This window comes from Anguilla rostrata, chromosome 2, assembly GCF_018555375.3.
Source record: "Anguilla rostrata isolate EN2019 chromosome 2, ASM1855537v3, whole genome shotgun sequence".
NCBI lineage: Eukaryota > Metazoa > Chordata > Actinopteri > Anguilliformes > Anguillidae > Anguilla > Anguilla rostrata.
Genome location: NC_057934.1, coordinates 14,213,723 through 14,274,670, shown reverse-complemented (window position 1 = coordinate 14,274,670; position 60,948 = coordinate 14,213,723). Strand labels below are relative to the sequence as shown.

Genomic DNA, 60,948 nt, shown 5'->3' with positions numbered 1-60,948 from the left:
AGATATGAATGAGTATTTGTTTCTGGAAACTTGGGTTATAAATAACCCGTATTGTTCTAGTCACCAGTGCTGAGTGACAAGTGGGTTTGGTATCCATTAGCTCCTTTTCACTGAAAATAAAACTTTCCAGCACTGCTCTGAGGGGGAGATGATGATGAAAGAAAAACTTATCAAGCTGTTTTTTTTCACAGCTGGAGAGCAAACGTGGCAATGTGTGTGATCTTTAAGAGATTTAAGTTCAGTTAGTCAGTCTTTAAAACAATTGCGCCCATTGTTTTCATTTGCTGAAAAAAATAAAGAAATAAAGTTGTGGAAAAAAAAATCATGTGTGCTCTCTGAGAATTTTTAATACTCAAACCACCTGCCAAAATCCAAAGCAGAAAATGCTGCTCCTTCTGGTTCTCAGTCTCCCTTTCTTCCTCTGTCTGTCTTTTCCTCTAGCTCTCTCACTCACTCCCCTTGTATTTTTTTTTTCCAAACCAAGAATTCACATTGACCCCCTCCCAGCTCTTCAGCGCTAGTCGGTAGCTTGGAGCTTTTGGGGGAAGTTTTGTGAAGTCCCGAGCCGGAGGAAGCAGCCTGCAGTGGGCTCCGCGGAGACGGGACGGGGCCGATCATGTTCTCCACGACGCGAACAGGACGCTGTCGCTCGCTCCTGACTCTCTCCCTGCTGGGGTTGCTGGGGTCGTTCGTGGACGTTACCCGCGGGCACCCCGCTCAGGACGAGGATTACTACATGCAGGAGCTCCTCTCCAGAGAGCTGTACGCTCGTGTCCCAGGACCCGAGGACCCCGCGCTCTTCTCCTCTGAGGCTCCAGTGCCCCGGAGCGGGGAACGACCCAGCCCCAAAACTAAGAAAGACCTCAAGGACCAGAGGGAGAAAGCCAGTCAGACAGACAAAATGACCAGTGATGCTAAAACAGGTAACTTTTCTGTGCTTTGAACTGATGTTCTTATTTTGTCTTTACTAGAGGTTCATTTTGCTGCAAAAATATATATATATTTTTCATAAGTATGAACACACACACACACACACAGTCAGGCAAAATGTTTGCCTATATTCTGTATCTTTCAGAAACAGAACTTTAAAGATGAATGGTTCCTTAAATGTGAATAAGTGTTCATGTCATATTTATAAAAATTGGCATTACAAAGAAATAATTGAAAAAATATGTCATGCTGCTTTAATAATATTCATAGCTGCTGCTTTTCAGTGCATTGTTGTACCCATGGAGAATTCTCTCCAGTCTGTGGTGCTGGAGCCCCTTGTGTTTACTACAAATTAATAATACTGAGGTCATAATTAAAATGCTCTTTGGTTAATCCCAGCCAAAGCCAGAGATCATAAATAATATGCAAATAGTAGTTGCCATTTTAGGAAATAAATGTTTGTGAATGTGAATCTAAGCTGAAAGATGAAATTGGAGCAATCGACACTTCCTGTTTTGAGAATATAATAATAGCTTTGATGTATGATCCTTTAAAAGTTACAGCTTTTTAAGGCATGTAGTCCATAAATTTCAGCGGATTGTTTAGTTTGGGGTGGTTAATGACTACACATCAGTATCAGATAGCTCTTCATGGCTGTCATGGAGGGTTATGAATTCTTCTCATAGAGAAGAAATGCACCACTGGATAAGTCCTTTGAACAAATATTTGCAGTGAAAAATTGCAATTGAGCTCCCCAAGTTTTTGATAAAAAGGCTAGGTTGAAGGGGAGTTCAGACTTTTCTGGGTCTGATTAAACAACACCAAGGAAGGATTAGAAAAAGTAACTTTCGAATCAGTGTTTGAAGAGCTTAAAAAATTAAGCCTCATTAAGAGTTAGAACAAGTCAGCATATGCCTACACACATACCCACTCACACACAGAAGAGGTACAATATACTGATCCGTAGATTTTTTTTATATCAGGTAACAAAAAAATATATTTTTAACTTCTCAAAATACATTTGTTAAGAGACTTAGACTCTTAACAAATCTGGTCAGTTCAGTGGAAATCCAAGGACAATAAATGAAACAACTGTTCTTTAATACATTGGAAATGGACAAATGAAGAACAGATATGTCAGGTTTTGATGTGAAATAATTAGATATTCTTTCTAAAACATAATTTCTCTTTTGGTGACCTCTTTTTGTGCAGACACATGCAATGAAGCTCAGAGACGAGCATGTAGTACTGCCAACAGCAAGGTGGTCCCCAAAGAAGAATCAAATTTAACACCTTGGGGTAAAGCAGGAACACATTAAAATGCTGATGCAAAACACATATGTGAAGCACTCGGCTTGCAAGAGGAAAATAATCCGAACCATGCAGTCTCCGGGTCTGATTATGACAGGGCACTTTCTGCTGCGGTGCTCTCGCACAGCAGGTTAACCTTTTGTACAGTTTGGAAGGAACCCTTGAGTCTGAAAGAATTAAGTCTAGAGCGGACAGGAGGGTAATTAGGGGCAGCTGTGTTTGACGCGAGAAACGTGTTCAGGCATCGTTGCGCGCATGCCTCGACGGCGATACCTGCTGCAGGTGTACATTTTAAAGCGAAAACAGCTCGGCCCTAAGCTTGGTTTCTTTCTGAACCTTTTCCTTGACAGTCAATGCTATGGTGGCGAAACTCTGCGGTGCATAGCCAGGTTCAGCAATGCCTTGTCTACACTACACGACTTTCGATATCCTAACAATGGACAGCCTCTCGCATTTAATGACCATCCCTCATAAAAATCGCCAGCGTTTCCATCCTAGGGACACTCATGCTACACGAGCGGGCACAGGGGTCAAGCATTATACGACACCTAAAGGCTTGTGGTAAAATCAAATCAGTTTGATGTTCTCACGATTCGCCGACTCACTTAAGACACAAATGGGAGAGCATTAAACATTAAACGACCATTGGAGGCAGGTGCGCACAGCGATCAGGCAAAGACTTGGGGTTTTCTTAGGATTTTCTTTGTGTTTTAAAAACTCCTAAATCGTGACTTACGTAACATCCTGTAGTGTATGTTAGGTGCAATTGGTTATCATGCCCATTTGAACTCATTGTTCAATGTGGGAAGCTATAAAATGCTTGAGGTGAGGTGATGGCATAATGCTTCCATTTTTATGACAGGCGGTTCCTTACTTTGCCATTAAGAGCAATTAAAAAGCACATCAGAGATATGGGGTATTAGAAAAATACGTATCTATTAAAAAACAAAACAATGGGGAAATACCAGCTTTATACTATGCAACACGACCTGGTTTCAAAATTGCCTTCCTGCTTCTCCCACACCTGCTTTTAACCCTGTTTTTAATGTTAACTGTAGTCAGCAACAGGCGTGCAATTGGCTTTAATCAATCACAGACCTGTCGGTGGACCTGCCTACAAAACATACAGAATAGCTTTAAAACTGAAGAACAGTTCCCTTAGCAGATTTAATCATGAAAATTAAAGTTCATAATGAAGATGTGGCCTTCATATATATTTTTCTTCAACTTGATTTGAAGTTTTTTTTTTTTGCAGTGAACTGCAGTACAGTACTGTACAGTATTAAATGTACTTAATATTTCACTCCTTTCCCCCGAATGACATTGTGCACATGCTATAGTTAATGCTACAAGATGTTTGGCAAATGTAGCTATGGCAACACATCAAGGCCAAACAGTAGATATAAGATCTATGGGCTGCTGAAATGGTAGATTGGCATGCACATCAAATATTTTTGTCATTTAAGACGTTTGAGACCACATACAGGATGTTACAGATAAAACATATCCTCAATAAATTATCTCCTTGTGGAATTTTATTTTATTTTTTTAGTTTTCATGGAAGCAAATGTGAATATATTTTTATCCAGTAAATCAAGCAGCCTGGTGATCCCATGCTTCTCTTGTGTCACTTTGTCCGCTGGGTCCTTCTCACTGGTTCCTATGCTGTTCCCAGAGCTATTGCTATATACTGTCCTGTTCACCATTTTGATTCCTTTTGTTCATCATCTCGAACAGGGGTGTCAAACTGAATCCCAAGGGGGCTGTAGTGTCTGCAGGGTTTTGCAGTCTCCCTTCAATCTGCTGCCAATTAAGGCCTTGAGAATAAGGCGTGTGGATTCCATAGCCAATCAGTGACTTAAATGAAACATTTGTACACACATCTCATTCCACATTTGATGTTTGTACATTTTGTTAGGTGTAAGTCTTGTTTGGTAACTTTGTGTTTCATGTCAGGTCCCCCTTGCAAAAGAGATTTCAATCTCAATGGGGTTTTCCTGGTTAAATAGGTTGAATGGTTAAATAAAAAAAATAAAATTAAATAAATTTTAGACGAGAACACCCCAAAGTCCAGCGAACACTGCGGCCATCCAGGACTGGAGTTTGACAGCTGTGATCTAGATCACCTTCCTCCTCTCATTCTTATCAGATCATTCTCAAGTGGCAGAAGTATAATTATAAAGCACTGTAGCTTGTGGCAACAATTATCCTGTGCATGCATCTTAGCGTTACTCTTTTCTGGCTCCCCCGAAATGGCACCATCTCTCATTACTTAAAAAAAAAATTGTTCCTGGCTGCAATCAAAGAAAGGAGAGCAAACACGCATATGCAATCACACGTTTAACAGAAGTTAATAAGTGTGTACCCACTGAGTTTAGATAAACGATTGAGTGCTACTCAAATTAAATTATCCAGAGGGGTAAGAGATGTGGCTGTATCTGCACAAACAAATGCTGCCTGGAAGTCATGATGATCTGTGCACTTGTTTGCACAAATATCGTCTTCTTTATTGGTTTCATTCCCATCCATTTCCTTTGACTGGTAGCGTCATCCCTTATCTATACTCCGCGGTTGCACACTGACGAAATCCAATAGATGATTGATTGCTTTTTCTAAGCCAGTTCTCTCTACTTTGATTGCATTTTGTGCTGCTCCTTTGAAGTCCCTTTTCTCCTTGTTTTTATCGAACGTCCCTGTCCTCATCATAATGTGGGTGTATTAATTTGCATAGCATTATGAACATATAATTAGGCCTGAGTGGACAGCATACTCATTATATCTTTATGTTCACAAGACATACTCATTATATCTTTATATTCATAAAGAAGGAATACAATTCATTCTTTATAATGCTTTGAATAGGTAGGGTTGGTAAGACTTTTCATGTGTCTACGAGTGAATCCAGATGGAAAAATTACTACCAAAGATCTGTACTGAGTTGATGTACATAGAAATGCATGCTAATTGCTTCTGAATGTATGTATTCTTAGCAAATTCAATAAGTTTTCAAGGGAGGTTTGATTAAGGCTGAGTGGCTAGGTTGGTACATGGGCTAGACAGGAGTGCAGGCTGAAACCTATAGCCTTGGCATTACCAGTTAAAGCTTGGCACTGGGAGCCTAGCGAACAAGGTTATCTCGCTCCTGACAGATTTAGTGGAGCTTCCATGGATATTGGCCACGCTAGCCACACTCTTGGAATCATATTGATTTAGCTCCTTCCAATGACATCACAGTACCCACCGTCTAACAGCTGCCATCAGTGAGAGATACTATGCTCTGGTCAGTATTAGTGTTCCAGTAGTACTGTAAGGCATGTAATGTGAAAAATAGTCTCTTTCTCGCAGGAAAGTCTATAAATGGATTGAATTCCTTTCACTTGCTCTTCACACAGATGTGGGCGGTTTAGCATTGCCTGAGAGGCACAATTGGTGAAGCCAAATTAAGTGCCAAATCATTACACAAGGACCCATGGGGTCTCAAAGAGAGCAGGTGTAAGCAATATAAAATCACATGCTAGATTAATTCAATCTAATTCATATGAGAGTGAGTGGGAGCTCCTTGTCTTCTAGTCTCAAACCAATACAATGTTGGCCACTTCTGTTCTGAGACATTGCAAATAAACCTTGCTTGCATTTATGTTCCTATTCAGCAGCACTAAGACATTGGACATAGATTGGGTCACATGGCCTACAGAAATATCTATTTGTGTTTCATCTGTTACAACTGACTGTGCTAATGAAATTGTGGTGTTTTCCCCAAACCCAGCAAAATCTGGAAATAAGAAAGTTGAGAAAAACAAGAAGGGCAATTTGAAGACACCAAACAGCATCAGCGAAGGAGAGGCACATTACAAGCCTACCAGGGAGGGTGAGTATATGAGAAGAACAATACTTCAGCACTGTGGTGTGTGGTTATGGAAATCCATGGGCTTAAAACTGCTTTGCAAGTAGAGATGTATCTTGATCAACTCAGTCTTTCACATAGGAGCCTGAAGCTCCCCATGGAGGGACAGGCAGGGTAGAAAAACATAAGAAGTGACAAATGTGTCTGATTTTTCTCAGAGAGATGGAGCCTTTGAAACAGAAAAACCTGGCAGGGAATCGTGCGCTTAAAATTAAATTAAGTCACAGGCACATCCCCCTCTTTTTGAAAAAAAGATTTTCTCTTCTTTGTCACTTTGCCCTGGATCACGTTACAATTGTTCAACAGAAGCCAGAATCAGTGCAAATTTATTGTAATTTAGAAAGACCTGATTGCACGGTACAGTTTTCAAAGTAGATACCTAATTCCATCAAGGCATCGATGTCTTCCAGGACAGTAGAATCTTGAAAATTGGTCAGCAACTGGGCAAGGCTGCTGCTGTAGAGCCGTTGCCATGGGGACAGTGACACAGTGAAAAACCAGCATCAGCTCATCACAATCTGAAAAGGATAAGCTGGAAAGGAATGCAAAATTGTTCCTGAGAAATGTTTGAGAGGCAAATTAGCACAGAAGAGAGAGGCATGCCATGTGGCCCAAGTCACTTTTTGAATATCCTGTAGCTAGAATCTCTGAATGGAAAAACAGATAGAGAGTAATAGTTGAGTTGCAATGTTTGCCAGTTTCATATCACTCAAAGATGAAAAAGTTGCCAAGAGGAATTGCTCTGAATTGATGCTCTTGCACAGTGGGAAGAGACATGCAGTGTGTGTAGACCAGGATATTGTAAACAATTTCCATGGGAGTAAAAGTGGTCTTAAATATCCAAGTGCAACTGTTGACAGCTGTACAGTATATTGTCTGCCTAAAATAACCTTATTATCTGAAGGAACATACATGTACATTTTCTCTCTTGCAGCAGTCACAAACATATCCAATATGGCAGCCTATATGGATAGTATAGAGAATGAGAATGAGAATGAGGTTGAAATAGTCATGTTCCTTTGTGTAAAAAAGTCATGTTTTTGTTAGTTTAACACAGCACTGGATGTGATGTAGGTATTGGACAAAACAATAAACCTGCATGGGCAGAATTACCTGTTCTTTTGATAAAGCAATCATACAAAAGGTTTTTAAGCGCAGCTGTCTGACAATGTTTTTTTGAACATTCATTTCAGGAACTGATTCAGAATAGAGTAAGTGTAATACATTTTTATGACTAATGTAGTTTTTTTTTAACTCATTTTCCTGAATTCAAAGATGATTTGATTGAAGACATACAAATTGCATTGACTCATCACAACAGCTGTTATTCTATAAAGAGCTTATGTAGCTGTTTTGGGCAAATGATACTCTACCATAGTTAAGCAGCATTCCATTTTTATTATAATACTTGAAGGCGGTGGGGAATGCGGTTATAAATGATTCATAAAGTTAGACTCACAAAGGTGAGTGGGCGTTTGTAAATGGAAGGCATCATCTGATATTTATTTCATTGCAAATATACAGTTAACGGCTTTGGTGTGTAGCTTCTAAAGAACATGCAGGGCTGTTGTGAATCTCACTGCATTTTATTTACTCAATAAATAATATTCAAGGATAGACAAAAGTAATAAAATGACAATGTTTACATTTCAGTAAAAACTTTATGTTATTTCTTCCTATATTTTGTCTAATTAATTAACAGAATTCTTTACTTACTTCCCCTTTCATGCATTTAGATTCTGAAAACTATGTTTCATATTGTGTAAGGTGAATGTTCAGGTACGCAGGGTCACTGTTTACATAGCGTTAAATATAGCACAGTATGAACATGGGAATTTCATTCTTCATGACATGCATCACTATTTCTGGCATAATGTGGCTGAAGAGGGCAAGTATTCCCTTCAAAACATGAAAAGCACCTAATTAAGACAAATTAACTGCTTGTTAAAATTCTGGGATTGTAATTGTGATTGGACCGAAAAACCAGCATACACAGTGGTAGCCCGAGACCAATTTTGAGAACCACTGATTTAGAGCAGCGGGACAATAACAGTAAAAGCTGGAACATTGCTAATTTATTTTTGTGTCTAATTTGGTAAACTGATGGAAATGAATCATGGATTGCATGTAGTTCAGCAATCAGAGCAACAATTGTAACTTTGTTTAGACTTTAGAAAAAGTAATACTTATAGATGAATAACTTTTAAAATAATGTATAACAACTTCATAAGCCTGGAGTAAATATTTTATAACCTAGACAAAACAGCAATGCTTTTGGAAATTTGAAAATGTGGTAAATTCCATTGTTTCAGTTGTCATATAGTCTTTGCTCGCAAACCCATCCTAATGTGGTTATGCCGTTCTCATGAAGGTGTTATATATGCTATATAAAATCCTTATTAAGTTCCACACAGATGATATGACTGTGAAAAATTACTCCCCCTGCTCTGTTGGGTGGTAAGGCTTTTATCGGAGAAACAGACATACCATTTAGTTTGGCTCTGAAGCGTATCATTAGCACTCTCAGGTAGCAGTCTAGTGTCTCTCTCCAGAGACACGCGAGTCACAGTTTTTCAGCCTGTTCAGTCTGCTGCAGTCTGGAAATAGCTACATACATTCGAACATAGATTTTGTGTCAGCCTTCATATGTATTCATAAAACATTTTTCATATCAACAGAAGGTCTTTGTTGTATTTTGTGTGTGTGTGTGTGTACGTGCATGCCTGTTGGCTTATGTATGCATACAAATTTGCTCTAATGACAGAGTCCCAGACACCGCAAGCAGCCCCATTGGTTATGAAAGTTAACGCAAGATTCCAACCCTGGAACTAACGCGCTGCAAATTCAGGCAATCAGAACCGAGTCGCTCGGCATTTCCGAAAAGTATCGCTTCGGAGAAGAGGAGAAAAACATAGGTATCCGTCCCGGAGAATTCATCGCGGGCTCGTTTGCTTCGCCATGCCGTGGCTCCGCTGTTCATGTGAGGACAGACTTGGCCATGTGACAGCGGGGTAATGGGAACCATGTGCGGCGGACGCCGTACGCACAAACGGACATGTGCTGAGACGGAAATACCTGCTTTGAAATCCCATAGCTGCGGTTTGGAGAAACCTCCGAGCGGAGGATTCCAGCGAAATGGCCGATAGCTGTCAGGGCTACACACAATAAAAGAAGAATTGCACATTAGTTTGGAGATGGAGACGATAGGACCTCTCAAATAAACTGATTACAATATGGACCCTATACGGAGAGAGAGTCCCTGCACCGATTATTCATCAAAAGTGGGATTCTGCTCTCTGACTGGGAAAACAGTCATTAAAAAGAGTAATTGCATTTTATTTCTGCAATATTATTACAACTCACCATACATTTAAGTTTTGGGCTTTTCTCGATATGTGCTATGTAAATACATGGTATTGTCTAAATTGAAGACTCATTATGATATATACAATGCATTTGTATCCTTATGGTTTTACTGTACAAAAATCAGGCTTCTACCCGTGATTCCACTGGTTTAAGACAAAAAAATAAAAATTATACAGGATACTGTACAGTAACTAACAATTGATGTGGAATAATTACACAGTGTATCAATTAATCTCGAGTTAAATTGTTTGGAAGTGATGATCATGCAGCATTTCCACCTTGAATAGCAGGTCATTTAATTTTGGGCCGAATTAATGACTTTAATTGAGTAATTAAGACCTGCAGTAAAATGGGAAGCAGCCTCAAACAAAATGCTTTCTACTATTAATTTATTTATTTGCTATTTACAGTAGCAGATGCTTTTCAAGCAACTTACACAGATTATTTATTTGCATACAATCAATTTATATAAAAAATGATTAAGTTAAGACAATGGCAATCAACTCACAATGTCTGTATTAAAAACCCAGTTCCCTAACCACTATACTACCCTGCAGACCCTGTTCTAGGCCTGATAGTCAGTGTGAGGACTAGTTTGAAAGTCACCTTCACAGTAAAAGCAGCATGCTTTAATGGGTTACAGCAAGAGTGAGATGTAGTAATGTTGGAACTCTTGGTGTCCCTAGAGGGGAGCCAACCCCATGAATATGACCCTCTGCATCAAGTACTTCCAATAAAAACAGCCTTCCGAATGCCCAGAGCAATCAGAAGCTTTGTTATCCTACTGCTGAAGCCAGAGAGCTCCTAATGTGTTTTTGGGTGTGTGTGTACATTTTAAGCAAACACTCTGTCTTCCGAAACACATAACTTAAGTGTTTATTTGTATGATTTCTCAGAGATAAGACCGTTAACTGTGCATGCATAACCTTGCCAACCAAAATATTCCGTAACCCATTTTTATTCCTGGAGACTGCCTGATAAAATACTTCATTTTATATCAGACAAAATGCAACAATTTGAATATAATATGCACAGTGGCAATTATGTGATGATTGCACTATTGTAGCAGTAGCACAATATGTGAATCAAAGCTGAAATGCACAAATGCAATGTTTTCTGCCATGCTGAAAGCACATTCAGTTAATCCAATACAGTACAAAATACGATTTTACTCTTCAAGTGGTAACACACACACATACATACACACAGTGGGAGTAAAATGATGAAGTATCTATGGACTGATCCAAAAATAATAATAAAAAAAAAACAAAATAAAGTTACAGAGTGGAAAGTACATCAAGAGCCTGGCGGCCATTTTTTGGTCGTATTTTTTTCTGAACCGACTTGACACATGGCCTTTTGTTTCAGTCGCTAAATGCCATCCGTTTTCATTTAATACTCTTCTTTCCAACTCAGGGCTGTTTCATTTATGCTGTTTGCATTTCTTTTGCTTCCTTTGTGTTTATCAGCCTGTAAAAAAACATTTGTGTGCGCCTTGGGCAGATGCAGTAGGCTTTCTTGATTCCAGCTTGCAGAAAGAAGCCTTCATGCCAAGCTGAGAGAAGCATTCTGGCTCCAGTCGAGCTCCAGCTCCGCAACTGGCAGGATGCTTTTGTGATTGGGTGAAAATATCAATCACCATTACAGCCAGTGAATCTGGTGCCTGGCGTATTTTTGTCGTGCATTTGATAAGTGATTATTAGAAAACTATGTAGCATTTACTGTGTGACTTTATTAGCTTGGTATGCAGTCTGGTGGAAGTTTGCATTGTTCATTCGTTCATTAAAAGTTGAGGTTTGGATTTAAACTGCATCCGTTGCGAATGAGCTGGAGTTTAATTCAATAAAACAGACAATTTAATGACATTGGGAATCTGCCTAATAAGTATAATGATGCTCAGTTGCAGGTGAGCTTGTAATGTGTTGCAGACAATCTCAATGTTTTTATAATGATAAGCAGGCCACATATGACACTACAGTAACGAGAATGCTTTGAGAATTTACCAAATATTGAACATATGCCATGGATTTTTAAAAAATTAAGCCTGACCAAGGTTTTTAAATGGGATATAGAATGTGTCAGTTATAGATTATAGGTTATTCAAGTTCAGTTTATTTAACTCTTAAAATAACACAACTAATGATTAATATCCAATGATTTCAAAATATTCCTTATATGCTTCTGCGCTCACAAAATCTAAACATCCTGTTTGTGCAGGCTGTAAAGAAGACCATGGTGTAAGGGTCAAACAGTATGACTTTTCACTGTGCACCTCAACCGTCAAAATATGAAAATGTGCTATCAAGAATAATAAGAAAGAAACCATCACGTGATAGCTGACATCTGTGACTCAAATACCTTGTATCAAGTTATGTGACAACAGAAAGAGTGTCTTGGAAGACATTTTTATGTATAATAAGTAAAAAAGCTTCATTTTGGTGCAGGCCTTTTCATCATTGTATTTTCAGTTTTTCTTCTTTTTTTGTATTAGCACACTTTCATGCTACCCCTTGCAAAATAATCAGTAGAAATCTAAATGTAACATATTTTAATATGCCAGAATATTCAGCAAATAGGAAATTGTCAAACATCATGAAAAGGAAATTCCTTTTAACACCAATGGGACCAATACTTTAAGCCAGATAATGAAAGTCAAACAAAGTCAGGAAATAAACATCTTTAGAAATGTTTTCCTTTTCAGCGAGTCTGGGGTAGAATTGTAGATGTCACTGTCGATTCTTCATTAGCATTAGTTAGCATTCATTAGCCCCGCTCCCAAGCCGAACCATTGCGCCACATTGCACCACAAAATGTCGGTGTTCATGCGAGCGCCGGGTGCATGGTGTTATCATAATGACAGATGTAGCAATTAATGGTGCACGGTGCATGTGCATGTGAGGCGCGTTCGCGGTGGCCTTCGCACGCCGCACGCAGATGGCGTTTTCCTTCGGCATTAACCGCCTCGCTGGCTCGGTTCCCTCACACGCCCCCCCCCCCCCCCCCCCCCCGCCCCAACAGACACATCTAATTTTACACTCAGAGAGACAGAGAGGTAAATCAGCCGATACTACTGGGTGTGATCTGTCATTGTTGCACGGTTGTCCAGCTCCCCCTTCATCTCCAGCAGGGCCTGCTGCGAAATTAATGGCGGCTCAAAATACGCGGGCCTGCATCGTCAAGCTGCGCAAATTTGAAGGAGAACAACCCACATCTGAATCCGTAGCTTCGATCGATGCTCAGACATGCATTAAGAAACATTTTTAAATGTTTATCCTTTTAGGAGCTGGTGCAGGTGTGATTGGTTTCTTGTCTGTGGTCTCGCTGGTTCATTTTATTCAATATCCCTGAAAAATGCCATAAAAGTCAAGCAGAGCTGGTTAGGAACAATCAAATGTACAACAGGGGTAAAAAAGATATCTGTTTTCTAGGAGAAGTAACTTTATGTTTCTATTTTGTTTTTGCTAGAATGTCCTCCTATGGGACTTGAGAACTTGAAAATTGATGATTTCCAACTCCATGCCTCCACAATGAGACGATATGGCCTGGGAGCACACCGTGGACGCCTCAATATCCAAGTAAGAGCAGAACTGAAACTACACAAATCACAAAAATGTCTGTTCATCTCTTGTGTTTCATCTCTTCCTTTATTGACATGACCTTTCCCATGTGTGTATGCATATGGGAAATGTGTATGCATATGGGCAAAAGTCTAAACAAACATAAGTGGCTAAGACATAAACCATCAAATTGTTTATCTGAGTTGAGGACACTTCTCACATGATTGTAGATTGGATTACATGCTTTACATTCTTCATATGCTAATTGATAAAGTATGAATCCTAGAAAGCAAACATGCAAAAAAAAAAAACAGTAAGACAGTCTTTTGACTGTAAACCTTGATAAGGAAACCTGCCATGGAGGCCATTAGAACATTGCATATAACAAGAAGATGTAACTTCAATTTAATTAATTGATATAGAATACATTTGGACCGATTCTTTAAATTCAAATTACATAAGCAAAGGAGCATTTTAACGCAGAGATTATGCTCAGAGATTATACTATTCAGATTGGTCTATAGACTGTCAGCCATATTGTAAGATGGAGTCATGGCTGAAGTGTGACATTGCATCTGGGGTGCGACACAATCTAGCAAATAGAATACGGCCAGAAGCCAGAAGCCAGGCACAGCTCCTGTGCCCTTGAGGACGACACTCATAATTAAGCTGTTTCCATGGTGTTAACAGCTAGTCGCATTGGGTGAAAAAATGTAAGCTAATAATCTGACAAGTAAATAAATAATGTAAATGGGTCAATTTATACGTTGGAAATAAAGATTGTTTATTCCCATTTGAGTATAGATAATTTGTAAAATTTAAAAAGATCAAGCAAATTACAATATTTTATTTGTAATCACATGCTCAAAGTAGAGCCTAGAACTATAATTATTATTATTTTACCTCTTCAGAGATATAGGAATGCAATAGAACACACTCAACTACTTCCTCAATTAGATTAGCAGTAGAGAAGATTCAGTTAGAGTCGTGACCTTTAACTAGAAAAAATAAATGCTGTCTTGAATTTCTCTCAACAGTCACACGGATGGTTCCAATATAAACAACTTTGCTGTTGCCTCCATATCAGTGATGTCAGACTGGATTCATCACTTTGGCTGTCTTTGATGTGAACAACAGAGTTATTAGGGTTTGGACAGTTTATCAAAATCATTGCACTCAACTTTTTTCTGGCACATTGGAGAAAGGCTAATGTTTTTTTTTTTTTTTTAATGAAGAGCCTAGTGGAAGAAAACAATATCCAGATGATAATGAGATTTGTCATTGTGTATATGCTTTATTTTGACTTTAAGTAAAGAGTCAAGACTAAAAAAAAAAAAGAAAAACATAGGTGCTAAGTTTTTGTCAGCCAAAAGCTCAAAATAAAAATAAAAATACATTTTTTTTACCAAGCTGTAAATATGATGGATTTGATTATATTGCATCTGAACGTGAATTCTTTGGCCAGAAACATACCCTTAAGTACAGTATGTACGCAAACACAAACGCTTTGAGCTACGAAAAGGCAGTTCATTGCATTGTTGCATACTAAAATGTGTCACATGAAATTCTTAATATAATGCAAGCACGAGCTGCAGTGTCAAGAATCACAGTGAGGGGGCGCTATAGCAGGCAACAACAAGATGAAGCTGCCATCTTCGATTTGTGCACTTTTCCGCTCTGTCACAACTGTCCTGCATTGCCCCCTTGAGGCCTCGGGTTCATTATCTGCACAGGAACATAAGAGAACTCGTCCAGTATGTCCAACCGTGCCGTGTGTTTGTAGTGTGGCGGCTGGGTGTCGCCATTTGCGTTTGGGTACTTATGTAGGGTATGTTTTCAGCGCTAGGCCCGAAACATACCCTACCTAAGTACAGAACGAGATTAGATGAACTGAGCAGCAAAGCGTTGTTGCATGCTATTGTGCCTAAATTGTCACCGAAGCGCAGTGTCAAGTGTCACAGCTAGGGGCACTATAGCAGGATATAGCAGGATGAAGCCATCCACTTCGATTTGAACTTTCTTCCACTCAGTCTTCCCACAACTGTCCTGGCTTACCTTGAGGAATCAGGTTTATTACCTCCACGGGGACGTAAGAACGCACGTTGAGTATGTACAACTGGGCTGTGCGTTTGCAGTGCGTCAGCCTGGCGTTGTCATTTGCGTTCACATTCTTACGTAGGGTGTGCTTCAGGCCTTACTCCTGGTGCTTAACCCAAGATAAAATAATAAACCTACCATATAATAAGGGCAAAATCCTAAAGCCTAATAAAACTTTATTTGCATTGGGAGACAGAAGTGTTCCCAATGAGAAAGAGGAACTGACTGAGGATATGAAACAGAATGCAGTGCGATTGTCTCATCATTTTGGATTGTGCAATCCTGGAACAGATTAAAATAATGACTTCCACACACTGTTCAGCACGGTATCCACGGACGACCGAAAAAAAACCAAACCTTTTGTGTCTGGTGTTTACATCTCTCCTCGATCGTAATGCATGTGATAGGCTAGGGACATACAGGCTGTGAGATAAAGCACGGATTTGAGAAATAAGACACCCGAAAGTAGAGCGGTGGATGTACTAAGCAGATGCAAACTGTTGAAACAAGCCAAGCCCAGGCTCAGATGGTCCTTCCTCCCTTTTTGCATATGTTTGCAATTTACGGCACTGACGGTGCCAATGCTAATATGGTTACAACTCATTCATGAATGATTTGTTGTCTCCTATCTATACATTTGAGCGTGCCCTTTTTCTGTAGTCATATTGTTACAATTTAGATCAAGTATGAAGCATCGGATGTCCAAAAACAGTTCAGCTGAAACCTAATTTACATTATATTTATGAAATAATTTAATAAGATAATCTTATGTATCCCCCACATGAAACAAACGTCTGCTGTCTCTGATAAACCCATCTGTGAGTCAGTGACTGTTTTGAACATCACAACTATAATGCTGACAGCAGGAGAGATAAGAAAACAGGGGGGAAAGGCCTATGTCTTGCTGAGGATAGCATAACCAATGTGTTGAAACTGTAACTATAGTTAACCATAGAATTAACATCAGTCTTGCAAGTTAAACTTCTAGCAAAGGTTATCTTAAAAGTTAATACTGAATGTTGATTGGATGTGTAATTGCTTTACATAGAGAACTTTTAAGGGAAATTTGTTCCTGTTCCTTCATATTTATTGACTCTTTACAATAGGAAAATATTAATTGAATTCATGCTGATAGCCTCCCTATCACATTTATTTCTGTTGGAATTTAATTGCAGAAAGAGTCTAACAACCAGTAGAAATGACTGAAAAGGAGTAATTAACAGTAAATTGCTGATGGTTATCTTTCTCCTTAATCTTTGCCATCAAATTTGTTAAATAGAAATAAATTTAGGCATGGTTATTTGCTGTAAGTAGAAGAAATGGGTATATTGGAATGCTATCCTGTTCTGAGCACAACAGATGGAACACATTTCTCTTGACATTCATGTGCTGTGCATTGCCTAGCACAAATTTGAAGAGCAAAACATAATGTGGAATCTCAGCTAATGGGAAAACATATTATATAAATAACTATAATTGAAGTAACTCATAATGAATGGACGCATCATTGTCAGGGAGTCACTACAGGTATTAAAATACATTTGAATGATTTCCATTGCTGGCTGTAGCATGAGACTACAGGGAAAAACAATGTCCTCAGCATTGAAGGGGATCTTATTAAGTGACATTCCTCATGTCATTTGGCTCAAGACCCTGCGCAGTCCCCACAGACGAGCAATCCACCGGGTCCACGCCTTTGATGGAGCCTTTTCTAGTAACAGCCCATAGCAAGATTGAGCCAATCATAATAAAACCCGTTTTGTCAGAAAGGGTTATTTGAACGGCATGCAGAGTGGGCCGATCCCTGTGCTGAAGGAAGCCAGCATCGTGGGTTTTAAAAGCAGACACCGGAAACCTGCGGCTTGAATTGACTGGGCTTTTCCCCCCCTTGTTTATCATAAATGGGAAAGAAAGGATTTTAGATAAAACCGTGGCAATATTAAGAGAGCTTATCTGTTCATTCCATTGCTGTGGGCTGCAGTTGACTTATTTTGCAGAATAATGAAGAGGTTGTAGGTGACCTTGGAGAGGGACATATGGAGCCTGAGCAGCTTCGCTGCCCAGTTCCACCATTCAGAGTCTGGTACAGTAAATCCTCTGGACCAAAAAAACATGCTCAAACCTCAGTGGATAATCAAAAAACTTTTATATTTACTATGAATCATTTATTTATTTTAAAATTCTTTCACATTCTGGATAGTTTAACTGATCGTATCCTCTCTTCATAAGCAGAGGGAAAGAAAAAATGGAAAACTATGCATTATGCAAACAAAACAAGGGATGTTAGTGTAGCTGTCTTACACAGACAGACATTTACAAGGCAACCAGTCACACACACATAGATGTGGCTACGCATTCCATCAATTAACTGCTTGCAGGTGTTGTGCCAGCTGGGAACTGCAAGGTGTAGCAACAGGTATTTAGCTGTTTGAGAAAATGAATTAATACAATGATCAGCAGGAACGCTTCTAGATATTTCTTTACCATACTGCTTCAAATGAACACCGTGTGACAGCTGTTATAACCAGTCACGGAAGCCTATTACAACAGATAACAAATGTGGGATGACAGTGTAGCATAACGGCTAGTGATGTGGGCCTTTAAATCAAGGATATATGATTCCCAGGTGGGGCACTGCTGTTGTACCTCTAAGCTATGTGCTTACATGAACTGATTCAGCACATATCCATTAGTGTAAATGGATTGTCTGTTTAAAAGAAAGAATGAAAAAAAAAAATTGGGGTAAATTGCTCTGGATTAGGGTGTCTGCAAAATGCCTAAGTAACATGCACTATACAGAAAATAGTAAACAATAATACTACTACATATTGTAGACACAGAGTCAATATAACAGTTTCAAAATGACTATTTACTCTGTGATTTGCGTTGGTTTTCTGTTTAGTCTCACTTCACTTTGTTTTGACAGGCTGGTTTGTACGAGGATGAATTCTACGACGGAGGGTGGTGCGCTGGGCGGACCGATCCTCTGCAGTGGTTTGAGGTGGACGCCAGGAGGTTAACCAAGTTCACCGGGGTAATCACGCAAGGCAGGAGCTCCCTCTGGTCGTGAGTACCGTGCTAATGCATCTCCTGGCGTGGACAAGCGCCTGTCCATCAATTTACCACTTCAGTTCCAGTTCCTATGCAGTAGCATTAGCACTTATCTGAATAGATTTTTCCAGTATGAAACTAATCAGATCCAATGAATGGAGGAACTTTACTAACTTCAGTTCGTTGGAGGAACAAGGTACTTAAGTTTGCTAATGTGCTTGTCTTGAATTGTGGTCTTGGTTAGCAGAAGCATTTGATAACAAGGGGCTGTGGCATGTATACTGTCACCATGTCTGCTTGTTTCTCTTACATATCCACTGCACATACATGTAAAGAGCATTCCACTTATATATCCCCTCTAAACAAGACTGTAACACCAAGGGCAGGGTTTAAGAAGGGCACTCACTGTTGGAACTGCTGGCTTCAGAAAATAAGCCAGCAGCAAATAAATGAATCCTTGCTCATCCGACATTTTATATTTTGTGATACAGCCATACCAAATTAATGAGTAACATGTTATTTCATGTTGAGTTAAACCTGAGAATATGTCCTTAAAAGCACATGGATGATCTCATCAAGACACAAAGAAAATGAAATTGCAGCCAACCCATCCTCAGCAAGACTAGAAAACTTGCATCGAGGAGCAGTGGATATTAATGTACGATGTGAATTCATCTGAGTGTGGCGAAAGCTACTGTGAATTGAGCCGGGTGGATGGAGAAGGTTAATTGATTTGGAGGCTGTAATGTGATTCATACAACTCCATCAGAATATCTTCAGCTCTTTGAAAGGAAAAAGGTCATGAAATTGCGAGAACCCTGATACAGATAGATTGCATTCCCAATTCTTTAATCTGGGTTAATTTAGCTGATGGTTGGTGTGCCTTGCCTATCGGATATGATAAGTTGTTCTTACATTTTCATAATGGTACAAAATTACATTATTTTTTAATAATATCACCAAGGGTAGAGGAGGCCAAGCAATGCATGTGACCTTTTCGAAATCTGAAGTTTCATCTTTCAGAATAGACCAATCATGTGTTGTGTTTTAATATATTTCTGCCACCCTAGAAGCTGTTGAAAAGCTTTTAACGATAGTCCACAACACAGCTTCATGACTTTCCTCCTCTCGCAGAAAGCTGAAGACACAACTATCCCATGATCCCATACTGCTTGTTTTGCCCCTGCTCCAGTGTCCACCCAGGCAAGCTAGGAATAGTTAGCCTTGCCTTTGGGGTAGACTTCCTGTCTCTTCAGTATTTCAACTGAAGTGCAGTGAATCTGGGCAGACCCAAACAGAGCTGTGCTTTCATGCCAAACTGGTATTCGGATGATTCCAGTGCCCACTGTTGCTCTTTTGTACCTCTGCTGTGAGTGATTACAGGGCGCAGATATCCTGAGCTCAATATGTATGTCAGGATCTTAAAACCGCTAGGTGTGCAGTGGTAAGAGTCAAAGAGAAATGCCAGTTTGAGGTGAATGCAATTTATTGAGTGTTCAATAATAGCAATATACAATGTGCACTGGTAAATGTGAATGGCTAAATGGCTATGTGCGTATGTTGTGCAGGAGGTCGTATTGACAAGCCTCCTTGAACTATTCCACATTTCCCCTTATATCCCCAAGGATCAAAGAAAAACCCCAAGTCATCAAAGAAAGACACAATCACAACAAAACCATTGTGAAAGTAAATTCGTTTTGGAAATCCACGGACAAGACTAATTGTGGTAAAGTTGTTGTCTATCACGATATTGATAAAACCGCCATTGTATACTTAGCAATTCTTCATTGGAATCTTATTATCTCCAGTTTGTGTAGAATCTCTGGAACAAGATGATCCCACCTACAAGGTTCTCTGGCCAGTACTTGCCAAGCAGTCCCTCAGTATAGCCTCCAATTGAAAGCCTGCCCAGACAAAGCTTAGATACAACAATGCACAATGCTCATTTTTGATGGCACTGTATACAAATTTGAACCAGGATTTGTCCAGTGTTGTGGCTGTGGCTCTATTTTGTTTTCACAAGCATCTATATCCACTCAAAAAATCTTTTAGGTAAAAAATTAATTCCCCTTATCTTGTGTTTGAGCTTCTGTTGCTTTGTTTCAGTAATTCTGACTCATGGAAAACAAACGTCCAAGGTTTACCATTCAGGAGAGACCTGGATTATGCCTGTAGTCAAAAGGGTTCAATAATTGTAACTGTTTTATTCTGGGTTTGTCATTTTCAGGCTTGTGTTAAAAAAGGGTGCACTACAGAAAGGGATAAAATCCATTTTGGCCTGACATTTTATCAACACTTCCCCAAATTACCATGCATCCACTTTAAATAGATCTGAACCTGTTACATTGATAAATTTGAAATGTATATTATTGTGGTGACAATCAAATTAAAATAGTACTGTATAGTACTATATCATCCCACTTACAGTAATAGACAATTCGTGAATTTGTCTCTCTTGCATTAGAAATACTTTCTTTTTTTATTTTTTAAATTTGAGCGCTCTAGAAATGTGATCATTATTCCTGTATTGTTTGTTTTGTGAGTTACTCTTGTATTCATTGGCTAGTCGTGTGACTGCTAAATTGCCTCAGACATTCTGTGGTTACCTTACTAGCCATTAGATTCAGTCTGAATAGCCTCATCCATTCAGTCAGAAGTCTGACATCAAACATTCTGCCTCCCTTTGTCACCGATTTCAAACAGTAATTCTCCAATGTCTCTGCCTCTCACCGTTGCTGATGCCTGTTTAAGATTTCCTTATTGCTCTTTTCACGATTCATCATGAAATAAGATGGCTCCACTTCGGCTGCAATTTCACCTCACAGATTTTTGCCACCTTGCCTTCAGTATCTTAAAGCTCTTTTATCTTATTTTCTCATCCGCTCCCCCTCTTATTTTACTCCCCTCATCTTTTCATCCGTGTTCTTAGTCATCAGAGCCTTTATGCCAGTCCTCACTCTAACCCATCCCTGGGCTCCCTTAGAGAAATTATTTTCTCTTCTCAGCTTGCTTGATTCCACTTGACTTCACTGTGAAATTCTTTGAGACCTCTCTGGTGATTCTGTGCTTCAGTCCTATTTGTCTATGACACATTCACACAGACATAGTACAGTCTAAGCAGTATGAAGCTCTGCTGCCTCAGGTTTTTCCATTGTTCTGTTGTATTTCCAGGTGAATTCATCCACATCTGAAACCTACAAATGGACAAAACAATTGCTATCACTACGTTTGAATTCACTCCACTTTCAGTAGGAAGACGGTACCTCGGTATCAGTGCTTCTTTTCACTTTGGTCTAAAAATATCTGAGATCAGAGACAGACCCCCTTCCGTGTCTGAAATATGCAAATGACTGAAGTTGTGCTTTTAACCTTCCTTTCTCTTACTATTTCTCATAACGCATTTTCGAGACTCGTGCGGCTTATTTGCCTTGCTACGAAACTCTGAGAAGTCAGAAAACCATGGCAACGCAGGGAGTGGTTTTCAGGAAAACCGTTTCGTTCTCCGTCGGCATGTATAATCCCTCCTGGCGGTGGCATTTTCTGGGCACCGGTACGAAGGTTTGCCTGAGCCCCTGTGAATCCCCCCCCCCCCGCCCCCCTTGCCCTCATAAGCTCCTTCACAGTCACACACGTGCGTTTCCTCAGGCCCAGTGCAATCCACTCCCCGAGCACTTTGCAAAGGATTTCGACGAAGCTTTGCACTGTGGCGAGGGGGATTAGTCATAGCTGTTCACCTTGAATTATTTACGAGCTGTATGCCACGTTTCTGAGCTGAGCCGCTCTCTGGCAATTAAAAAGTGCTCGTCCTTTTCTGAGTCATCTCTTTTATTTATGGGTCAAATATCAGCAAATATGCATAAAAGTGTGTCCTATAGTGCAGTATAGGACAGCTGTATGTGCAGTTTTCACATCTCGATGGTTTAGATTATGTGCTGGGCTTAACGGTTGAAGTGATCAAAGGACTGGTAAAATGTGACCCAGCCATGATGACCCTTTTATATCCTCCTGAGTCCTGGAAATTCATTTTTGTCCACTGTAGAGGACATGAGTGTCTGGTCTTGAACCATGCATTCTGCTGTACTAGGGATTTCAAACTCCAGTTCTGGCCACAGTGTCTACAGGTATTTGCGGTTTCCTTTCAATCAGTTTCAACTTAAGGCCTTGAGAACAAAGTCTGTGGACAGTTAAGCCAATAAATGATTCACTTGTGCTGAAGACACCAGGCCCCTGGCCCTCCTAGATTGGAGTTTGATACCCCTGAGCTATACTGAAACCCACACTACCAGGGACAGTCAAGAAAAAAAATTATAGTAATTTGAAACTATTTTTGCTGCAACATGTATTTGTCATCCAAGACACTTGTATTATGTCCAAAAATTTAAATTCTTACATTTTTTTCCCACTGAGTCTCAAAAGGATGTGGTGTTAAGTCAAACCTCCTTTATTTTTAAATGACCACATTCCACAACATCTCAGCACGGATCTCACCCTATTTCGATCTTGTCCTGTTCTCTTCTATTTTCCCTCTAATTGGGAGTGCAGATGTGGAGTGTGGATTTGAGATGTTCAACAACTCTTTGCAGCTTCTCAGCCATATACGGTGGTGCTTCCTGTCAAGGCAGAAAGTGTGAATTCCCCACACCCCTACAGCCTCCCCCCACCCTTGCCTAGACGCCCCCCCGCCCCCACCAACACCACCACACAGCACAGACCGTGCAGCGAGGAGTGCAGGTGTCAGACTCAGCAATTATTTATAATAGCATTGAAGCTGCCTGTTTGGCTACAGACTGCGGGTCATTACAGCCAGTTAATTAGTCGGATTGGGGAGCCTCTGCGGGTTCGCGGTGGCACCGCAGAGCCCAGTGGAAGCTGAGGGAAGCATGTTTCTGAGAAGGGGTACTCCTCAAGTACAGCAGCTCCGTGTGTGTGAAACCACGGTAACAACACGGCGAATGAGCTGTGTTTTATAATGGGGTTTTTCAGCTGAGACACACAAAACCGCGCATACGTTACATGCAAATATGCACTTACCGGCAGATACAAGTGTAAACTCAAATTTCAGACAAGAAGCAATCACAGGAGTTCTGTTGATAAAGGTTCCCACCCAAAGTGCTGGCTGTTCTTTCTGTGCTAATGTCCCTGTTATACCGTGTGGCCTGAGCTGTGTACTGTATAACAGCCCCTAGCCTGAGGGGGAGTGCCTCTGTTGAGTGCACTCTCAATCTTGAATGCTCTTCCACTGCTATGATCTTTCTCCAGATGTGGATGGCACTGCAGTGACTCAAAAGAGACAATGGGTGATTTCAAATTGTGGGGGCAAATAAATTGTCAAAAGTTTCTGCTCAATTACTTTTTATGTGAATTTGAAGTGACATGAGAGGGGCTCTAGTTTTCCCAAAGACAAATGACAGACAAACTAAATGTAATGAAATGAAACTTAATTGGCATGAAATCTTGTGTTTGTGAAGTCCTCTTCACTGACACGTCACCTGGGGAGTTGTGGGCTCAATGAACAAATTAGGCTGCTTTTATTTCCCTCTCGCCACAGTTGCAATGCAGATGTTACTCTGATTGATAATGTGGTAACAGTTATGACATTTTTCATGTTGCTTTCCCTCAACATGGACAAAGACTCGCTTGTGCTTCTAATCTATTTTCCAGGAAAGTGGAATTCCCCTCTGATACATCTCCCACTGAAGTAAGAGCAGGTGGCTCACACATTTCAGTACTCATTCAGCAAGTGAGGCAGAAAAAGTTAAGCTGGAGTTTATGATGACGCTATAAAACACTGAATTAACCTTAAGCTCAGGCATTACATTTTTGACAGGATTATGTTTCCTTTTGGAGGTTCTTTAAAATCAACAACATTCTACTTTGAGAAGTCAAAGCCAGTCACAACAAAGAGAGTTTGATAGTAATAGCGTTAGAAAAAGTATTAGACCATTCATTATTACAGTATTAATAGTATTAGATCATTTTTCTCAGTTTCTATTCATGTATATAATGTGTGCTCATCTTCTGCTCATGAACCACCCTCTTGTGACCACAAATCTTATATCCTGTTACATTTTGCAAACTAAGATGGTTGTTGTAATTTACCATAGGTATGACATCCTTTTCAGCTAAAACATTGTTCTTCTGAGACCAAACCTACCGGTGGTGTGTGATGCCAAAAAGCATCAGCATGGGTGGATTTGTTGTTGAAAGAAGGATGAAGGCAGAAGGATGCAGAGGATTTGGAAAAATCCTGTCTTGGAGGAATCGTCAGAGATCTTATAAGATGCAACAGAATATGTACAGTATATCTGGGAGTATTATCCTTGCACAGGGAAGGTGAAAAAAAATTTAAAACAGGAATGAAAATAATTGTGGGACACATTTTTTGGAAAGAATTATCTCTTTCTGAGCAATTGCTTGCAGAATCTTGGATGCATTATTTGCTTGCTCAATTTCTTGCTTGCTCAAGCTTGCATGCATTGTTTATTTTATAAAACCTTCATTGCTCATCTTGATCAGTGGCATGAATAATTTTGGAGGACCGTATTCACATAGAGCAAGATGTGCTTGCATTTCTTAAATGGCTGTTCAAATTCAATAACAGATGTACGTTAACAGGAAACAGATTACATGGCTGTCATTTCATGTGTTTTCAGAAGCGACTGGGTGACATCATACAAAGTCCTGGTGAGCAATGACAGCCACACATGGGTTACCATTAAAAATGGAACAGAGGACATGGTGAGTGACCAATCAGCAAAATGACAGTTCTGCACATGTGCAATACACATGCATGCAATCCAGCGATCCAGTTCCACAACCATGTTTTGTTTGTGTATGTAGTGGCTAAACCTCATCTGTCCGTATTTCCTTCAAACTGTATCAAAAAGCCTGAAGGGATACCTTTGAAAATAATAAATGCTTTCCTGTTATCATTGTTGACTTGGCTGTACAGTTAAATGGAACACTGCCAGTAGAGCCAGAGAAGGTGTACTCTCTGAAGTAGACAGGCATTCAGGCAGCATTGCTGTGTGAGGAACTTTCTAGAACAAACTCATGTCACAATGACAGAACTGATTAAGTGTTGGGGCAAGTTCGAAGCTCAGAACATTGACATGAATGGAAATGAATGTGAGCATGTATTGTAGAAAAGCAAATGATATTATTGCTTTTTTTATTCTCTGCAAAGGGATATTTGATCGCATTGTGTTCTGAAAATGCTTGTAGCCATGATTATTTTCATATTTGACTTTAATCAGATTTTTACAACAAATATAAGTCTGAAACTGCAGGCAATACTTTATTGCACATTATGCATGCTTTATGCACTCAGCTAGGTTTTTAATAACCTGAAAGGTGTTGCTCTGTCACTAGAAAATCTTGTTCAGAGGCAGTATACATCTAATTATTAGAACAGCTTTGATTCAGAACCGAATCCACAAGTCTCTCCAAATCTAAATTCTTTTTTTTAATGGTCAAGTACCTATGCATACATATTCTATAATATACTGTATATCCATATATGTGGTGTGGAACACTGTATATGCATATTTTTTGTAGAAGAGGATAGTGGGCAGAAATTTCCAGAAAAAGGGATCACACCTTTATATGACAGAAGTGTGTCTTCACGTCTTTTTGCCGCAATGATTACGAATTCCCAGACGACAATAGATAGAGATTATTTTACACTGAAAAAAATTAACTAATAATTAAATAAACCATAGCATTATTTCCCGTGTATCTGGGCATGTAGATTTTCATGGGGAACAAGGAGAAGGAGATTCCAGTGCGGAACAAGTTGCCTGTGCCAGTCATCGCCCGCTACATCCGCATAAACCCGTGGACCTGGCACAGCACCGGCAGCATCTGCATGCGGGTGGAGATCCTGGGCTGCCCCATGCCAGGTAAGGATCCAGGAGGGCGGCGGCTCATGGAGGAATAAGATGATCGATATTTGTCCATGGGCAAATCTGCGTACTTCTGCATAACCTTTGCAAATGTTTTTATTTTTTTGTCTGATACCGTAAGAAAGGCCTAATGGTTTTCTTGGTATCATGTTTAAGCATATAGTGTGTTAAAATCAGTCAGACTCAAAATAAATAAATACATACATAAATAAATAAAAATACAGTGCTAAGCAATTACTTTAATACTTGTTTTTGTTTTTAATTATTTCTATATTTCTTGTCAGACCCCAATAATTACTACCACCGACGCAATGAGGTCACAACCACAGACAATTTGGACTTCAGGCACCACAACTACAAAGAGATGAGGCAGGTAAGCTGGATCCTCTGAATTCCGATACCGCTTTCCGATCTAAACAATTATTTTGCTAGCAGAAAGCTAACACTGCTGCAGATGCCATTTGCATCACAGCTAGCGGGTTTATCTGGCAAGGCTTTGCACACTAGTCAAAGCTACGATTAGCCAGCGAAGAAATTTAAAGAAAGGACTCAAATAACTAAAAATTACAGAAGAGAGCAGCAACAATAACAGATATTTACAGCAATATGTACGAAATGTAAATAAAACATATCATTTATCACACCTACAGGTAGCAGCACACGACTTACACAAGTGAACGGTAGCTGAAAATACAGCCCTGTGTGACATAATTGTGTGAAGAGTCGCTAACCACATAGCCGATAGCAATTTGTTTTTCAAAATTACAATAAATTTTTTTAGATTAAAATAGGTGAAGAGCTTTTTTTTCATTTGCAAACAAATGCCCAATGTCATAAATTATTTTGAAGGAATTGGGAAAACGCCAATCATTTCCATGTTTTTGATCCAGAAGTCTCGAAAATGCTAACGAACCTGAAGGGAATGCCGACATGACTTCTGAGGCCCATGCTGTGTGCCTGGGCAATGGACCAATAGCAAAAGCCAGAAATCTGCTCTGCAGAACTGGAATAATTGGACTCAAACCAGCAAAGTCTTGTATATAGATCTGGAAAATTTGTGGACCACACTGGGGTGGATTAAAAAAAAAAAAAAAATTGTCTGTACAGTATTGGGCACAATTGCAATTCTGAATACGCAGACCACATTAATCTTCACAACTTTTAATATTGCACAATAAGTTCCATGGTTGTTGTTTTCTGTAAGTATGCTATGGTTTATCCATATTGAAAAGCAACTATTTTAATGATTTACTTCATATTGAGTGCCTGTTATGGACAGAACTATGTCTATTACACATGGACAGTACTATGAAAAGAAAAAGTATGTTCTCATCAGTTTATGTTTCTATATGGTATAGGTAGTTTGTGTAACATGGTATTGGTTACACCTTTACATTTCAGACTTGTCTCACAGGTTTAAAGAACCATTCTGCAAAGCAGTCTGCATCTGTTCTTTACTGTAGAAATATTTTACAAACATTAGCTTGCATATTGCCTGTTACCTCACACCAGGTATTAATTGTACAATAAAACATTAATCTTGTTGTTACAGACAGATGATTATTGGCAAGTATAAGAATGAGACTATACTTTACTACACAGTGTGACTATACAATTCACTATACCTGTAATGTACTCATATAAAATGCACTACAGTGAACATCTTTTAATCCAAGGGTCTGAGTTTAGAATCTTGGTGTGCAAACTTATCTGCTTGACTTCCATCAAAAAGTCCTGAAAAGGGTACTCTATGTAGAAGGTACATCAGTGACATAACATCCCCCATTTCAAAACTCTGATTGGGACAGAGCTGACCTGACCCTATTTACCTCCGCGATCTCAGCTTCCTGTGTAAGTGAATCTTCTGTGTACATTCACCGCAGTTACAATACCACACACAGTATACTACTGAGCCAACTATAGGAAAAAAATGAAAAGAAAATTGTGAAAAGAAAAAATAAAATATATCTTTGGCACCCACCCTAAACAAATCATCCTGTCAGTGTTTTGATTTGTAGGAGATGTGAAAATCCTTCCTGTTCAGTGAAGGGTCTGCTGTTTTTAATGTCGGGCTAGAACTGTGCTGTTTCTGGCAGTGATTGCGAAAGTTGGATGGACTCAAGGAAAGAGGCCAATGATTTATTTGCTCTGTAGGTTGCACTTGTGGATAATGATGATGCTGTTAAACACAGCATATCAGCTTCTGTACTCGCTGCTCTTGAATGTTTGACCCTAATAGTGGGGGTTTGTAGGCTCACCCAAGCTTATGAAACTTAGTTATCCAGGCGGTCTCCCATCCAACTACTAACCAAGCCCATTTGCTTTGCATCAGCCAATGGGCAGGAGCAACTGTAGCTGCTGTTAAGTGTTTGAATTTTCAAAAAGTGGCTGTTGCCACTAGTAGGCAACTTTTGCCAATCAAAGTCTGAATATTCTCTGATGAAAGATGCCACATAGGGATACAGGGGTCCTGCTTTATTCTGGACTTTCTGTCTGGTCCACCAGTTGTTTTGAACCTTTGAGGAACACTTATTCTGCCCTATAAGCTTTTGTTTTTCTTCATTGCTCAATTTTTCAGTTGAAACATTTTCTGTGAATGGCTTCACGATACAACCAATAGTACTGTATCCCATGCCATGTATATGAAATGGTTACCCATGATGCATTGCCAGCAGTAAAATTTTTTTACAGCATCATATTGCCCAGTATACTGTAAAATAGAGTGCCATTTCCAAAAATGACTTACAGTGTAGAATACATCGCATGGTTTGAGTCTGCAATATAGTTACATTGGGCCTCATTCACTAAACCTTTCTGAAATTATTCTTACTTTTGTTCTTAAAAATGTTCTGACAAAAACAATATGAGATTCATTACACATGTGCAGACCTTTTTTGTGCATATCCCAGGTGTATGAGATGATGAATGCTGGCTGTTTGTAAATTTTATGTGCAATCCTGTTCATGTGATTTTCATATGGAAACAGCCATGAACAAATACAGATTAGAAAAAAGATGAATGCTGAAATGTTCCTGGAAATGTTCTTACACCCAGTTAATGATCAAGTATGATTGTTCTCATGTTTTGTGTATGAGGCCCATTGTGACATTTGAGACTGTCTTGTAATTACTATCCAAAACTGCAGAAACATTATGGAAAGCACTATAAACAGGGAAAGACAAATTGCCAAAAAAAGAGAAAGCATGGAATAAGTAACATCTGCAACTTCTGTGTCAAAGAATTCAGCCATAATTAATCTTCTGGGAGAAATAAAAGATGACCTAGAACCTCCCACACAACATTCCCACTCCATCCCACCAATAGTCTAGCCTTGCACAATTACACTATCTTACATCTGGATCATTTCAATCAACAATTGCAGCCACAGCTGGAATATGACAATTCGCATTTCGATACGCTCTTACGTCACACTAGAAGATACATCGATTTCCCCACATCTGCATGTTTTAAACTCTACTTCATATGCAAAATGCCATTAGTAGGCAGATCCATTCGCTGATTGTGTAATTAACTGTAGCCTTGGTAAATAAGACAATTTACTAAGTAAATAAGTCAATCTCAACAAACACATTGCCAATTCACTCACATATACAAAGCACTGCCTATAAGTCACTAATTAACACTTGCTAAATCTAGGCATGCTATTAAAAACATTGATATCAAAATGAGGCCAAGTTACAACAAACAATATTGGCTGTATTACCTCAAACAAATTAATCAAGCTCAATTCCAATGCAATGCTACCCAATGTTTCCTAAATTATTTAATGTACAGTGACCTGGCCCTGTTATTTTTCACCTTACCATCTGAAGAGAATTTTACGTATTGTCTTATGTGTAGGTTTGTCGTGTATACAATAACCCATTAAAAACACTCACCGTAATCCAGTTTAAAATATGACAAACACTTCGTGGTAATTTCTGTCGGAAACTCTACAGAAGAGCAAAACTTTCAATATTGTATATGTGGCATGCCCAGTCAAGCTGTGGACTGCATATGCACCAACATATCTTTGTCAGGCCACATTTTGCACTGCACATTTTATGTATGTAAATCTGGCTCTTATAGTTTTGGTCTGCAAGAATGCCTGGCTGATATACATGACAGATGACAGATGAGTCAGTGAGTGACAGGCAGATCCTTTTTTCTCTTTGCTTTTTAGTCGAAACAGATCATTGTTTGCTAAATTAAATTTAGGTTCCAAAGGAATTAATTAAAATAAAATCTTTATTTAGTGATTGTTTCTGAGGCAGCAAGCATATCATGGAAAGCATTGATTTTTATTATAAATAGCATTGTTTGACAGAACAGATTACAGTGAGTTACTCCTTTTTTTATTTCTTCTCATTCACACAGGATTCATTATTTGGTTTGATTGTCAAATGTATTAAAAATGTATTTCAGCAATAAGTTACCATCCTGTACCAATTTATCCAACATCCCTGCTTGTAATAAAATGCTCTAAAATAGAGCTTCCTTACTCACTGATTCAATACAGAGTCAGTCAAGTTGTAACTTCTGTTGTTTTTATTACTCAGCATCCCCACAGCATTGCGTAACATTATTATACTTAGGTGAAATTATGACTTTTACAGAAGGCTGGTAGCTTTCAACTGGAATTTGAAGTTTTTTGTATGATGTGTAATCAATAATTAATATTTTGAAATAATGTTAAATACCCAAGTCATGTTGAGGCCTTGTTTTATCACAATCATTAAACATTAAACAAATCATTTTTTTTTGTCCTGCTTTTGACTCGGTGATTATAATGGGGGTTGTAGTGGAGGCTTAAATCTGATAAATTCTGTCATACACTCAGTATGAGTGCAGTACCCTGGACCATGTCAGGAGCCCAGTGGGGCATTGCATAATTGGCCTCAGAGACACCCAGTGAGAAAGGGTTTCAGTTGACAGGGTTTCCCTTACCTCATTTAGCATTAGCGAGTCCTCTAACTGATTGGGTGCCTGTGATCTGCCTGTGCCAGCTACATCAGCTGTGCAGTGTGGAGGAGAAGCAGAAACAAATGAAAATGAAAAATGAACAGGAACGGTGCCAGTGCAATAGTTATAATTAATGAAGATTAGGGGATTGAATTGAATTCAAGCAGCACATTCTGTACAGAAATAAGTAATGTGGAGGAACGCCATCTCTCAGTAAAGAACCAGTCCCAGTTACAATGTGTGATTTCACACAGTGAAATAACACATTGTATTTCACATAAAAGTTAGTTAATGCTATGTCTTACGCAACATTTTTACTGCTGTTGGCCATGGAGAAACTTAGTATTCTACGTGCTTGACTGACAATGGTGGGACTATCCTATTTCCATCTCTTACAGCTGATGAAGGTGGTGAATGAAATGTGTCCGAACATCACGAGGATCTACAACATTGGAAAAAGCCACAATGGTCTGAAACTCTACGCGATTGAGATCTCTGACAATCCTGGAGAGCATGAATTGGGTAAGAGACACCCAGGAGGCTGATTACTGATTAACTGTTAAGCACAGCCATTTTGTCAAAAAAAGGACGGTAATTGGATTAATTACACTGCATCTTCATTAAAATAGAATATATTACTATTTTGCTTGTAAGTGTTGACGTTGTTGGGAAGGGTATGAAGCGGATTTATTTCACAGTTGTTATTGTGATCATGATTGGAGAAGAGGCGTGTTCGCGTGCTGTTCTGGAAGGATCTGAATTTCATCCGCCCAGGTGAGCCGGAGTTCCGCTACACCGCCGGTTCCCATGGCAACGAGGTTCTGGGGCGAGAGCTGCTACTGCTGCTGACGCAGTTCATGTGTCAAGAGTACCTGTCCGGCAACCCACGGATACGGCACCTGGTAGAGGAGACCCGGATACACCTGGTGCCCTCCATCAACCCTGATGGCTATGAGAAGGCCTTTGAAGTGGTAGGTCTGCAGGACCCCAGTGACCCTTACTTACTGTCCCTAACAAACAGTCCTGCTCAAAGGGGAAATGGACCATTTTAACCCTTTAAGGTGTAAGATCACAAATACTGTATGCGGTTAGACTGTTCTCAACTGAACTTTCTAATGCTGATGTCACAATCACACCATCTAGAACACTGTCTTGAAATTTTGAAAAAAAACGTTCCAAAAAACCTACTCTTTAAAGGATTAAAGAGCTCTAATTAGATTTTTTTCATTCTGCTCTGCTGTTGCTTCTTTTATGCTGGAAAGTCTAGTTTTGTTATGCTGGATATATATTTTTGTGATCTAAGATTCTTTGTTTCTTCCCATAGTATCTTATGTAATTGAAACGTTTCGAATGCTAATGAACATTTTATGTAATTTCCAGTTATTCTAAATTGCACATACATATGAAGCCATGGCTTTTAAAGTTTACGTTTTGATGATTTTAAAGCTTATTAGGTGGTACTGTAATTTGTTTAGTTTCATACGTAGAGCCTGTCTGAAATCATGACATGACCTCCAGGGCTCTGAGCTGGCAGGGTGGTCTCTGGGTCGTTGGAGCGAGGATGGCCTTGACATCCACCACAACTTCCCTGACCTCAACTCCATCCTCTGGGAGGCCGAGGCCAAGAAGTGGGTCCCTCGGAAAGTCCTCAACCATCACGTGCCCATCCCAGAATGGTACCAGATGAAAAATGCCACGGTCAGTCTGAATATCTGGTTGATTTCATGCTTCTGGATATTTATTAATCTTTGCACGACACCAGGATTATTAAATAAAGGCAGACTGTAACATATCAACATCCTGGGTGTATTTTTTCCATGAATGCAGAAGCCTTTTCACTTATACGTAAGTTGGTATGTCACAGTTGGTCATAACACATTTTTAATTACTCTGCATTGTCCATGTGAACTCTTCTACATAATAGTAGCTAGGTGTGCGACAGACTTATTCTACAGTAATTCTACATATACAGTGCCTTCCAAAATTATTCACATCTTTACAATGTCAGTTATCAGGGCATTTGTGGCCTAAAGCCATTAAAATAAAATAAAAAAAATAAAAAAACACTTCAAGCAACTACAAAGCAACTTGTACAGAGAGTTATGCCTCCAGAGGTTTTATGTCTTACCTAATTATTCTTCAATAAAAACTTTTTATTTCATTTTCAGTTGGAGTTATTTCCAACTGGGCCTCTAAAACCAAAATAATACTTTTATAAAACTCCAGAAAGTGTCACTTAAAAGTCATTGCAAAGCCAAAGCTGTTGCTAATATAAGTCTGTTGGTCTCTCTAATTGTTTGTATTTAGACAAAAATATGTTGGGAAGAACCCAGTCTCAAAGTGTTCAGAATGGTGCAATAAGCTATTCGGCTAAAAAACAATTAGTCCTTAAGCAGTGATGTGCCTCGTGGTCTGAAACTGAGCCCGGACATTGCCAGTACTGACTCTGGCCAGGAATTCCATGGGGCGATGCACAATTGGCCACAGTATCTTCCAGAAAGGTAGTTTCAGGGAACAGGTTGGCACCTTCTCTCATCATGAAATAGGACTTCTCTGGTCAATCAAACGCTTGCAGTCCAGCTCAGGAGCTGTGAAGTCCTCCAGCTCAAAAGATTGTAGAGCTCAGCTTCGAGACAGCAGAGTGGAACGAGACAGTAGCGAATATTAAGTGCTAGGATATTTTAAATTTAAAATAAATACATTAGTAATACTTAAGTAAATTGGCATGTTTCGTAGAACTTCAAGTTGGTCTTGAGGCATCCTTGTAATCAGCAAACAATTCATGTAAATTGCTAGTAAAAAAGAATGAATACAGCTGGTTTTGTAAATGTTGGATTGATGGCCATAACAGTCGTACATTCTACTGGAAAATTGCGTGTTTTCTAAATCTGTGTGTCCATAGAAAAATTGTCCCCAAGAGCTGGGTTTCCTCGGTTACTCCACACTGACAGTGACTCACACACTCACATAAATAGCAGCACAGCTGCATAAAACACAGCTTTGTTTTGTGCCAGGCAGAACCACCAGTCGTCAACACTATCGCAGGAAGATGTGAAAATTGCATTCATTTCCCCCAGTGTGTAGGATAGCATTTAAACAATGAATGGGTTTTTAGGAAATGTCACCCGTAAGGCGAAATGGGCTAACATGCTCCAATTTTCCAATTATTGGGAGCACACGTATCAATGAAAGCAAAAAGAACTGGTCGATTCTGAACATCTGCTGTTTGGCTGAAGCACATTTTTTTCAAAGGAAGCCAAACACCAGTTTTTTTTTAAATGAATGATGGAACTGTTATGGTCATTGAAACATTTATAGCTCACTAAACGGCCTTTCTGTGTTTGGAAAAAAGGTTTGGCCCCAATGCCAACTTGTTTAAAAATAAATAAATAAATCTAACTTCAACAGCATTTTCAATGTTGTAAATTTGCTTTGGGGTGGGGTGGCACAAGTCCGACTACGAAGCTGCTGGTTTCGCTTGCCCGGGCAGGTTGCTATGGAAACGCGGGCTCTAATAGCCTGGATGGAGAAGAACCCGTTTGTGCTGGGAGGGAACCTGCAGGGCGGGGAGCTGGTGGTGACCTTTCCCTACGACATGACGCGCGTCCCGGGGAGGACCCGAGAGCAGAGCCCCACCCCCGACGACCACGTCTTCCGCTGGCTGGCCTTCTCCTACGCCTCCACGCACCGGCTGATGACCGCTGCCGGCCGCCGCGTCTGCCACACCGAGGACTTCGCCAAGGAGGACGGCACCATCAACGGGGCATCCTGGCACACGGCCCCTGGCAGTCAGTCTCCTCCTCAGTGCTCTCTCTCTCTCTCTCTCTCTCTCTCTCATTATCTCTCTCTCTCTCTGTCTCTCTCTTTCTCTGTTTACTTTCGTCTCTTATGCTCACTCTCTCAGTTCAGTTCAATTCAGTTCAATTCAATCGTGCTTTATTGGCATGCCTGTCATTTTCTCCCTGACGTGCTTTCACTCTCTTTCCATCTCTGTCTCTCTCTCTCACTCTCACTCTGTTGCGTCACCCTTGATTTCTTTCTTTCTCTCTCCTAGCGTGATGCTCTATGATGCTTTCTATGATATTCTCTGTCATACGCCGCATTTACATTTTTTGTCTGATTCTTGCATACTTCCACCTACCGTGACCTCTCATTGCACTTTATACAAGGCCTGCCTTCTCAGATGTCACAGTGTCCTCAGTTTAACTTCAGGTCTTGTTCAACCGCGTGTTTCTTTTCATGAATTATTCATCGGTCAGCACAGTACTTTCTGCACTGCAAAATGAATACAAATGGCAGGCAAACAATTTTAAGCCAAATGACTGTATCTCAGGAGTTAAAATGTCTCAAGGTGATGTGGTGTATAGGAACCACTGGGTTGGGGGAGGGGAGCAAATTACCTTTTGTTCTCTAGACATACATTCTTTTTATAGCAACTTAAAGAAAGAGGAGTCCATTTGGGATCTCAGCGTGATGTCTTAATAAGGCCGGCCATCGCATACATTGCTTTGCTTTGACAGGTATGAATGACTTCAGCTACTTGCACACCAACTGCTTTGAGCTGTCCATGTATGTAGGCTGTGACAAATTCCCTCATGAGAGCGAGCTTCCGGAAGAGTGGGAAAACAACCGCGAGTCCCTTCTCGTCTTCATGGAGCAGGTAGAGAGGAGCTCTCTCTGCCAAACACAAATGCACAGGGGCACTCAGTCACACACGTACACACACATGTGTTCAGTGCATTGAGTAAACAATCGAGTCTGTGAATTTAATTTTATTCCCTCAGAATATGCGTGTTATACTCAGTTATACTCGTAGTCAAATTCTCACAAAACTGATTCACTACAACAATCGACTTATTCAGATTCCTTTTATCCCATTGGCTACTCAATCCCTTGCATTCTCTAACCACTTTGACTCATCAGATTGTTACTGCAACAGTCTGACTGAGACCTTTGACCTACTATGGTTAAATAACGGGAAATAAACAGCACCTGAATAACACTGAATAACATGCACCATTGTGGAGTTTTTTTGGAGAGGGAAAATCAGGATTCTGAACTGGTATTCTTACCTTTGTCTTCATCATGCCTTTACTTCTGTGGGGTATTACAGTACAGACACCCAGGTCTCTTCTGTGATAAGATAAATCCCAGAGTTTGGTTGGGCACACCATTTTATATCTCAGCCGTACATCTAGACATATTAATCTAGGGTACAAAAAGAGCATTTTGTTTTGTGGTGTTATTTTTCTGCTGGAAAAGTTTCAGTGCGGTTGCATTTAATAGGAAATGTTTTTGACATTGTTTCAGAACAGTAGTTGAAACAAACTTTGTTTTCAGCAAAGAGAAAGCAAAGTATAAAACAAATACTTTGCTTTCTAACCGGAATAAATTTTATTGTTGAGTTTTTCAACATTACTGTTTCTTTAGATATTCTTGACAATCATTTCGCACAAAGAATGGTCAGAATAATTACAGACGGCACGGATATAAAAAGGACAATGCGTGCGGGAGAATTTTGGCCGGCGCCAGGCGTTTTAGTGACAAAATGAAAGAAAACAGCCCTGTTCAGAGCGGCATTCACTGCGTGGTTGGTACAAAGCAGACATCCTGGCACTGAAAGGTGTGATAGAGATTGTGCTGCATATGGGATGCAGATTTACCGAACGATTATTCACTCGTACGTATGTTTGGAGTTTGACGAGCCACAGAAGCAGTGTAAGACGCAAGGCTTACGGTGATAGCATTTCATGACATGCCATACTAAAAATCAATGTCAATATTTTATAATTTTTGAATGGTTTGATTCATTTTATCTTTATCTTTCATCTTATCTAAATTTTATGGTTGTCTGTAGCAGTCCAGGTGGTCTGCCAGCTGAGATTCTTTTGGATGAACACCTTCACTAACATGTGTGAGCAGGTCAATTCCACAGCTTCATGACCTTGCAGGGAAAAGACTGACAAGATACTTTTCTCTGCGTTGTTTACTCACCTACTGATAGCTTTGGCAAGTTAATGGTCTGTTTATTCATTTATAAATTATACTCAATCCATTACCTTTATTTCAGTCTCCAGATGATAATAAACACAGTTGCTTAATTCTAATTGATGCAAGAAGGGGGGAGACATGGCCCCAAGATGACTGAATACACAAGACTCACCAATGATTTTTGTGAGATCATGGACATTTGTAGGTGTAGCCAAAGGGCACCAGACTAAGTGGCATTCTCTGTTTCACATTCTTGCTTGAAGAAATATCTAGGATCTCGATTAGGTTAGCCATGTAACTGTCATGTCTGCAGGCAAAGAAGCTGTGTTCAATGGATAACCGAGTCCAGTGGAAATGAGGATCACAATTCTGAATTCTGAGTGGAGTGCTAAGATTAGCCGCTCATAGTTCTTAAGGGCCGCTCCGCTGCTCGACTGGTCACAATCTGTTGTTCATATTGCTGTCACTGCTGCCTTCTTGTTTTGAATGAGGACAGCCCTCATTTGCCTAATGCTGAATACTGTAAGAACTGTAAGAATACTTACATCACCACGCCTCCCAGTTCTATCATGTTTCCCCCTGTAGCTTTCAGCTGTCAGCCATTTTTTTCCTTTTAAAAATAAGGCCTGCTGAAATTGCTGCTAGTGTTATGCTTTTGATACCAGCCATAGTCAGAGACCCTTGATTTCAAGTCCAATTGTATTATAATGTTTCCCCTTTCATTCACCGTACACTTCAGTGCCATTATAAAATTTACCGTGGAAAGTGCATTTCTGAATTTAAAGCTGAGAGCAGGCATTTTGAACTCTTGTGCCTCCATCAAATCACTGTGATTGGTTTAATGGAGGCACAAGACACCAACCCCAGTGGACCACTATGTTTATCACAATGTATTTATCCGAAAGTGTTATAAGAAAATAAAATGTTGCTAATCATACAGCAAAGAGTGATGTATACATCTATAGACATACAGTTCATTAGTCAGATTACATGCGTGATTATCCAATGAGACGGGGAATTTGGCTACAGTGAGCTGAAAGGGTTGAGACACAGAAGCTGAAAGATTCATTTGAATGATTAAACAATCAGAATCATGCAGTGTTGTTTAGCAGCACTGCGTGTGTGCTAAGATCCCAGGGTGCTGATTACTATTTCTTATGTCCAGGTACACCGTGGAATCAAAGGTGTAGTAAGAGATGTGCAAGGGCGGGGCATCGCCAATGCTACCATCTCTGTGGAGGGCATCAGCCATGACATCCGCACAGGTGAGTGACTGGACATAACCACCAACGTGTGTACATTTGTAATTGCGGCTCAGTTCCCTCTTACTGTCAGACCCAGGTAAAATGAACGTATAACCTAAAAGCAAACGTCCATTGTTACTCTGATTTGAAATTCTCCTGCGGTGTCTATTGTGTTGTATTGATCGTTCTATGTCTGCACACCAGGATAAAGTTTGTGGGGCCTTGCCTTGGCAGGGGATTAAGGTGCTCATTTTTTTTTGTCTGTGGTACAAAATTACAATTTCAGCTAAAGTCCTGTGTTTGTGCTTTACAGACCATGTCCAATAAATGTGCCCAGTACAGACAGGAAGCTAATGGAAGTGTGTTCTTCGGGTTTATTTTTAAATGAGCGACAAAGAAGAGCTCCACTTCAGAACAGAAATAAATGGGACAACACCTTGTTTATGAGGTGGAGGGATTTTTGCGCTTCAAAAAAACATTTAAGGGGCTTGAAAGTGTGTATTTCTGTATTTTTTGTGTGACAGGATAATCTAATGGGTTATTACGCACTACATTCCCCTCTTCACTGTACATAGATGAACTCCTTTTTTAATAAAAAATGCTTTTCCATATAACTTTATCCCATTAAGAGACACTCTGTGTGTGATGCTGAGCCATTTAAAGTGGGAACATTTTGGACTCCTTCTTCCATAACTGCCCTGTCTTATTTATGACTGTCTGCCTTCTTGCGGATATTCACTCAGGAACACAGAGTCCCCTTAAAAGGGCCTGTAAGGGACAAAAACCACTCATATTATAAATCATCTACAGTTGCGAATCTTTTTTTTTTTTTTTTGCTGGCAGGGTCTCCACCGATAGGTGGGGCGGCAAAGTGAGACGATAATGATGTGAAATAGTACACAGCGACCGCGTTGTGCCGCCTACCCCAGTCCAACTCAGACACATTTTTCGCTGCCTCTTTACGCGCGAGGTATATCTAATGAGGAGATGTGACTCACATGACCGCTTTGAAAAGTGAATTTAAACTTTAATTAAACTTCAGAGCAAATGATTAATTAATGGTTAATTACTTTGCTGAATGGCTGTCAAAAAAGCTACATTTAATCAGTTGCTTTTGATATATATATGCAAATACAATATTTGTTTATTTATTGTCCTAAAAGATGGGTCAAATGAATTTGGGTGTTTTAGTAGTGCCCAGTTTGAGATGTAACTGTGTTTTCAGACCACTGGCAACTAATTGACAATACCCAGACAGCTATTCAAAACTATGAAGACCTCATGTAAAGCTACAACTAAATCATCTTCCAGGTCTTTTGCACTAGGGATTAAAGGTGAAGTCAGTTAACAGTCTGGTTTATGATATGTGTTTTTTTTTTCTAATATATAAGCACTTTTGATTAAATGGCTTCATGAATTGTTTATGAGCCATATTGGTACAGTAATAATAATAATAATATAATAATAATGACCTGAATAATGAACAGAATACATACAACTTGTCTCATGTCTGCTTTTGGTAGCAAAACAAATTTCTCCTCTGGATATTAGATTTCTATTCTATTGTGTTATATTCCAGAAGTATCTATCAATGGAATAATGTTATTAATTGTTTTTGAAGTCTAAACAGTATGTCTGCCCAACCAACACAATTAAAAGTATATTCGGAGGTCTTGGCTGTGATTGCTGACTGAGAAATTGATTGGCAGTTGTGTTGAACAAAAAAATAATCTCGTCTGTTGCTGAGAAAATGATTCAGGGTCAGGGTGTTAAGGTTTATAGATATTTTCCTGCGTGTGGCTGGGCTTATAGTCACAAAGAAATGAAACTGCGCTAGACCCACACCAAAGGAAGCCCCACCCACTAAATGCCTTGCCTGCGGGAGATGAAACAGGTGCATTCGACATGGCAATGCGCATTGCTATTTTTAATGCCTTTGAGGAAAAACATTCTGGTAAATGGAATGTCGAAAAGCAGACTACCGCAGTTCCTCCCAGCGTTTCCACTTTCCTGTTCGTTAGTAAAGGCTTCTCAGTGGGCTAAGGCACTTTTCTAAAGCACGGCTCAAGTACAATAAGTGTTACCCTTACCAATGGTAATTTAATTTCTGAGTAAAAGATCCAGGTATAGAGGTTAGGTATAGGGGTTGGTTCATGACACTTTGTCTTTTAACTTTACAATTTGTGCAGGATCTGGCTCGTCATATGTAACATTGAATGCTACATTTTGGCATAGTGAAAATGACAATATTCTGCAGCTGTCATGTTAGTGCATACGAAGAGTGGAGGGGATTGGTTTTTCAAGGACACATACAGATAGCTGCAATTAGATACTGCTGTTCAGAAGTTCAGCAGTTACCATGATGCTGCACTTGTCTACTAAAATATCTTATCAGCCAATATGGTGACTGATAACACCCCAAATGTGACATATGCCAACATATGGTGGCAGGTGTTAATTTTCAACTGCAATCTATGATCTGTGGCCTATCTTGTGGAGTGACAGTTAAGTCATAGGTGTCAGAAGAGTTGCCCCTTGTAGTGTTTCTACAACTGACTTGGTATAATCCATATGCCTGACATTTATCAAATGTCTGAGATGTACCACGTAATTAAAATCTTTAGATGGATTACATCAGCATATCACTCAAAAATCTACTTTTTGAAACATTTTATTCAGTTGTGCACGAAAAGGCTTCAGGCAAACCAGAACATTTAAAATCACTCACTGTGGCATGTCTTTATTGAGAATTCCACTCTTGAAGATAACAGGTCTGCTTGCCCTCAAGAAAAAAACTGAAGAGAATACATTTAATTAACATTTTAATTATTCTGAGTTTTATCTCTCTCTCTCTCTCTCTCTCTCTCCCTCCATCCCTCCCTCCTTCCCTCTCTCTCTCTCTCTCTCCCCTTTCAGCGGCTGATGGAGACTACTGGCGCCTGCTGAACCCAGGGGAGTACAAGATCTTGGCTAAAGCCCCGGGTTACAGCCCAGCCAGCAAGGTGTGCGAGGTGGGCTACGACATGGGGGCCACCCGGTGCGACTTCATCATCGGCCGCACCAACCTGTCCCGCATCAAGGAGATCATGGAGAAGTTCGGCAAGCAGCCCATCAAGCTGCCCGTCAGGCAGCTTCAACATCGCCTTCGACGGAGACGGCTCGGGACATAGGGACGAGGGGAAGTACGGACAGGCTCGCAGTGTGCTTTATTTTTTAAGACTGTCCAATGGACTCAAAAAGACTCATGTTGCCTTGAGTGTTATTTCCACTGATTGGCAGCTCTGAGTGGCATCTGATTCTCTTTGAAACGGGCTGCTTGTCTCTGGTAGATTAATATAGCTTAATTAGAGGCTATTGTGGGTATTGGTAAGAAGTGTTAAACCATAAAAATTAAGCACAAATTGAACCACAGCATCTCTGCTTCAGCTGTAATTGTATTTATTACATTCAAGAGGAATGGCAGCTCTAGCATATTCCAGTGCAACTGTAATTATTTGCAGTGCTCACTATTACAGATTTCCGATAGTTGTCCATTAGTTTGTGGTACTTGACTGTTTTTCCATCTTCAGAACAATCACTTTATACAGTGTACAGCCTGAGCATTCAAAACATGGAAATGTCACTTCTGTGTGTCTTGTGCGTTTCCATGGGGCGTGCTAAGTGATTTTAACTTAGCATGTATGGATGTATGGAATTACAAAGCAGTACATTCTAAGCAGTTAATCACACAAAATGTGTGGTTTATTGCTTTTAAGCTTCAATTTGAAAAAAAAGCAAATGCATAAAGTGCAATAACAATAATAATAATAATAATAATAATAATAATAATACATTTTAATGTGGGCTCTAAGAGCAATAATGTTTTATATTCATTCTGGAAATGGTTCTCTTTATTTATACGAGACTATGGGACCTTACCCTGTGATTTGTATAGCTTTTAACGTTAATGTATCCATATTAAAGCAAACTGAAATATTATTTAAAAGCAAGATATCCAACTTCAATGTATTTAAAGTTCATTTTGATTAATGCACCATATGTATCAAGCTTTTCAACTACCTGTATGCAAGGTTTATGCTAACATATCATATACTGTCTTTCTTACTAGTGTTTTGTAAATTAATAATATATTAAAAAACCTTAGAGAACACATAAAAGTTAAAACGAACTTTTAGTCCATGTGATCTGTTGTCACCCAGAAATAAAACAGTTTTCCCATTTGATACTAATTTGTGGTGACTCATATTGACTCTCATTTAACAAATAGCCTAAAATTATGTTGCTACTGTAAAGTTTCATCAACAACTGTGCCTGAGAAGATTCTCATGAACTGGGGTGGTAAAAGTGTACGCACGAGCTTGTGATTTGAACGAGTGATTTTGTGTGTAGTTTCGGCTTCCAAATACTGTGTATTTAACCTGCAGAATGCACGTAAACCTCTGACTCCTGGCAGCCTCCCGATTTAATACTGAGCATTACAACCACATCTTGTTTTATCCTTTGGCACATCTGCAAAACAGCTGACGTTTGGAGACAGAGCTAGAGACAGAGCTCACAAGAATTTACAGGCACGCTTAAGGTGTGTGACCACAGCTTTAATATCTTCAAGCAAGATGTTCCCACACTCCCCCGCACTACCCCCAGTGTGTGCCAAGCAACAAAGCCAATTTCAACGAGCCTGAATAAGCCTGATAACATGCAAACAAGAGCAATTATATGTCATCCCAGAACAACTTGTCTGCAACAGAACATTATATCTGTACAGCTCCTTCTTGGCTTTTCTCCTGCCCAGTATCCCCCACAATATGTATTTAGCAAGGACAGAAATGGAAGGGATGGAGAAAAGGTGTCATCACATGAAATATGTGCAATATAGTCAATGTGGGGCTGTATACTGGAATCTTCCTAAGGTGGCTACTTAATGGTATATTGATAAAGTATATTGATATGTTGCTTGAAGCTGATATGTCAAATGTACTGGCAACGAGACATGATATCAATTCTGCTTAGAAACAAAGCTAAAAAGAATATTTAATTATATGTGCAATTAAACACATTGAATTCCCATGTCTGAAGAAACACTTAAGAAACCATGTCTTAGCTCTTTATAATTCTCTGAATAAAAAAAATAAAAAACAAGTAAATCAGAACAGCGGTGTTCAATTTAATCAGTCTGCGGTATTGTAAAGCATGCTTCTATTTTCCATTTATCCTTTTTCTTATTTGTACAATATAATTTCTGCCCTGCCTTCTGAAATGGTAGGGGCTAATTACCCAGCATCCTTTGCTGCTGTCACGTCTGCCTGCTCACAGGCTTCGGGAGGCAGCCACCTCCTCGCGTTGGGGCTTACCAACCGGCAATTATGGGAAGCCCTCGGCTCCCAGCTGCTTTTATTGTAGCCTTCTCAGGATTATCACAGAGCGTGCCAAACACCTGTCATAATTTAAAAAGAGCAGTGGGTGAGAAATATGTTAAATGGTTACCAATTATCTCATGTGGTCCCTCACCGTTTGTTTTGTGGAATTTTACAACACCAAACTATACTCTTTTTTTCCGTTAATGAAAACGAACACTTCTGCTGATAAAAAATATTGAGTTTTGGAATGAAAGAGCAATTGTAAGTTTGATGCCTTTTTTCCTTGATTCGTATTTAGGGACCTTTTTTAGTGTGGATGGCGATGCATATGTGTCCGGGTGCTTTTCTCATTTCGGTAATGGTCTACAACATAACACGGGTTGGGCAGTGCGATAGGGGGTTTGTCAATAAAAATGTTATTGCTAATATGGTGTTCAGTATTTTTACATTTTAACATACCAAGGCCACCCTCTGAAATGAAACACAGATGCTGTACTATTTTGGTGGTGCACACTGAGAGACACAGAGAGACATTGAGAGACATAGGGAGTGAGTGGGGGGAGAGAGAGAGAGAGAGAGAGAGAGAGAGAGAGAGAGAGAGAGATCCAATCGATAGGAAAAACATTTTTTCATTAACAACAGATATGAGCACCTTCTTCGCACTACAGAAGTCAATGTATTCCACGTGTATCCACACTGCTCAAATTGCACCTCAAAACAGAAGTGTTTTTGTGTTCAGAACCTGTCAGTGTCCAGTCGGACGGCTGTACAATCTCCCTGCTGTCAGAAAGATCGGAGACTCCCAGTAAATGAGGGCTCTGGCCAATTCTTCGATCTGCAGACACCCTTACGGATGAAATCAGGGGGCCTGGAGACTGCTCTCCTGCCACCATAATGCCATGCAGATGTGCAGGGAGAGAAAGAGAGAGAGAGAGAAAGAGAGACGCCATCTGACTTTGATTGCAGTTCAAAGGCCAATGCTTCCTCAGGAGTCGTTCCAGCCTTTGATGTGAGCACTTGTTCGCCTGGACATTATGAAAGCGACCGGCGCTACGTGTCTGTAAGCACTCAGCTGCCATTAAGGTGTTAGTAAATAGATCTAAGTGCAAAGAGGAACTGGTAGACATCAAGCAGGCTAATATTGAAATGATTGCTGAAACTATACAATATAAATGTCTCTGGAATTGACTAACTTAAAAAATAGAAAAAAACTGTAAAATTAGATTTTTAGCACAGCACATAACAGCCTTCTCAATCCCTTTGATTGTCCATATAATGATAATAATAATAATAATAATAATAATAATAATAATAATAATAAAATGTGTGCCTTTGATGTTTTTTTTCACCACTGTGACCTTCAGGATATCCTCCCTGTTCCAATACAATCTTCAGATGCATATGAGTATTAAAATGTTCCCTAATCTCACTTTCACCTGCAAAGATATTTTTTCGTCTGGTGGTAATTAAAAAGTGATTTAGCAAGGTGGCCTCATCTGAGTCTTACTCATTAAAGTGAATATCCTCTTCCACATTAATATTCTATTAAATTGATGAAATCTCTACCAAATTTAGGTGGAACAGCTTGTGACCAAAATATATTTAGCAACTCTGACCGTGTCCTAAATTGTCACGTTCACTGCTGCCAGAATTAGTTGCTTCAATTAAATTCACATGGGCAGCTCACAATTTTATTGGCAGGTGTGAGGTGTGAGGTCCATTATAATTTTTTTTTAAATTGTTTGGTTATACTGTAACCTTCATATTCATGGGGTAGTTGATGTTTTTTCTACAGTACGATTCCACAAGCTTGTTTATGTAAACCGCTTCCTTTCAAATCAGGTAGAACAAACCACAGGGTGTTCTAAATATGTGCATCATTGTGGGAGGCAAAAAGGAAAAGAAAAACAGTGTGTGCAATGCAAAACAGCAGCTATTTAATTAGGGAAAACAAAGTGGATCCCAACAATAGACAGTAATCTAAATAAACACAAACACAGCCACAGACTATGCCGTTAGTCTCGAACTTGTGTTGCTCTTCGTCAGCTTTCCAAGTGCAAATGATTAGGGCACGGCAAGGCTGGATTCAGTAGCCAGTTCAGCCAGCTTTCTTATCAGGTTGTAGTGGGCAGTCTTTCCTTAGTGTCAACCATACACGCATGAATTCAGAAAGAAAAGCCAAAGCGTTCACTTGGTAGTTGGTTTCTAACTGCTCCACATTGTTCACAGGCCAGGAAACATTTTAATGGCCAACTCTAGTTGCTATAGGCCAGTGAACGCAGAGCAAAATGCTCAGTGATATTTTATATGAGTCAGAGTTTTATTTCAGACCAAGAGGGATCGAATGCACACCATCAGAGTAAAAGCTATTCTTCCGGATTTACTGAACATTGTATAATGTACCGCCAGTTAGAAGCGTTCCTTCATCCAATCTCAGCTCTGGTGCAAGTTGTTTTTTTTTATCCTGCGTGCTGATCTGTAGTATATCTATCACCCGTGTCAATGGATGCTTGCAGGCACACTCTCAGAATAAAGGACACGAAACATTTAATCCATCCCCATAGCTTTTTATTTGTCACTCCCTGCAGTAGTGAGCCTGAGCAGCAAAATTTATTTACAGCTGAATTCTCGTCCTGCCGATCCATCGCAACACCTGTCACACTACGCAAGCTGATTTATATGAGCAGATGAGCTTGTTTCGTACTGTCCATCCGCAACAATCTTCCTCAGTGTCTCACACAGGAATAAAAACGAAATATATTGGCAACAAAGCGGTAAGAAAAATCTTTAAGTTTAAGAATACATGGAAAATTACAATCGTGGGGTCGATATACAGATAGTTCTTTTCATTATCTAAACATCCATTACAATCTTTCCAGTGAGACTGTCAATCTGAGATGTTTAGAAAAGAAGTAAAACCTTTGTGACTGAAGTGAGAATGAGGCTTCTTGCATCTTAAGAAGGTTGGACTTGCTATGCAATACCAAATTATTTCAGTTTGGAGCATTTGCTGAATTATACAGTTAATAGTTTCGCCTCATTCTCCAGCTGGTATTTATGTTAATGAATTCTCCAGAAAGAATGTTTGAGAGTCAAAATGTTCAAAGTAATCTACCGAAATTTAGCTTCACACCAACAAAAGGAATGGGAAAGGTACCGCTGACAGATATAGTCATTACTTTTTTTTCTTTTCTCCCCAGAATGTCAATTTGAAAGGGAAAGGGAAAGGACAAATCAATGAAACCGTGTGCATTTTCAACAGCTCATCTGCTGTCACTCAGTGATTTATAGCGCGTTTGTCTTAGCGCCGCAGGACAAGGAACTCCTCGTCAGTTGTGCGGCGACAGCGACTAAGCTCTACGCTCTCTTCCCCAGAGGCGACACTGCATGGTAGGGGTGAGAATCAGTGTTGGGGATGACTGCCGTGTGCTTCTCCGGGTTCCGCAGTCATTGTTGTCGTTTCATTACCGAGAGCAGCATGGTGCTAGCAGCAAAGATAGCCCTGAAGCAGATACTGTTGAAGGTGGCGGATAATCCAGATCATGTTTCTCAACTCTGCCTGGGAGTTATTTTATGTACTGCTCTCAGACTTGTTTGAAATGTATTCAGTTAAATATGTAAGTTATAAACCTTGGTAGTTTTTATTTTGTCTGCAGAAGTATTCCATTATTACCCTGGTCAAAACTTAATTAGTTAAAGACAGACGTACAGTTTTTTTTTCAAAGCTATTTTTTGGAAAATTAAACCCACAGTACAAGTAATAAATCATAATAGAGGAGCTTTAATATAGAACCTTGCTCCATGAAACCCATGGCATTAAACTTGGTGTTGATCTACACCATTGCACCTGTGAACCCCCAGAGACAAACCTGGCAAATAAAAACTAAAGGTGACTGTACGTTAAAAAAAAAAGTGTGCCTTGAATTGCTTATGTCTAGAGCCAACCAAAAACAGTATGCAGAACAAACGTATGTCAAAACAAAAGTCCCCAGCTGACATCAAAGGCAATGCGCTCCACTCTCAGTTCAGCAGCAAAACATTCCATTTCACAATGTATAAAAACCAGAGAAAAAAGGCCTGGTGTGACAAGTCTGCAACTTGTTGCTGTTGCCCTCTTGGGTTACTTGAGATAATTTATTTACAGTGTTTCCATATGCTTTATATTGAGGGAACATAATAATGAGCAACATATTATTTTTAAAAGAATAGTTACTATGACCAATTCGACCATGTTTATGACTAATCTAAAATTCAGTTGGATTTGGAATCCAAAACACCAGTCAAGACTACCCCATAAGTCAATGCAATACACCTTTATAGGGCCATGAACTTTAAAGTAGAAGAGAAACTGTGATTTCAGCAAAAGAGAAAGTTCACAGGAGATATGGTGCTGCTTATATTCTTGTACTGAGGAAGAGATACAATGATGATTTAAACTTTTCAGTGCCCACTAGTACGCACAGTTCTAGAATTTCTGCTACCCTTAGGTGATATTGTGGGGGGGGGGGGGGGGTTGGTGATGGGGTGCAGATAGCCACTGCAGACCCGTTTTGGTGCCCGACTGGCCCCCACCCCCCCACCTAGATGCCATCTTAGGCAACCACTTACACCTCCTATGCTTAGAACCAGCCCTGCCCTCAAGTCAGAAAAATGAATACTTCACCGAAGGCGTTGGACGGCTTTACTTTGGGGAAAGGAAGGATTGAGCAAAAAGCCATAAATTGACCATGCTAAGGGAAATTTCCTGGGAAACTACTTTTCTGTCTGAATAATGGAGGGAGTTGATAAGGCCCAGAGGCTCCGCTTGTCCTATGCACTGTATATGCACAATGTCCAGATCTTCCGGCCTCAGTGATTGTTTATATAAATAAAATGCATGGGGAAAATTTAATGAAATGGTATTTTAAAAACTTGTCATGTACAAATCCAGACGGCACTAGAGTTCAGATTAGACCAAGCTGTCTATCAGCTATCAAAAACATGAGAAAAATGTATATATATATACATACATATATATATATATATATATATATATATATATATATATATATATATAGACACCCAATATGCAAACATAATTCACTTGAGTAGATTATTGAAATTTATTACCTCAACAGGATTTATACAATTAAAACTACTTTAGCACTGACAAAACATTATTCAAAGGAGCATCATTTAAACATTACAAATTTATTTAGATAAATTTACAATAGATTTCAGTAAACACTGCCTGCTTTTAACAAAAATATATACCACCATTTCCCTTTACATGGTTTGACAAATGACTTACAGAAAAAAATAGACCTTTTATTGTCAGCTACACAGAATTGCCTTTTAGTAACTGAAATTGTTGACTGGTAAATTTGGTCAGTACATCAACAATATGTACCGGCAATGTGAAGCCAGGATTTTCACATAAAACATGTCAGTCTAGGTGATGTCAGCCAATAGCAAATACATACTGTAAGCATAAACATACATGTCAGATACAATTTTCTGATGTACTCCAGCATGTTGAATGCAATACAGTTTTAATGCTGTTTGAATTGTAAAGCACGCAAAAAATGTTGAAATGAAATTGAACCCTTCATTAAAGACAGAATCATTTTCTCCTTCTTTTAGGGACAGCTATGACTCAAAACTTGAGGAGCTTGAATAATTGGTAATTTTCATGTCAACCACAAGACATAAATATGTATGGCACTGTCCCATATTATGAATAATAATAATAATAATAATAATAATAATAATAAGAAGAAGAAGAAGAAGAAGAAGAAGAAGAAGAATAAGAATAAGAATAAGAATCGTATTATTACTATTATTGTTGTTACTATTATTACCTATTGCTCAGTCACATAATCTATTTTTCATTAGCTGTCATAATTTCAGAGTGTACAGAGGGAGCTACTATTTCAGTCATCACACAGCAATATCTGTGTAGGTTCAATCTCATAATCTGAAAATGATCATACAAAGTTTAAAAATCAACTAACTACAACCATAAGCCACACATTCAATAATACTTTTGACAATGTATTCAGCTCATTTACATCGGTTAAAATTATACAAGAAATATCAATAATTTTTCCTTCGCTGCTTTAACATAATCGTCAAAAATACAATCTAATACTGCACTTAATTTAAGTAATTTTTGCTAAATCGAAGACTACCTCACCAACTTTACTGCATGTCAACATATCCTTATTTCAACAGTCATACCTGTAAAATGTATATTTTAAAACTATTTCAGTGCAAACTAGCATCATGAAAACAACAGAAAAACAAGTTCATACGTGAATATACTGAACAAAGATTTCTACAGGAAAACACAGAAACTAAGTCATAAGGCAATAAATTACTCATCCCATCAAACATCTTTCCAATTATTGTGATGGTTTGACCTGTCAGGTTCCATTCATTTGACCTCACAGAACTGAACAGGATGTATGCTACAAGAATCACATTGAAACATTTAAGGCATCATTCATCTTTGTTTGGAAAAGAACAAGTAAATCTCAGCAGGAAAACAAACAAACAAACAAACAAAAAGTAATTTGATAACTGATTAGTGTTCCTTTACGCATTCATAAACACTGGAACCATATGATTCCAATGTCAGTACAAAAAAAAAAAAAAACACCGGTCATAAACTGTTATTATTATACAATTTATTCACTGCTTTATATATTGATTTAATTTTGTCACTGTTGTTTGCTTGTCTTCAATATAAATTGTGGCTAAACTGAATGACAACTGCAATTTCACCTTTTTCTGTTCAATACTGCATCACTTCAATCACATCAAGCACACTAGGTCAGTTCCATTTGTGAAAAAGACAGAGCTCCTCATCTTATGCCGTCAAATAAATGATCTATTGACAGTTGAGAAGCAGTATGTTACAGAGCTAACTAGCTTCCATTTAACCAATAACATAAGTGCAGCAAAAAGTCATTCAATTGACCCTGTATTTACCCTTGAATGACAGTTAAAGTAGACAGTTAAAAGTAAATGGCAGTATGCAGTGGTCAGGAAGTCAACACTACCATTTAAAAGTAAACGGCAGTACGCAGTGATCGGGAAGTAAACATCCTGCCATGTGGAAAATATGTATTATCTTTGGCATGCCCATACATTGTCCTATCAGATGGCAGCACTGATGGTTAACGCAACCAACATCAATCCTGCTTCAGTTAATACTTATCAATAATGCATAACCAATTAAAACAATTAAAATTGTGTAAACAATTAAAATGCATACACATTTAAATTATGATAGTGACTCTTCTGTTACAGCATAATAATCTGTATATGCCTACAATTCCATCAATGTCTCCTGCTATCTGGGACATCAGCATGGTGCCCTATAGATATTACGCTTCTGCTGAGATTGTCCTCCTGTGGGATAATTTGCCATTCAAGCACAAAACAGACTCAGAAAAGTGCATCTGCCTAGCACAATGCACTGTGCATCATGTCAAGCTCATGATTTGCTTACTCCACACTTAAGACAGGCAAAAATACTTGTTTCCTTAATCGGTTCAAAATATTGTGTGCGCGTGTTTAAGCTGAGCCTGCAACATGTAGGGTTCAATCAAAAAAATCTTCTGATACAGAGTCCTTCTAGTTCTGATACAGAAAATAGACAGACATGGACCAACAACCCAGAGTAGGGACCAAATAACAGCCAAGAGCGTCTGCTGAAAATTTACTAATTTTCAAATATCCAATACTGACATTGTACCCATCACTTTTCCGAACATTCGATTAAAAAGATATATTTCATAAAAATAATACATATCAATCATGATATGTTGTGTTTAGAAACAATATTTATAATATTTGATGTATGTCAAGTCTGTAACACGTTTTACCTTTTAATAATGTTCATTACTGGCCTTAAAAACCATGAGCAAATCATTAATTAATGGGTATTCCAAAGCTTTCAAATGTTAGTAAATGATACTAATGTTTTCCAAAATGTGTTCATTTGAAATGTTGCTAATAGTTTGGAGACCTCTCCATACCTTGACAGTAGTATGAACAATTTCAATGTTAAAGTCATACTATGCAGGACTACTTTCCTTGCCTCTCTCCTGTGTTTACAATCAAAAATGTCTCCTCCTCCGTGTTCAACCCAGCCTACATCCCCAAGATAACAAAGCTCACGCACCAACAAATGAACCAGATGATATTGTGCCCTATCTAGCTATGTTGGTAGCTTTATAGCATCATACGATTAAGTCTCTTTCAGAAAGTGCAATCGCTGCATTCATACCAGTCAGGCAACGACAAGTATGCCAAAATGCTCAACTTACATATTTGCAAAAACTCCCACTTTGCTATGATACGCAGCAAAGTTACAGGGCTTTACCTTAGTGGTTATGGAACAGACCTACTCGAGTAACTGCTCAGCAACAGTGGGTTTCAGTCTGCCATTGCCTGCCTGGAAGCAAGGCAAAATTCTATAGTGTAGCCTAAGCACACATATTCACAACCACATCAATAAATTGTTGCTTTTATTAATTAATTAATTTATTAATCTATTTATTTGCATCTTTACATAATGCCTCTCCCACTGTGTAGCTCAATGGGGGGAAGCTTTCCCCCTTAAGCAGATCAGGGACGTAGCCAAAAAGACCTCCATGCTGCAACCTACCGGCTACCATCTGTGGAAACAAATGCACATTACCGCACACTTACCGAAGATTTTAATTCAATGAAAAACGCAATGTGTTTCTCCGACCACGGATATTGGTCTGTAGTAGTCAAACTGCACTTGTGTACAGAAAAGAATACTTAACTTATACACCATATTAGGTTTTTCAACTGAACTCACTCACCCCTATTACTTAGCTAAAGATAGGCAACAAATAATATGATCCGCAAGAAGTGGATTGGAATCTTAAAGCTGCTGCTCTGTAAGATATCGGACCCACAGGAAATTTTCGGCCAGCTAGTTTGACGAACATAATTGACTTTAGTTAGCTAACAATGCTACCTAATGTTTCTGAATATTGACCAGCCAGTTGATTAGTGTTAGGTTAGCCACCAAGGCGAGCCTATCTCCAGCACTAACCCAGCTGGAAACGCACCACTGTAGTCAATTCATACACATTTCTTGTTCTTCTTCTCCTTCTTCCTCTATTGACCATATGAATTTCAGATACAGCACGCAAAGAAAAAAGTGTCATGCCCAGAAATGTTCCGAATTTTTTGAATAACAAATACAAGACAAACAGGCAGACACAGATTTCCAGTGCATCATAGTAATGGTTATTCTATAATAATACCATGGTGAAAATCCTGCATAGTATGCCTTTAAATGAGGTACTGTAGAAAGTCGATAAGTGATGAATAAATATTGCATAAGGAATACTAATGGCTGATTAACTTTGGATGAACAGTTTCAACAGTTTTAGATTACTGCAAAAAGATTTGTAAGTGATGAATAAGTACTTAATAAATATGAATGCAAGACAAACATATATTACATATGTGTATTCAGCTCTAAAAATGGAAAATGAATAATAACAGCTTTACAAATCAACTTTTACTCATAAAATGAAAGAGTTTTACGTGGTCTTTATTATAATTTTACTGATTTCCTTCAGAACAATAAATGGTTTGCTAACACATACTCTTTATCTCACTAGTAAATGTCAACAAACACATTATGTAAAACATAAGCTTAACAGAAATCATTTACTCGCAATCTCAAGCTTTAGAACACTCATGAACTAATGATTTGTTTGTGGTTCTTAATGACGTGTTAATGACTTATTAATATTATTATGTTACCAAAGAGGTTATTTTCTTTTGAGCCTAGTGAGTGCAGTGAGAAAGGGACTCAGACAGGCACAGAGACAAAGGCTAAGTAGGGTCTGTGTTGCGGAGGCTAGTCCAGGCAAGCCATCGCAATTATGCTACAGTTGATCAAACAACCAGAGGGGCTATCTTCAGCAGTAACATCAGCAGGAGAACGATTTGGGGGTGAGAGGAAGGCAGGGGTGTTAACAATAGTTATAGCTTTGTCCTAAGATGGACACAACTGGGGGGTACATCTGTTAATTGGTTTCAGAAAAGCAATGACCAAGCTCTACAGGAAACTGTGAACTTCCATCAGGTTATCCATTATCGGACTGGATGCTCCCGTTCCACCGAGAACCTCCCTTCTTGGCTACATGTGAACTATTTCTGTGGGTGATAGGCAGGAAGACTGGGAGGCTGTTGACCACTCTGCTGCAGTTCAGCACGCCATATACGGCACGAGGGAAGTGTGCATCTTAGAACTAGAAACAAAAATAAAAAACATGGGCGTTTCTAGCACAAATATGGGGGAACAAACACTCAGTGCATTAAACTCATCTGTTTGAAATTAGAAATGCTTTGCCTTCCAATCCATTTTACTCAGGATTTTTTTTCAGAGGGTGTTTTTCACAGAAACCTTTCGAGAACCAGAGGACGTGTGTTCATACCGTTAATAATGCATTCAGAAAATCCCCCTTTGGCATTCTCGGTGAGCTGTTTGGTCCTTACTGCAACACTTCCACATAAATGAACACAGTTCCCCTGGAAACAAATCTGTTCACATATACAATATGTTCTTCATGGTTGATGTCACATTTTTTTTTTAAATAAAATAAATTAATCTGAAAACAAATGAGGAAGCAAAGCAGCAGTACCTTGTGACCTCAGTGACGAATCCACCATTCTAAAGCAGGAAGGGACATGTCAAACTACATCTTCTTCTTATTATTATTCTTCTTCCATACAAGTGATCACCAGCAAATCTTCAGAAAAAAATGTCTTGCTTTGAGTACAACATCTCCTGTTTGACATGCCTCATGAGATGAAGGTGGCGATCCATCCTCAGAAGTCTTGGATGTTCAGGGTTAAGTCTTGGGGACACATGTTCTGTTTTCAAGAGTGTTGAGCTACATGGGATGGCAACCAGTCAAAATGCCCAAAGATGACAATGAAGCACTCAACTCTGTCACCCTCCCCTCGCACTCTTCTGATTTTTTTCAAAAGCAGAGCTGCTTCCACAGGCCTTGGCACACGGCTAGTTCCCCTCAGCACCACATGCCCCCAGTGGACGGGTCCGTTTTTCATGGAAGGGTTCCCTCGGCGGTCTGAACGAAGTTGTTCCTCCCGTTCTCGTGCTGTCGCCCCGACGTGTTGAGAGAGCTCCGTTTCAAGATTTTGTTGATGATGTCGGAGCACGTCTTCCTGTACTGGTTCCTCAGCAGAGAGTAAACAAATGGGTCGCAGGCCGCTTTGCTGTAAGCCAAGCACTTGGAGGCAACTCCCCAGTGAGAGTTGATAGGCACTACCGGAAACAGCTCCACAATCCTGTCGGGAAAAATGGACATGCAAAGAAGATAATGAAGCGGGAGAATCACTGTGGAATCACTGTGGACTCACTGTGAATTAATTGTGACCATATATTATCTCCATTTCTGGGAATTAACAACTGTCCGCAAAATAAATAAAAAAAATTGATCAACATACTGAATAGTAAGCTCATTTTATATTCAATGTCACATGATTTGAGCTGGTCAGCTCTTTGGTAAAGAGAGCACAGGTTAGCTAAGGAACCAAATGGGTCAGAAGGGCCATGACCATACTGTTCTAATCCTAAAAGCTCTGAAAGAAACTACCCTATAAATATTGAGATTGAAACAAAGCATGGGTCCTACTATCCGGATCTCTAGAATAATAAAAAGATATGGCAGAAATGAATTTAAGAGAAAACAGAAAATCAACAAGAGAGAATTGTGGGAGTCAGTACAGAATTTATTATCTTATGAGCCTACATTAAATGCCTGTTAATGCCTCACCTGGGGAAAAGAAAGTGTGGGGGATGCAGCAGCACAGAAAATTAATGCTTTGTGAGTAATAAGATGATTAGCAGGAGAGGCAAGGAGAATATAGCATGACAACTAGATGCTAACAAAAGAAAACCTTTTGTTAAATGGCATGCCAGCATCAGACAGAGGCAAAGGGTACCGGGAAGGGTGGCAACTATCTTTCCAGCAGAAAACCAGAGTTTTCTGCTGGAAAAGTTGCAAATCAGCTGTCTGTAACCTACTCCCTATTGGTCTCCTGGTAATGATAAAGATGATAAGCTTAATTCACCCATTGGCTTGAACATCCAGTATCAATTTCAGATTTAACAGCTTTGCCACTCCCAATAATGACTTCTTCACTATGATTTTGAGGAATTACAGGTGCTTTGTGAGCTATGTGTTCCTTTTTACTGTGTACTGTCCAGAGGTGAATCTACACTTCATTTTTCACAAAACAAACCAGCACAAGAAAGTAGCTGCATAACAAGGCCTTTACTTCAATTGCTCCCTCTCCCTACCTTTTAGAGCTTTACTTGAAAGGAATCTCTGCTGAACGCTTATTAGATTTTTTTTATTCACCCAGGGAATTAAATTTCATATATTCAGTCACCATCCCTCTCAGTGTTGCAGAAGTTTACAGTGAGCAAAGAAAAGGCTGCAGTAGATAATGAACCTAAAGGGAAAACACAACATGGTGGAACGTATTCACCCTCTGAAACAAGTCCAATTAGCTATATCCTTATTTGATAGGATCCATGACACCTACAATAACTGCATATGGCAGGCCATTCTTTACACTGAAAACTAAAAGCCACCATTTACAGTGAATTGACCACATTACAAAGTAATATTTTAACACATCTATTACCTATTTATATTCACATGATCACTATTATTATAATTTTTGTAAACATTATAATACTTCATTTCAGCATAATTCTCGCATAAAGCACTCAAAAGATACACTACATTTCCAAAAGTATGTGGACACCTGAACATGACACCCATATGTACTTGTTGAACATCTCATTCCTAAACCATTAATATGGAATTGGACCCCCATTTGCTGCTATAGCAGCCTCCACTGGGAAGGCTCTCCAACATGGAACATGGCTTCAGGATTCACTTCCATTCAGGCACAAGAACATTAGTGAGGTTGGGCACTGATGAGAGTATAAGGCCTGGCTTGCAGTTGGCATTCTAATTAATCCCAAAGTTGTTTGGTGGGGTAGTGGTCAGGGCTCTGTGCAGGCCAGTCAGGTTCTTCCCCACCAAACTCAGCAAGGATTTCTTTATGGACCTTGCCTTGCGTACGGGGGCACAGGAAAGGGCCTTCCCCAAACTGTTGCCACAAAGTTGGAAGTGCATAACTCTTTATAATGTCAGTTAGAGTGTTACTGTATGCGGAGCATTAAGATTTCCCTTCACTGGAACTAAGGAGCACAAACCATGAAAAACAGCCCCAGACCATTGTTCCTCCTCCACCAAACTTTACAGGGAATTAATCTTGTTATCTTGAGTGAAAATCATGTTACAGCTACCATTCTGCTATGCACTACAGTGGTGCTGTCAAATCTGCAGTGAAATTGTTGTAGTATTGCAACAAGTAATGCATATGTACTGAGTCCAGTTAGACAAATTCAAATAAAAATATACATTCTTCTTGAACATGAATATTGCACTTTATATGTTAAGTTGACACAGAATACTTATCACATAAACACATGTACGATTCCTCTCCTCCACCTGTGGCCAAGAAATTGAAGTTATTTTACCAACCAACTAATTTAAGATTTAAAAAATTGACATTTTCCACTGTATGTGCTGCCTAATCTACAGTATTTGTACTGAACATCTTCTTAGACTCGCTAATACCACCCGCATTGTGTCTCATATAATAGGACGAGAGAAGTATGGTGCGCCACCTTCCTCTGTCAAAAAGCTTATCATACAGCACCATATGTGATACATAAGCAGGCAGGCAGATTAAGTGTAAGACTTCCATTTCTACCACACCCATTCAGAGACATTGATTAAAAAAAAAAAAAGTTTATTGGTTTTGGAGCAGAACCCAACGAGTGATAAAAATGCAAATTAAGCAACAGGGTATCCATTATCACTACGTCAGACGATCTCAGTGCAGGGCTCTGTGGTGTTGGGGCTAAATGCCTGATGAGGTCAAGCTGCAGGTCGGTTGCATCCAGATTCTAATGCAGGAAAATGGCTGTAGCTCGGCTGTAGAACTTGAAAAGTCAATCTGGTCACCCTCACCTTGTAATCACGTAGGGCGCGAAGCACACCACAAACGAGCCGATGAAGGTGCTGATCTTTTTGGTGGCTCTCTGTCTCCGTCTCTTCTGTTCCTCCAGGCATCGCTGTCGAACACTGGCCAAGGTACAAAGGCTCGCATCATGCCAAAATCACAAAAGAAATGCTGGGTAATGTGAAAAGGGCAAAAGGAAGTCTGTGTATGCGCGTGTACATTTACATTTATTTGTGTGTGTGTGTGTGTGTGTGTGTGAATTTATTTGTGTGTGTGAGCATCTGTGTGTGTCTGATTGACAGATTGATTGTCATGCACATGGAACAAAGGAATGGTTTCTCTTTCAATTTATGAATACTTAGTCAAACAATGCTGTTTGACTTGCAAAACTAGAAAACTAGTGCACTTCAGTGCGGGTGTGACTTTTATGCTTATAACATACTGAAGGACTGTAATATGTCTGGAGACTAAATACACAGTTAATGAAATATGGGATAATAAGTTTAACATTTTGTTTTGATGACTGGTTTCAGTTCGTCACAGCCAATTTCCTCTTGCTAACAGTCTTATATCATATATAGGATTGTGATGTGCCTGCACTTCTCTATTAATTAGTTGTGGTATAGCCTGAATCCCATAGGTAATCCTCACCAGTACAAATTTGTATGTACAACGTTTGTAAACAAACTAGATAGGCTAATGTTTGTGAAATATACCTCCACTAAAAAGCTCAAATGGTCAGGTCTGCAAGCAAGGGAGAATACTGCAAGAATCTAAATGATGTTCAAGCAATTTCAAACTGAAAATATAAGAGTGAATGCCTATACAGGTGTCTTGGGGACTGCTAAATTTTACAACAGTAAATCGAATCTGTTATTTATTTACTTATTTTATTTGATTTATACTGGAATACTCCTGTATGGAAATGAATATTCTCCAGTACTTAAGTATCATTCTGTGTGCTTTTATCTATATGCTTTTGCAGTTTTGCACATGCAGTTGAAGACAGTACTTTGTGATGAATATCACGCAGTCTATAAGAAAATGAGAAGGGAAAACGGGTAATTACGGGGGTAATATTTCCGCGACTGTGATCAAAGTAGTTCAGAGTCAAATAGCAAGGGTCACAGTATGCATGATTTACTGTAATTATGTTAAGCTTGTCTTTTGGTAAATGTGATCATACTCCACAATTTAGAGCTTTGATTGATCAGAACCGCTCAAAGCTCTAAAAAATGTGGAGTAAGATTCAAGGCAAAGGTTTTCTCAAACTATGATTTGAGAAAGGGCACGCGCACTGCATTAAAATAATTCCTGCTACCATTTCACGGAGGAAATCGGACACGAGTGGTTCTAAATACTCTTGTCTGTCCAGTTTGCTTCACATAGTCAGTTAAATGCTTGATATTAATTAAGTGTCGTTTAAATTAGTCAACAGCCGTTAAACAATATAGCGCTAGCACATAAAAAGGGGGAAATTCCTCATCTTAACCATGCCAGCGCGAAATGGCTCGATTTATACGGTAGACCAGGTGACAAAATAATGTCAAACACGACGTATTCCCTAGCTATTTAATTCTGTTACAGCGATTTCAGCTCTGGGGCTGTGGGTGCATTTGTTATAAAAACAAAGAAAAAGAAAACAAGCTTCGTTCCAGCGGCAAAAAAAGTTTTGTAAAATGTATGTAATTTCTGGTATTACCACTCAAGTTGAACCACAACTGTGAAACAAACAAAGATCATAATACACACAACCCACTGTCTGTTAAAAACATCTTACCTTGGGTGAATGTCCACGAGAAGCACTAAAGTCTGCATGGTAATAACGTCTATCCTTTTACAGTGGAACCGAGCCACTTTTAGCACTTTAAGGTATGTAACGCACAGCACTACCAAAGACAGGAGAAACGTGAGCGAGTGGAAGACCACTGTAAAGACAACAAACTGGGTCCGACTGCTGTTCGCTCTGGCATTACAGAGAGTACAAGATGCGTAAAGTTGATTGTATCCCACCCATGAGAGACAAGCGGCTACTGTAGAGAAGCATACGGAGTGTACCCACGTGTAGCCAAGCACGAAAGCTGCGTCTCTGTGTCGCATTTTGGAGTGATAGCTTAGAGGGAAAACCACTGCGATCCACCTGTCGATGCTCAGAGCTGCCATACTCAGCATTGAATTTGTAGTCAAAAAGGTGTCCAGAAAACCAGCGCTCTGACATAACACCTGGCCGCCAATTTGACCATTGTTGACGAGTCCCACCAAAGTCAGAGGCATGTTGGAAACAGTTAGCAACAAGTTGCAGAAGGTCAGGTTGAGGGTAAACAATGCCGGTACTTGCTTCCGGATCTCCGGGCTATACAGAAAGCAGATCAGCACCAGCACGTTGGACAGCAACGACACTATGATGATGACTACTACCAAGAGGGAGAGAATTATCCCCACTGTGTCCATGGTGTTTCCCGCTCAAATATCCTGAGTTGCGATAATTATATCCAGCCACGCGAAGCTTTTAGAGAATGACATGGTGAGAGCTGCAAGACGCATCCACCACCGTGCCCAGATAGCCCCTGTTATTTCCCGAGGAGCAAATCTGCTTCTTTCCACGTCACTGCTTTCAGATTTGTGCAGGAAGCACCGGGGATGCCCGTCAAGTTACAAGGCATCAGGAATAATCAACAGGATTGAAAAGCAGGGAAGAGATGCGTGAGTAGATCACGAAAGCTCTTCCGCGGTCCACAAAAGTGGCATTTATTATAGTTCTTTCCCTCCCTTGAACGTCTTCTGGAACTGTTCCAGTCGCGATTGCCTCGTACACCTTGCACTCAGGAGGAACTGTCTTGTGCTCTCTCACTCGAATGTCATTACCATAAACTGGCGAATGCTGTTGGCTAAATTACAAATGGGTTGGACAAATTAAACAATTAATCAGACCGACAAGTCAACTGTAATAATACCTGTAATGTATTTAACAAGTATTAAATGGAATAGAGATCACTTTAAAGGACAAATCGAAATTTTATTCAATCTAAAAAGGAAAGAAGCTGTGAAGCACTACTGTTTTTTGGGTCTGAGCCAAGACAAAAATAAAATGATAATACAATAAAAAAAACTACTGATTAAGAGACAAAAGAAGTTTAGAAACCCACAGCTGCCACATATGCG

General features: G+C 39.4%; 2 protein-coding genes across 2 annotated transcripts; one reads left to right on the top strand and one right to left on the bottom strand.

Moving 5' to 3' along the window:
* Positions 1-387: 387 nt before the first annotated feature.
* Positions 388-42,540, top strand: LOC135247352 (inactive carboxypeptidase-like protein X2). The gene is made up of 14 exons (XM_064320692.1): positions 388-923; positions 6,008-6,109; positions 12,977-13,086; positions 18,092-18,231; positions 24,870-24,954; positions 25,967-26,117; positions 26,405-26,493; positions 31,481-31,604; positions 31,857-32,053; positions 32,601-32,780; positions 34,573-34,870; positions 35,603-35,742; positions 38,239-38,338; positions 41,234-42,540. The coding sequence occupies exons 1-14, from the start codon at positions 617-619 to the stop codon at positions 41,485-41,487; spliced, it is 2,277 nt and encodes a 758-aa protein (XP_064176762.1). The 5' UTR covers positions 388-616; the 3' UTR covers positions 41,488-42,540.
* Positions 42,541-48,762: 6,222 nt separating this feature from the next.
* Positions 48,763-60,545, bottom strand: LOC135247351 (G-protein coupled receptor 26-like). The gene is made up of 3 exons (XM_064320691.1): positions 59,567-60,545; positions 57,795-57,908; positions 48,763-55,026 (listed from the first exon to the last, which is right to left on the bottom strand). Exons 1-3 carry the CDS (start codon positions 60,235-60,237, stop codon positions 54,783-54,785), a joined length of 1,029 nt encoding a protein of 342 aa, XP_064176761.1. The 5' UTR covers positions 60,238-60,545; the 3' UTR covers positions 48,763-54,782.
* Positions 60,546-60,948: the final 403 nt, after the last annotated feature.

Bases quoted from the DNA above. Each gene is read 5' to 3' on its own strand.
- LOC135247352 (XM_064320692.1), top strand. From the start codon at position 617: ATGTTCTCCACGACGCGAACAGGACGCTGTCGCTCGCTCCTGACTCTC. The intron at 26,494-31,480 runs GTAAGCTGGATC...CATCTCTTACAG, and splicing joins ACTACAAAGAGATGAGGCAG to CTGATGAAGGTGGTGAATGA. The intron at 35,743-38,238 runs GTAGAGAGGAGC...TCTTATGTCCAG, and splicing joins TTCTCGTCTTCATGGAGCAG to GTACACCGTGGAATCAAAGG.
- LOC135247351 (XM_064320691.1), bottom strand. From the start codon at position 60,237: ATGGACACAGTGGGGATAATTCTCTCCCTCTTGGTAGTAGTCATCATC. The intron at 57,909-59,566 runs GTAAGATGTTTT...TACCTTGGCCAG, and splicing joins CTCGTGGACATTCACCCAAG to TGTTCGACAGCGATGCCTGG. The intron at 55,027-57,794 runs GTGAGGGTGACC...TTTTCCCGACAG, and splicing joins GCGCCCTACGTGATTACAAG to GATTGTGGAGCTGTTTCCGG.